This window comes from Thamnophis sirtalis, unplaced genomic scaffold, assembly GCF_051295495.1.
Source record: "Thamnophis sirtalis isolate CommonGarterSnake01/CBP01778 unplaced genomic scaffold, rThaSir2_p1.2 scaffold_3, whole genome shotgun sequence".
NCBI classification, from domain to species: Eukaryota; Metazoa; Chordata; class Lepidosauria; order Squamata; family Natricidae; genus Thamnophis; species Thamnophis sirtalis.
This window is the reverse complement of record NW_028261383.1, coordinates 127707213-127779301: the sequence shown is the minus strand read 5'-3', so window position 1 is coordinate 127779301 and position 72089 is coordinate 127707213. Positions and strand designations below refer to the sequence as shown.

The following is a 72089-nucleotide window of genomic DNA, read 5'->3' as shown; positions in this document are numbered from 1 at the left end:
TTTCGCAAGGCCGCAGCATACTGTGAATTCCGAGACCTGGACGAGCTGATTCTGGACCGCATAATTTGCGATGTGTGGGACATTACCCTGCAGAGGAGGTTACTTGCTAAATCTAACCTCAGTCTGCAGATCGCATTGGACGAGGCCAGGGCATCTGAATCAGCCGCCAAATCGACTGAGACTCTGCAGCACCAAAGCATACCACAAGACACGCAGAAAAGTACACACATAGATTACAAGGCTGCAGAGCCCAACTGCTCAGAAAGCGAGGAAGATGACAGCTGCCGCATGTGCAATAGCCGCGCCAAGCCACACGCAAATTCAATTTGCGTCTCCCGCCTTGCGCTAGCTATGGAGACCATGCCCGATCATCTTGCCATTTCCACAACACAACCTGTCAGCATTGCGAGTGAAGGGGGCACATCGCCAAGGTGTGCCGGAGTGAATTCCCTGCCACCACCTGGCAGCCTAAAAATACACCAAGCTGCCAACAGAGGCCCAATCCAGGGGCCGGGCAGAAGGCACCACAATGCTCAGAGGGACATAATAGAGTCACCTATCATATGTTGATAGGACAAGTCCGCTCCAGGCGGCCAAAAAAGCTGAAGGTCACTGTCCTCATTGAGGACTCTCCATGTGAGATGGAGATCGACACTGGGTCATCACTAACTATCATACCATGGTCAACCCTCAAGCAGGCTATTCCGAGTCTACAGAAGCAGCACTTACGCACCCCTGACATCTACCTGCATGATTAGCAGGGGAACTGGGTCCCCATTGTGGGTCAAGGCACCTTCCGGGTGAACTTCAAGCAATTCTGCGGAAAACTCCCCGTGACGGTGGTCAGCGGCAACCTTCAGAGCCTCCTAGGCCTTGATTGGTTCCAAGCCCTGGGCTTGGAAGTGACCGGGATCAAATCCTTGAAGGACAACGGCATGGAGGCCATCTTTAAGGAGTTCAAGGACATCTTGGGCACTGGTCTTGGTAAGTATGTGGGGACTCCAATCTCCTTTAGTTTGGACCCCAACATAGTCCCAATTAGGCTAAAACCCAGGAGCTCACCAATTGACAGGGAAATTGACAAGCTTGTGAGCCAGGGAATCCTAGAAGCAGTTGATCACGCACGCTGGGAGACCCCTATTGTGACACCTGTCAAATCTGATGGGTCTGTCCCCATCTGCACGGACTACAAGTGCACAATAAATAAAGCGCTACAACAAAGCACCTACCCTGTACCCATTGTACAGCACCTACTACATTCGCTAGGCCCAGGAAAATTTTTCACAAAATTGGACATGGCACAGGCATACCAACAATTGCCTGTAGATGGCGCTACAGCGGAGGCCCAAACCATTGTGACGCATAGGGGTGCATTCAAATGTCACCGCCTGCAATTCGGCATATTGCCCCTGGACTGTTCCAAAGCGTCATGGAACAGCTTTTGCAGGGATTCCAGGAGTCGTCCCCTATTTCGACGACATCTTGGTATCGGCTGCAAACGAGGCACAACTTTTAAAACGCATACGAACAGTTTTGGCTAGAATTAGAGACAAGGGCCTCTGTCTCAAAAAAGAAAAATGCCAAATTAATGTCCCAAGGGTTGAATTCCTAGGCTACCTGATCGATGGTTCTGGGATTCACCCGACCTCACAAAAAATCAAAGCTATTGAGGATGCCCCCACACCTCGCAATCAAACCGAGCCGCAGGGGTTCCTCGGGTTCCTTAATTTCTACAGCGTCTTTCTCAAACAGAAAGCCACCATTGCTGAGCCCTTACACTGTCTCCTGGCCAAAAACACGAAGTGGTCCTGGGGCAGAGCCAAGGCTGCCACATTTGCCGCAGTTAAACGACCCCTGTCAGCGGACTCCTTCCTAGTCCAATACAGCCAGACCCTGCCATTGGTGCTGACCTGAGACGCTTCTCCTTTCAGCGTTGGCACTGTTCTCAGCCACTGCATGCCCAACGGAACCAAAGCCCCTATTGCCTTTTACTCCAGGACCTTGTCCACTGCTGAGCAAAACTACAGCAAGTTGGACCATGAGGCTTTGGCTGCAGTGGCCGGAGTAAAGAGGTTCTACGAATACCTTTATGAGTTCGAACTGGTTATGGACCACAAGCCATTGTTGGGCTTACTGGTTGGGGACCGACCTACCCCAATGTCGTTATCACCTCGCATGACCAGGTGGACTATTTTCCTGGCTGCCTACTCCTACCGCCTCATCCACCAACCCGGCTCCATTTGGGGCACGCTGACACTTTGAGCCACTGCCTGTTGCCCGAACTTCTTGCTGATGCTACCCCCAAATTGCCGGTCCTTCTCATTCACTGCCTGGAGACCGGGCCCATCTTGTCCAGTGACGTTGCCCATCACTCTGCAAAGGACTCCACCATCAAGCAAATTTTGAACTGGGTGTGGAGGGGGTGGCCCAAGGGGCCTGTTGGGACTGATTTCAAAATGTATTTTGCCAAACACTATGAGTTGTCGGTTGTTAACAGCTGTTTACTGTGGAGGGACCAGATAGTTGTTCCAACCAAACTGTGCATTGCAGTATTAGAGGCTTTACATGTAGGGCATCCTGGAATCGTCAGGATGAAGTCTTTGGCTAGGAGTTACATGTGGTGGCCTAACATGGACAAGGAGATCGAAGAATGGGTGGCTATTTGCACACCATGCCAGGAGTCCAGACCAGCTCCCCCAGAGGCACCCGCTAAAGAGTGGGAGCGACCTCAAGCACCATGGTCTAGGTTTCACACTGACTTTGCTGGCCCAGTTCCAGCCGCAGAAAGTTCCAGGAGCTTCCACCAAGTGGAGCTGCGGAGCAAACAGGTCCATCCGACCTGTCCAAGGAAACTCCTCCTACTGAACTGTGCAGGTCAGGCAGTAGTATAGTCCTCAGCTTACAACTACAATTGAGTCCAATATTGTTTTATTTCTTCTTAGTATTATTTAACAGGATGAAGAGGCAACAGAGTATGACCGCTAGTCATCTTTCCTATGTAAATAGCTGTTTTATTGCTTTGTGTGCTTGTTTCATCCTTAATATAGTAGTGCAAGCAATTAAAGTCTTCCTTTCTGTATCTCTTTGTGCAGGCCATTCATTGGAGCAAGGTGGTCAGTGGGTGACTTCAACACACAAAAGGACAGTAATCTTCCTATTCTATTATTTTGTGTGCTGGTTTCATCCTAATGCACTGCATGCAATGAAAGAGTTCATTTCTGTGTCTCTTCTTTGTGCAGGCCATTCATTGGAGTCAGTGATATTGAAGACTGGCAAGGACAGTCATCTTGCTTCTGTAAGTAGCTCTTTTATTGTTTTGTGTAGTTATTTTAATCTTATTTAAGTAGTAAGTACACAAAATAATAAATTTCCTTTTTTATATATTTTTGTAGATCATCCATTGGGGCAAAGAATTCAGTGACATTGTCTTGGCCACTCCCACCCGGTCACATGACTGCCAAGCGACTCCCACCCAGTTACAGCGCATATGCGAGATGGAAAATGGCTGCCCGAGGCAAAAACTCGGGCTTGCGAGGTGGAAATAACATTCAAATTTTCAGGACTGAGCCACCGGTTTTTAAAAAAGAGGAGCCCCTTCAAGAGACCGACCACCAGACAAGCCAGGGTGGCCCCTGGACAGCATTTCTGTGTTCCTGTACATCCTGCTGGCTGACGGCGGCGGCGGCAGCGGCAGTGTCGCTTGGACAGCAAGTGCCTGTGGGGGTCGCGTTCGGGTGGCAGCGTTCCCGTGTTTTTTTACATCCCCTTGTTGGCTGGCGGCGGTAGCGGCATTCCGTGGGCGGCGGCAGCGGCGGTGCAGTTTAGACAGCGGGTGCCCTTCAGCTGTGCTGCTGGAGAGAGGTCTTTCTTTTGACTTATACTGGGACTGCTGGACTTACTGGACTTGGGCTGGGCATTGTTGGAGTGGTGGTCTGCACCCCACCCCGAGGAGAGGGTGGTGAGGCGCTGTAGCTATGTGGGCTGGAACTGGGAGGCTGGGCCTTGCCATCGCCACAGTTCTTCCAGGCCTCCCCCCCTCCTTTCTTTCTCGGTGCGGCCTTCTTTTCCGGGTTGTTGCTGCTGCAGGGCTTGCATGCTGCTCATCTTCGACTGTGCCTCTTCTGGACTAACAACGAGAAGCGGGGGGGCGAGGCCGCGAACTTGCCTCCTGTTTCAAACTGGCACCTATGTCCCCCTCCCCTACAACCACACCAGCCATTATAGACTCTGGGCCTTTGGCCCCTCTTTGGCTTCTTCCGGACATACAAGTGGGGAGAGGGACGGAGGAACTCTCCCTCCTCTTTACTATCATTGGTCCTGACCGGCATATCTGCACAAATCCACCTGATTGGACTCTTCAAGATCTGCACAATTTTTATGGATGGAGTGTGTATGGTATGATTGTTGTTGAATGAACCCACTTAATTTTAACTAATTTATACTAGTCATTGTATTTTTGTATGTTTTTTAATTGACCATAGTGGGGTATGTATGAGAGAGTGACTGTGGGTATACATGAGAGGACCGAGGGTGCAGCCTGGTGCCTCCTCCACTGAGTGCATAAGCAGAAGTGGTGGGGGCCCAGGCCTACCTCTCGTCCTAGAATGAATGATAGACTTGGCCTGCTGGTGGAAGCGGGGCCCATGGGGGGAGGGGGGGTCTACGGGGATGGGGGCGGGCCGGAGCATTCTGGTCATGATGGGGAGGGGCAGGTTTGATGGGAGCTATAGGGCTAGCCATTACCAGGGAAGGAGGGCTCGCTACGTTGCAGCGATCTCTTGTTCCGGCCCTGTAAGCTCAACTCAGGGACCTGGTGGCAAGAGAAGCCAGGGCCCTGGTCTCAGGTTGTTGTTGCTAAATGCCAGGTCTGTGATTCATAAAGCTCCCGTCGTCCTGGACGTAATACTTGACGAGGGGGCAGACCTGGCATGTATTACTGAAACCTGGCTGGGCCCTCTCAGAAATGAGCCCGGAAGGGTTTCAGGTGCTCCACCAACCATGACACCAAAGAAGGGGTGGGGGAGTGGCAATTATTATCCGAGGACCATTAGTTCCTCGCAGGATCCCTGCTCCGGAGACTGTAGGGTGTGAGTCCCTTCTCTTGAAGTTGGACCTAGGGGTTCAAGTGGGCTTGTTTTTGACGTACCTACCTCCCAGCTGCGTCACAACAGCCCTGCCTGCGCTCCTGGAGTTGAGTTCCCCAGACTGATAGTACTGGGGGACTTCAACCTGCCGTCCCTAGACGAACACTCCGATGGGGCCCAGGAGTTCATGGCTTCCATGACAACCATGGACTTGACCCAGGTAATTCAGGGTCCGACTCATAGAGCGGGACACACGCTCGACCTAGTATTTCTCTCGGGGCAGTGGAGACGTGATCTTGAGTTGAGGGGTACAGAGATCTCGCCTTTGTCATGGTCAGATCACTTCCTGTTGAGGCTTGATTTTCAGAAGCTACTCCCCCACAGCAGGGAGGTGGAACCGATTAAGTGGTTCCGCCCCAGGCACCTGATGGACCTGTTGGGATTTCAGAAGGAGCTTGGGAGATACCTGACTTTCTCGCCCACAATCCGACGGAGTCCTTGGTTGCCGCATGGAATACAGCGGCGACTGAGGCACCAGACCGGATTGTGCCTCTGCGGCCACTCCGCAGCAGTGGATCCAGGAGGGCTCCTTGGTTCACCGAGGAACTCCGGGAGATGAAGCGCCAAGAGACGCCTAGAGCAACGCTGGAGGGCTAGCAGCTCCGAATCCGACTGAACACTACTAAGAGCCTTCACTAGGACTTATCTAGTGGCGATACGGGCAGCAAAATGTGCACATTTTTCCGCTCTTATTGTGTCTGCAGAATCTCGCCCAGCCGCCCTGTTTAGGATAACCCGCTCCCTCCTGAAAGGGGGGGATGCGAGGGGTGCCTTACAGGGGCTGAGGAGTTTGTCCAGTTTCTGTTGGACAAAATCACTCAGATTCGGACAGACCTTGACTCCACTTGGACAGAACCAGCGGAGATGCCGGGGGAGGGTCTTGCTCAGATTTCCTGGAATGAGTTCCAGCTTGTCACCCCTGATGAAGTGGACAAGGCCATGGGAGCAATGAGTGCCTCTACCTGTTTACTGGATCCGTGTCCCTCCTGGCTGGTTGCAACCAGCAGGGAGGTAACGCGAGGCTGGCTTCAGAGAATTATGAATGCTTCGTTGCGGGAGGCTTCTTTTCCACAACCTCTGAAGGAGGCGGTGGTGAGACCCCTCCTCAAGAAGCCTTCTCTGGATCCAGCTATTCTTAAAAACTATCGTCCAGTCTCCAATCTCCCTTTCTTAGGGAAGGTTGTTGAGAAGGTAGTGGCCCTCCAACTCTGACGGACCTTGGATGAAGCAGATTATCTAGACCCTTTTCAGTCTGGTTTCAGGCCTGGTTACAGCACTGAAACCGCTTTAGTCGCACTGACCGATGATCTCTGGAGGGCCAGGGATAGAGGACATTCCTCTATCCTAGTGCTCCTTGACCTCTCAGCAGCCTTCAATACCATCGACCATGGTATCCTTCTGCAACAGCTGGAAGAGGTAGGAGTGGGAGGCACCGTTTTATGGTGGTTCTCCTCCTACTTCTCCGACAGGTTGCAGTCGGTGTTGGTTGGAGGGCAGAGATAGACTCCTAGGCCCCTTAATTATGGGGTGCCGCAGGGGTCGGTCCTGTCCCCCCTCCTATTTAATATCTACATGAAGCCACTGGGTGAGATCATTCACCGGCACGGGATTAAATACCACCAGTATGCGGACGATACACAGTTGTATTTGTCCGCCCCGTGCCAACTCAGCGTAGTGGTAGAAGTGATGTGCCAGTGCCTGGAAGCTGTTAGGGTCTGGATGGGAGTGAACAAGCTTGCACTCAATCCTGACAAGACCAAGTGGCTGTGGATGCTGCCTCCTAAGGCAGCCCAGCTAGTCCATCCCTAAGCCTGGAAGGAGAAAATTTGCTCCCCTCAGAGAGTGTCCGCAACTTGGGGGTCCTCCTGGATCCGCAGCTGACGTTGGAACATCATCTGTCAGCTGGGACCAGGGGGTCTTTGCCCAGGTTCACCTGGTGCACCAGTTGCGGCCCTATTTGGACTGCGAAGCACTGCAAACAGTCACTCACGCCCTCGTTACCTCAAGACTGGATTACTGTAATGCGCTCTACATGGGGCTGCTCCTGAAAAGTGTTCGGAGACTACAATTAGTCCAGAATGCAGCCGCACAAGCGATACTGGGTGTACCTAGGTACACCCACATTACACCTATCCTCCGCGAGCTGCACTGGCTTCCTCTTGGTCTCCAAGCACGATTCAAGGTGCTAGTTATCACCTTTAAAGCCCTACATGGCCTAGGACCCGGATATCTTCGAGACCGTCTTCTGCCGCACACCTCCCTAAGACCGATAAGATCGCATAGGATGGGCCTTCTCCAGATGCCATCAGCTGGACAATGCCGGCTGGCGACGCCTTGGAGTAGGGCCTTCTCTGTTGCCGCTCCGGCCCTATGGAATGAGCTACCCCCAGAGATCCGGACCATACCCACTCTCATGGCCTTCCAAAAAGCTATTAAAACCTGGCTATTCCGGCAGGCCTGGGGCTGTTGACCTCTGGATTGAGGTCCAGCCCCGCTTAGATTGGGTGCATGTTGTGTCTTTTTAAATTTGTCGTGTTTTTATCTGTTTTTAATTTTTCTCAATGTCTGTTTCTGTAAGCCACCCGGAGTCCTCCGGGATTGGGCGGCTTATAAATTAAATAAACAGTTAAACAGTCACACAGCCAGCAAGCCACTCCCACCCAGTCACATGGCCAGCAAGCCACTCCCACCTGGTCACATGGCCGGCAAGCCACTCCCACAAAGCAGGCCACACCTACAGAAGAGGTTCCAAAAAATTTTGAAACCCACCACTGGTTAAAATCCAAAGTGCTTGGGAATTTTTTTTGTCAAAGGCGTAACCAAAACATTTCAACGGAAGCCACAAGCAAACTTATTTAAAGAAATGTTGTTAAATGAATATAATGGATATTATACATACAGTATTTGTTGCAATATTAAAAAATACATAATCTTTCAAGGGCTTCCCATTTTCTTGCAAACTGAATGCATGCAAGTCTATATTTGCTTCTGTTAAAAATGAAAGTATCTAAGCTTTATACAGTTTAGTACTGGTTTTTCTTCATAGTTAACGCTTGTTTGTTTCATCATAAAATGTGCACATTCTATCTGGTCCTTATTATCTTCTTATTAAAAACATTGTTAAATGCCAATGATTTTTTTAAAAACAGTTCTGTGGTTTCCAATGAATTTGGACCATAGCAAATACCACCTCACGGAAAAATTAATGCTGGGAACAAAATGGAAGAAAACAACATTGTGAAAAGAAATGGTGTTGGTAAATATACATCATTGTTTAAAAATATTTGGACTAAGGTTTCTGGAAGCAAAGGCAAGTCTATTTTTAATGAATAGTCTTACATGCTCTTATTAGAAACAACCCTTGGAGAGCCCACAAGTGGAATAACGTCCCAATCGGAATATACTGATGCAAAGTTTAGATGACAGAAGATGATATCGATTTTGCTCTATGGGAGTATGAAAACTTAGATGTGATTTGAGAGGATTAGGCCATTACCCTAGTACCATTGTCCAAAATATCATTGAAAATTTTCTAGTATACTGTGTGCGTGCGTATGTGCGTGTGTGTACCGGTATGTGTTTACTGGTATCTGTGTGTATACTGGTGTGTGTGTTTGTGTGTGTGCGCGCACACACACACACACACACACACACACACAAAATAAACTTCCCGGCAATCAATTCTGCATAACATTGGAAGGTTTGGGGAGTGAACACAATGATTTTGGGGGGGCAAGAGAATGCATCACTTTTTTATCGCTCCTGCTTGGATTTTACCAATGTGTCCAAGAAAAGGTGCCATATGTACATTTCAATATCCTGCTGGCTGCTAAGTAAGTCAGCAAGAGAAGGGCAGAATGGAACAGCAGAATGGAAATAGATGTGGACGCACAAAAACCCATTCAGGGATAGAGGTAAATCTCTTGTATGAGAAAGCAGGAAAGTGCAATAGATCTAAGACTAGCCAAACATAGCCAGTCTTTTCTGACAAGAGATTGCCACATGCAAAGCATTTGTCCTGCCACTGAGTCACAGCCATCTCTTACTTGGGTCAAGACTGCAATGTTTTATTAACACTTATTTGAACACACTGGACCTTAACTAACAATTGTATAATATGGCACTTCCTTTCCCTGACTTCACCCAGCCCCCTCTCCCATTTGAATGCATCCCGACATATTTCTTCCTTTGCTGAAAAGAGCTAATTTACCTGTTGGCTGTTCTAAAGTGTCTGTAATGTGCAGTCAGCTGTAGCTATCTGATCTCTTCTTCCCACTCCATGCTTGTACAAGAAATCATCCTTGCGTTTGCAAACGCAGCTACTGCGGGGCCATAAGAAGTGCTTTTTTCTTTCTGGGAGCATCCTGTGGTTGTTGGGGCATCCTCAGTGCCAGCACCAGCCCTACTAATGATGCTGAACGTCCCACTCTTCCTATTTTAACACTTGATTGTGCCATAAGCCGAGGAATATACAGGAAGGTGTATAGGCTGACTCTGTAGCTGGGATGAAGCCCCTTGTCAAAAGAAAAATTGATGAGAGAACTGTCACAGCAGAGAATGAAACGGTTCCTATCGGGTCTGGAAGTGCAATTATCTAATTTACTGCTAGGAATAGCAGCAGGGTCAAGCGACCCCATAACTAAATCTATCCATCATTGTCAGTGCACAGCCAGCACTTCTGCTTTACGCAATCACGCCTCCTTGTTCCAAATGGCTCTTTCGGTCTTGCACAAAGGCTTCTCTGGTGTTGCTTGGCTGGTAGCTCTCTACCTATGGAGATTGGCATAGGTGAAATTGCCAGTCCGATGACAGGATTGACAGAACTTCCCAACCGGATATCCACCAAATGCACCCTATTGCACACATTAACACACCATATTCACTTTATGGTAGAGCTGGATTTAACAACCAAATCAACCCAATCCCCCAAGACTCCCTTTTTCTTCTTTGCTGTGGTTTTCTAGTCACAGCAAACAGTCTGTGAAACAGGCAGTCATAAGCAGAACCACAGGATGTACTTAGTCAAAGAGAAGGTTTTACCGCTGCATTCTTCCTATGTGTCGGAGGACTTCATCCACATCGTTACATCATACATTTCTCTGCAATGCCTTACAAGAAAGCCAAGTTCAAAGTCATACCAAACAGGGGAGTTTTCAGAAGATAATTGGTTGAATTTAGTTATTCCTCTACTCAACATGCAACTTGTTAGCATTCACTGAATATTTCCAAACATGTGGCTGCTCTGCTAGCTAAGTATTTACTACACACTCTTAAAACTGAGAAGAAAATGTCCTAAATGTAGGAAATGCCCTCATTCGAATGTATTTACGAGTAATTAATATGGAGGAGTTTTGCGTGGCCTGAAAGCATTCCAGTGTCACCACTCCTTCCAGAAAGACACATTTAGTACCTCACTTCTTCACTCATTGTGGCATTTGGCACAGGAAAACAGATTGATACCTGGCAGCTCCTTGCCTAACTGAGACAGGAAAATGAAAAGGAATGAGAGTGCTGCTTGGATGGAGACAGATTTAGCTCCACAATAGGCAAGCGTTGAATAATTCAGCTTCTACTGCTGTGACATGGCAATAGGGAGCAGCCAGAGCAGCAGTAAATGTGATTCTGCCCAAGAGCAAAGTTTCTTGGCTTGCACATCAGTTCATTCTGGCTCTTTTTTCTTGAATTCTGGTTGAAATGTCTCTTTCCTCATCAGTGGGGAACTGTCAACATGAAATGGCCTTGGCAGCGCTTAACACAATTCCTCATCCAAAGAAATAATGACTTGATTTTTCATTAGAGTCTATTACCTCATTCCCCTTTCCTGACATCCTGACTTGGTGTATCAAGAGGCAACTTCTTGGATCATAAGTAGACATAAGTTGCTGGGTGTAAATTTAGGGAGCAGTTAATCCCAAGATACCTTGAGGACTCTATCATTGCCATCCAATGAAGGAGATTAAAAGGGAAGGAAGTGCAAAAGTAGGCTTAACTTCCCCAGTGAGATCATTAATGATGCTATGTGAAAATACACATTTCCTAGCTGCACAGAAACAGCTGTCCTGAATAATTGGTCCTTTTCACCATCTAGGATTGATCTTGTAATATTAAAATGCACATAACATAGCAAAACCATTTCTTAAGCCCTGCATTAATAAAAGTATTCAAATTAATCTAATTATACCTAAGATGAATACAAGTTTAATGTACTTTTTAGGGTATTTATAGTGAATTTGAGAGATTATTAGGAAGTTTAGAACTTTGGCAGGATAATAGTAGCAGTGCAATTACTGGCTATTATGAGCCTTGTAAACTTATTTATTAAATTCTACTTTTTACTGTTATAAAATAAAATAAACCTGGATGAAACATTTCATCACTTTTTTTTTTCCAAACATGAAACTTGTTTTTCTCTTAAAATTGAAAATGGAAACATTATTTTTCATACCGGTTTCTTGAATTGTATAACAACCTGAGTGATATAGTTGTATAGATTTTGAGTACTTTTAAGTTATAGTCTTTTCATCTCATGTCCCCACTTTTCATGTACACTAGTATGTATAAACTCAACCTTCCTTTTCAACAGTAGAGTAGGACAATACAAGTTTTTAAATGTTTCTGGAAGTATCTGTCACAGGAGAATCTTGATTCATAAGAGTCACTTATGAAGTCATGATACTTCTGGAAGTTTAAATAGGGCAGGAACAGACAGGTGTCTGATGTGCGTGTGTGTGTGTACATACATAACAAAGACATGTGCCATCAAGCACAACCCACAACAGTGCATTTGTGTCAATCAAGATACATAGAGAGGGATTTTTCATATCACTTCTCACATTAGGTTATTTTGGTACAATCAAGGCTTGCTGCTAATGCCACAGAGCAGGATGGAGATATCTGGTAATCAGAGGTTTCTGCAGGGGGTGCAGAGGCAAACCTAAGTGGAATTGTTTATCACAACATCTGATGCAAGTATACACAGATAAAGTTTGCATCATAATATCATTTGCGTGATGTCATTTTGTGGTAATCCTGATTTGCTGCGCATATTTATGTTGGTGACACTTTTCTTAACCATTGTTTTATTATACACACACGGGTGCACACAATGTCTATCAGCTCATGGACAACTGGAACTATATATGGTAACTGCAGCAAGGCAGTTATATGCACAAAGATGGAAGACCACAGAAACACCAACAATTGAGGATTGGCTTGTGAATGGCTGTATTGACTTGTTTGATTAAGAATGGAACTACAACTACTGGAAAAAGATTGAAACTTTTTGTAGATTTTTTTTTATTGGAAATGGAAAAAAAAACTCCTAATTTTGAGATTTATTGATTAAAAAGATTTGTTTATAGAAAGAAAAGAACTCTAGATATGCAAAATGGGAGGGTGGAGATGCCCATTGTTATCTTTGTAATTGCTGCAAAGAAGATTGGAAGTTGCTTCTTTAGGTTACTTTTTCTTCTTGTTATTTTTACTTTTTCTTTGACCCCTTTATAATCTTCCCTTTTATATTTCTTCTATCTTTTTGTAGTTTTTTAAATCTTTGTAAAATCTTATTTGAATAAAAAGTATTTATAACATGTCTACAGAAAGACACAAAGATGATAAAAGAGTTCTTCTCTAACATCAAATAAGCAGAGGATCCTCATCCCTAGAACCTTTACTCTGAGGAGTAAAGGCAGAGAAGCCTATTATTTCCTTCGAAAACCAAAATCGAAACATAAAGAGGTTAAAAAAAAAACAACCTGGGTCTTTTGTATCTAAAAGAATAGACTGTAGTGGCCAAAATTCTGATTCTATACAGCATATGAGAATGAACATTGTTCTCAAAGCTGTATCGCATCACAAGAACTGAGATTACAAATGCCTGTCTTATTTTAAATTAAACTTCAGTCTTCAGGATCTTGAAAATGCAGGTTGCAAATCCCCTTAAGACACATTGCCTTGTCCTCAAATAATAAATACATTTCAAGACAACTGAATGTGCATATTCCTGTGATAAGGAAGAGGATGCTATTAAAACAAGAGGGAGGCAAACTAAATTGACCCTGGGCCAGCTTATACTGAAGATGATTTTATTGTTAAGATCCACACTGCCAATGTTGGCCTCTTCCTTCTCAAATCTATTGCAATCTGAGGACTACCAAGGATAATAACTTAGGACAGCAACATGCATTAATTTAGGACAGCAACCTGCGACGTAGTTCCTGACTGGAGGTGACAGGTAGTGAGCAGGTAAAATTTTCACAGACGTAAGCAGTAGCTTTTCCATCTTTCTTTTCCAGAGAGGAGAGGAAACCAAGCTGATGGTAGAGGAATCCTGTTGTATCCCCATCAGCAAGAATCAGCACCTAAAACAAATTTATGACAAATAAGATCAGGGGCTAAGTCCATGGTTATAATACAATTTGCTCCTCCCCCAAGCACTATGGATTTGATTTAAGAGAAAGAAAACCTTATAAAACCTTAAAAATTTTCTGATGTTTCATATCCCCAAACGCATGGAGCACTTGTTGCTTTTCTGAACCATCATGCCACCCAAAATAAGGTTGGCCCTGGCCCTGATCCTGCTGGTCTTCCGACAAATGCTCAAAACCTAGTTGTTTCTCTACTACTCTTTTTCCTGGCACCTCTGTAATAACACATCTCTCGCTGTACTCTTCATACCATCAGTTAACTCTTCAGATTAAGAAACTATATAGCACTACTAAAGCAATCTTTCTCCATAATAAAGTAACAGAATAAAAAGTCATTTAATATAGCAATATATTATCCAATGATGTTTCTTTCATATTTATTCTAAAGTAAATCCAGTTTAATTGGGGGGGGGGGGGGAGCTGATCTGCAACTTCACTTAGAAGCTTCCTTTTGCAACTTCTAATAATACCCTATTCATGGCATTTGCTGCTGCTTCCTGCTCAGCAAAAAATATGGTTTTTCTTCACTGTTTCTTTTAATTGCAACCTTTACCTATGTCGTAATTAAAAAGGAAAGTACGTTGGTAATTTAAGTCCATCACTCCCTGCAGAAAACAACAATTGACATGGAGGCACTTAATTAGTATGGATGTGTAGATGCTCAAAAGAAAGATATTAATGATAGAAACTACAAGGAGAAAGCTTCTAATCAAAGACTTAGCACTTCTAAAAAGGCTCAGTAATATTTTAGTTGCATGTATTGTGACTGAATTTTACATTGAAAAATATACCACAAATACATTCCCCCCCAAAAGTTAGAAGGAAACCATAAAAAATAATGTATGCAATTGGTTGGCAACAACATACAATAGCCCTTCCCAAAGCCATAGTATTTTTCAACTAAATAGCTTGTGATAGGATTGTTTGGGAGATAGGAATCTGCCTCACTATACATTTCAACTAGATCCAGATCCTTTCCAGTCATAAGATTCAAATAAAGCACAAAGAGTTTTTACAACAATCAGCAATTTCTTCCTCTGTTTTGTTTTCATTGCAAGAGAACATGCACTGAAAGTAATACAATGGTCCTGATCAGCATTCTGGACAGACTGAGGTAAAGCATAACAACTTGATTTTAGTAAAGGACAATTTACGTTAGCTGCCTCCCACTTCAGGTACTCCGGAATTCTAATGTTGTCCAACTGAATTGATAAATTTGACCTCTATAACAAAACTGGAGTGTTAGTAGGTTGTGACTCAAATTAACAAACTATAAATAAGAGCCTCTGAAACAATCAGGGAGCCCAGCTGTCTCTATAAGTCCATATATTATTCTGGTTCAATACTGATTAAGGAGATATATCACTATGACTTATTCAACACAGTTCTCTTCTCACAATTCCTGACAGTTGTGATCAGAGATTCTGATCTGTGTGGCAGTTTGGTGAAGGAGGTTTGTGTTTCTGCTCCTATTTCCCTGCCGCCCTCTCCACTTTTAATCCATCTGTGCCACAACTAATCTGTAATCAACATAACCATACTGTTGCCACCCCCACTAGCCCAGCAGTCTTCAAAAACATCACTCTAATTGAATTCAAACTGCATTAATCACTTTTACAGCATGCCAACTTCCTGTATGTAGGATCTGAAGTTTGAACTAGTGGTCTATCCCCGTGCTTCTGCCCTGAATATCGAATTGCTGCAACATTATATGGGGAGTTGAATATTAAGCTAAAGATAAAATGAAATGAAGATAAGTATTATACTTATGGGACTCTTCTATTCAAAGCTGGCATAAGCAACAGAGTAAGTTCATAGGAATGTTGGCCTGGCCAAAAGACCTCTTCCACACTAAGTCATCCCCACTGGAAAGTTCCTTCCTTCCCTTCGGTAATGAAAGAAGTGAGCTGTACATGACAAGCATGGTTTCCAGTCAGAGGAATCAACTATATAATGTGTTAGGCCTTTCTCATTAATGTTAACATTGATGGGTAGATTGGTGGGATTTGGGAAATTGTTTGCAAAGCTAGGAGGACTCTATTGCAAATTAGAAAAGAAGTAAAACATCAGGAATACTTGTGTGGCTTTTCTCAGCCCAGTCGCTGGAATATCTAGCATTTCCCACAAGAGTATTCACATTTCAAAAAGGCACTTGTTTCTAATCATTCTGCTTTTATTTTGGAAAACCCATCAGCAAAGGCAAGAGTATCAATAATAATTAATGAAGATGGTTTTCAGCCAATTAGATACCACTTATGTCCCCATATAGCTGCAGTGTCTATTAATCCTGGTTTTCTCTACTGTGTTAGTAAAGACAAGTCACTCTCTTCTACCTTGCTCATCCCTTCAAGAAACAAATAGAAACCAATCTTGATGCATTTGGCTATTCTGACATTTAAATTCAGAGCCTGGTTTTCTGTTTTCAAAGACAGAAAAGACCTCTCACTTCTACATAAATTCAATTTCTTTCCTAGTTAATCTGTGAAAATGAAACTGTGCAAAGGGAACAAAACTTGACAAATTCAACAAACTATTAAAGCCCAGAATATGTTTTTTTTATTTGGAACAAGTCAGAAATGACAGCCTCTTAATAACTAAACAGCTCTACTATGTAAACATATCCAGCACATTTTCCGATTTTAATTCTATTGATGTGAGGTGAGAATTGTGAATGTCACCTTCAAATTTACTTCATACAGATATATTCTTCCCTGAATATTATTCATTCCTATAGTCGAATCATTTTTGTAAGTGTCAGAAAATAAGTTTCCTATCCTGATTTGGTTTATCTTCAGAAGATATGACACAGAACAATTGATTCTTTATTCTGAACTTGACAAGATAAGATTCTGCAGAAAATGTGAATTTTGTTTCTCACCAGCAGTCTTTGGGGTAGAAGGATGCCAGCTCAACTTTATCCAAACACACTTGCAAGTATTTTATTGATCCATATAGGGGCAACCAGGGAAGTCATCCCTACAAGAGGGTCAAAGCATCCTCCATTAGATAAGTGGCCCTATCCTCATCATTTTGGAAAACTGCTCCTTTATACTTCAGGAATCCGCGTTGCAAATTGACCCTTTTTTCTGCTGATGTGAAAAACAAAGCCAAAAGTTCTTTATTCCCTTGATAAGAAAATTCTAGTTAATAGCACAGTGTCTGAGTTCCAGAGCCTCTGTACTAATTTAATATCTGATCTTATGTTTTGGCTTACTTCCAGACAAAACAAGGCAGCTCTTGGGAAGCCTATCTCCTCCTGCTTGTCGCCCATTGTGCTTGGCTTTTTAATGGCTTTTTTCCTAAGTATGCTGCCTACGTTCCCAGCCTGCTCAAACCTGCACCCTTCTCCACAGGGACATTTAAATTGTAATTTCTCTATGTTTTCCTCTTTCCACTCATTTTGTTGATTTAATTTTACATGCACTGTAATTGAACTATACCCAACTGCTTCTCTAAATGCTATTTCTGTTAGGCTGAACTTCACTTTAGGTGTGTTAGGCTCCACTCTGACAAGGGCCTCCTTTTCTCCATTTTCTGTTATTCAACATACCTATGAAAAACACTTCTCATCTTTCCCACCAAGTTCAAACTGGGGCTTCTGGAATGTTTTCTTGGCCAGTTCAAAACTGCAGCAATTCCTGCTACAGTGTCATTAGGCCATCCTTAATCATGCCTGAGAATTGAATGACTGCAGAACTAATTAATTTTTACAATACAGAAATTATTATTAGCTCTCCTAGGTCCTGGAAGCTAATGGAAAGAGCACTGGCATGAAACTCGTCAAGAATGACTATCATTTACCTTGATTCAAGGTCTAAAACAAAACTATCCTTGTTAAAACAAAAATACTGGAAAATATACCCAGCATCTTTGTTATTAAAGGGCTTCCCTCTTACATTGTCTAGCATATAAACAGAAGAAGGAACAGGAAGGATTACCAGTGATCAACAATTTTTATTTTATTTAAGCGTATTGGCCATCCACCTGCAATAGGCAATATACAAAGGCAGAGAAAACCTATTGGATCACAAAAGCAAATGTAAATACTTCTTAATCCAGCCTTTTTCAACAAGATTCATTCTGCATATTTTGGCTTCAACTATATGAATTGAAACTCAACCACAAGTTGAAAACCAAGACTACTGCATTGTGTGTGAGAGTGCATGCGTGTGCACTCTCATACACATATCCACACATATTTTTTTAAAAAAATAATGCAACTAACTTAGAAAATAAACTCAGCAAACTAAAAAAAATAATGCAACTATTAAACTCAGAAATGTGTTTCTCACATCAACTATCTTGGAAAGAAGTGATAAGTAATCTCTGACACACTAACAAGGTCGCTTAGTTACAGGAAAGGAAGAGAAAGCAGCAAACACACACATATCATTCCAAATAAAAGCACAGCTAAGGTATTTATTACCTATTATTACCTATTTTAATAAGGACATCTTCACCACTCTGTCTCAAATATATCCACATGTATTCTATTTACACCCAGTATCTACTGTACATGTAAGTTGCTGTACTTTTTGAATACTGTGAGATTTTTTAAAAAATCACAACCATATGTATCCATTCAGCAACATCAATTTTTTTCTTGATTCTGTGCTAGGTAGAATGCAGTGTATTACCAATTCTCCTCTTCCTCAGTGAGATGTCCCAAATATTCCCTTCATGAGCTTAGCTGTTTTTGTCTTTTCTCTGTAAAATTCCTAGCCCTGATTCTTTGTTTACTTATTTTTTCCCCCAGTCTAAGGGGTCAACCCCTGACCCTACCTATGTCACCTCTACCTTTCAGGGAAGATAAATTGCCACAATTTCCCTTCCAAAAACTCCAAATCTACTGATATTGTCCACCTATTTTACCATGAAATACTAAGAATCTTCCTACGGGCCATGTTCTTTGCCAAGAAATCAACTTAATACATTCAGGGTTCCTTCAGGATAGACAGAAGCCCTTCTCCCTACCAACATGTGATGTATTTTGTTTCTTACTTTTTCCCCCTGGCATTCTTTTATGTTGGCCTTATCTTGAATTCTGGGAGTGATTAATTACCAATTCATGTCCAATCTGAAATTCATTAATTTGGTGTTGGGTTTTTTTACAGCCTCCCTGAGGTCTTCTTGGTCAGGCAGGATAAAGGAAAAAAACAGAAGATTAGCACTTAGTGGACAGTAGCGATAATGAAATCCTTTACAATTATCCTTTAGCTATTAATAGGGCAGGGAATAATAAACCAGAAAGTTAACTCTCCATTCCCAAATCATGACTGTCTACCCATATTGCTCTCTGATTCTCCTCCAGAACAGAGTGATATGCCACCTTCCTTTTTGCCTTGGGAAGGTACAGTAGTTTATAAGAGAAGAGATGTGTCATGCTTAAATTAGAACAACTTTGGGTTTTTCTCTTTGCGGGCAAACAACAAAGATAGCTAACCTTTATCCAAACTATTCAGACTGTTCAACATTTTTTCTCTCCTTCACTATTGCTTTCTCTCACTGATATTTTCTTTATTTGGCCTCATTGGTCTCATCTACTGATTTACTGTTAATTCATCCAAGTACCTTTGTTTTGACCAATTCTATTCTTGAGCGTCCAGAGGACCATTATGTCAGAATACTGTGATTTTTTTTAATGGATTCTGTATTATTTTGCATTTCTGAAAATCACCAGTCAATATCAACTTTAATTCTGAAACATTTTCTCCAGAAAATATTCACTCATCCTCCTTCTCCACATTAAAATTAGCTATAGCCTTGGTCAGCACTTTTGGCGATTCCATGAAGGAATTACAGTAAATTAAATCTTGGCATCCTGAAAACTTAGTCACTGATTCTTCAACTACAAATCAGGGCCTACTTGTCCAGGGTGGTGGTGGTGGGGGGAGAGAAAACCGAAAAGGACTAACAGTCCCGCGTTTGTGGTCCCAGTTTGCAGTGAAAAAAGACTAACTAACAAATCTCCTCAACTAACTCTTGAGGAGATTTGTACCTCAGTACAAACAGTAACTGTCCTCCAAACTTAGAGTCTTTTGCCATCGAGTTGAAATGCTACCTAACCATTCTTAAGCGGGCAGAAAACAATGCCAAGATTGATTTGTTGCCCTGGTGTTGATCCCAATCCTGCTTCTATTCACCTCAGTCATCTGATTTCTTTCCAGGGTACTGAGTGACAAACCTTAAGTGGTTTTATACACCTTGAGGCTTGGAAACAAGGGGGAAACTGCTATTTTATCTATAGCTGAGGACTATTTAAGCTTATCTTACTTATGGCCTGGGAATGAGATGAAAACAACATTGTGGATACATAGCATGAAAAAAGAAGATGCCAAAGTACATTTGTACTGTAGATAGATGCAAGTTAAAACATGCCCAGCATCTATATCCGAAGTAAAGGTGGTTTCTTGTGTCACTATTTTCTTTCCGCTTCAAGGGTATCTTGACTATACTGTATTCTTCCAGGATAAATTAATTACTGAGCATCAAATTCATTACATTCACCCCAGCAGATTTAGCTACCAATACTTTGCTGCTATGGCCTAAAGAGAGATTTCAAGTGAAACAATAGTACATTCTTTTAAAATCCTGTTATTTGGCTTGCCTGAGCAGCAATCTCATCTATAGAATAAAATGAGTTCAAATTATTTCATCACCTACAGGGAGGAGGATCAATGAATAAAAAAGACAAGCTACAAAGAAAATTAAGAGCTGCCTTTTGCAAAAGGCCATGGAACAATTTAGGAGGATAATTCTTCTCAGGCTAGTTAGCAAATACCACCGTCTCTATCCATATCATCTACATTCCGAACCTCAGGCTAAGAGTTCCTTTTGATTTTTCCACAGACTTAACACTTCTAGTTTTGCTTAGCTAGAATATGTGCAGCCCATAGTACAGATAAGCTTCAACAGATCCTATGCACCAAAGCACAAATTCTTATTTTGTTCCCATTCCCTCAGCTCTGACAATATTTAGCATTGTCTTTTTTTTGTTATATTTACACCATCTTCATTTTTAATTTTAATTTGAGGATATTAGAACACTGTTAGGCGGGCCTGCTATATATGCTGTTACTATACCTGGTAATGTAATCTAGTCTTTTATCTTTCTAAAGTGTAATATATGAAAGCTTGATGAGCAGTGAAATCCATATTTATGGTCTCATCTGGTGAAGACCATGGTGAACAGAATATTGTGATTTGGAATATAAAAGGAATAAATGGTAAAGATCATGAATTAATAAATGAAATACAATAGATATCTGTTGTGTCTATGAAACCAAGAGAAAGGGGAAGGAGAGAATAGTTCTGAATGCAAGTAGTCTTATTTTATGTCCTGAAGTAGATGAACACATGCCACAAAGTAAAAATATAAGTTTAATTATGTATAAAAGGACTAATATCTAAGTTTGAAATGTGTATCATCTCAGTGTAATGAATACATATGAAAATAAAAAATCCTAGACTGGGGACACATGGATGATAAACTCTGGTTATGGAGTGATTAAAAAAACAAGAATGAATGTGGGGGGAAATGCAACATTTCGAATAAATCTGAGGAAAAAGACATTATGTTATATGACATAAATGGATGGATGAGAATGAGATGAAACAGTATACCAAAAGTTATTATCCATTCACAAGTGCAACTAAAAAAAATGAGAATGTTAGGTATCTACTCATAAAAACTGTTTTGTTTCATGGGTTAAGCTTAACACTACCCCAAAAAAAAGGATTTAAAAAGATGATTGCATTGATTGTTTATGACAAAAAATGGAGAGAAACAGTGAAAGATACAAGGATAATTGGAGATTCTGAATGTAGGACAATCATTTTTAGTGGTGTCGAAAAAGGATCATAGGAAAAAACTGTCATGGAATAAAAAAGACAGAAATAATCTACAATGGATGTAGAATGATTCCAAGAAAAGAAAGTACAAGCCATTTATGAGAAAGTATTAAAAGATAATAGTCTCATACCAAAATGAATGAAAAGTAGACAGGAGGAAAGATAATATTGAATCTGCTTGGAAGTAGTTACTTGAAGTTATATTGCAAAATATAACAGAAATACATCAGATTATGCAAATGATAAATGTGAAAAAGACAGTAGAATGAAAAAGAGTATATGAGAAAAATGCAAATTAAAGTGTGATTGTTACAAAAAGAAGAGATTTATTTAATATTGTATTAAAGGAAAGGATAGGTGAAATAATGTAATCAAACAGAAGAAGGAACAATAAAAAGAATCAGAGTAAATGCAGAGCAATTTTGATTGAAATATTTTTTAAATGCTATGAAAGTGGATGAAGAAGAGTGGATCATGAGCTTCCAAGAAAATAAAACAGAATTAGAAATTATGAAACTAACTAGGATAAAACCTAAATGAAGGAATGCTAAAGGAGCATTTTAGAAATTTATGAGAATGATGTTGATATGTCAAAAAACAAAACTGAAATCAATGCTATAAATGGGAGTGTGCCAGAAGAACTGAATGAAAGAAAACTCAAGATGCTGATTTAAACTATGGAAGACTGTATTTGTAGAATGATTGTACATTAATTCCCACATCATCTGGCAAATTATTTAATGGTGGTGCTTATGAAGGTATCTGACAGAATTCTAACTGAAAAAGTGTAAGAAAGGCCAACGATAAGAAGTATAATTCTGCTATTTGAGTTTATGCCAAACAGAGTATGTGCAGATTATATTTTTGTTTTTCAGCAGATCGCTGAGATACATGTGAGAAAGTTCATTCCATGTTTGTTGACACAGAAAAAAACATATGACATAGTAAACAGGTTTGAATTACAGAAAGTTTTATGTGAAAGGCAAAAATTACACTAAAGTGAAACATACTGAAGGATTACCAAATGATTCAAAACCAACAACGAGCTAAGAACCATATGCCACCTTGGTTATTTAATATACCTATTTATGAAAGCATAAGGAATACTTGCAGTGATATTGTATGTTTTCATATAGATTTTATGTCATGATGTTGTGTGGATGGCTAAGAACCCAGACAATTTACAAATAAATAAATAAATATTTATATACAAACACATACACACACACACACACACATACCGCCTCACAGTGCTTTACAGCCCTCTCTAAGTAGTTTATAGAGTCAGCATATTGCCCCCAACAATTTGGGTCCTCATTTTACCGAACTCTGAAGGATGGAAGGCTGAGTCAATCTTGAGCCTAGTGAGATTCAACCTGTTAAATTGCAGGCAGCCGACAGGCAGCAGAAGTAGCCTGCAGTACTGCACCCTAACCACTGTGCCACCATGCCTCATAGTAATTGGGCTTCAAAGGGAAAATGAGATAAATAGCACACACTAGTAAAAACTAGTAGTTAGTCTGCCATTAGTTTGACAAGCAAAACCACCTGTGTCTGAGAGTATATTTCTGCCTACTTTGTTTATATAGAATTGAGAGTGGACTAAGACATATAAAAGTAGACGATTTACAATGGAAAGGGATTACATAAGAAATATATATGGTAACACAGAAAAAAATTAGGAAAGAATGAGAAGTAAATAGACCAAATTGAAAAGTGAGTGGCCATTATGAAAATATACTGAGGTGACTTAGTCCTCCAGAGAATGAAAGAAATTGCAAACAAATCTAGGAAGAATCCATGGACTGAAAGGAAGGAGGGAAGCAAAAAAAACCATAGCAGAATAAGAGTTGATGAGACCGTGAAAACAATGTTTAAAGTTTAAAGAACAAAATTAGTATGTATGCACTGGTATATGGAAAGGTATGGATACAGTGAATTTAGCCCAAACCAGGAAAAAAAATCTAAATGTAGCTTTTCTTGCATGCACATATGGAGTCAGAAAAAGCAACTGGCAAAACAGCTATACATATGTGCCTAAGCAAAGATTTGGCTGCTTTTACAGTTCAAGTACCTCTTTCAAAGGATTTGAACAGCCACGGCTTATTGTGAACATATTCCCTGTATAACCTTGCTTTTAATGTTACAGAAGTTAATTGGGCAATTCAGTACAGATTCCAATAACAATGCTCACCAACCTGTGAAATTCCCTACTGCTAAAAGAAGGAACTGATCCTATCTTTTTGGTATCTTTTGGTAAGCCCATGGCCAGAGATTTCTTGTTAGCAAAGCTGCAGCTCCTCCTCTGAATTACCAGCAGGTGGTGGCAACTTGTCACAAATGCATGCATGAAGCTGACTGGTGGCATTGTGAGTCTTTAAAAGCTGAAGGCGTTCACATATCATTCTCTCAAGGGACAGAACATCTCCTCTCTTTATTCATGGATAAATAGAGAAAAAGTTATAGCCAACTACCTAACCCCATGAGGCAATTGAATTAAACTGTGAGAATAGAATTTAATTTCCAGGCTGTTTGATTTGATCACGCTCCCTACTCCCTGGTTCATCTGGGAGCTTCTCCCAGAACATATAAAGGCTGCACAGAACAAAAAGCTGATACAGCTCTTGAGAAAAGAGTAGGTTATTAATACTGACACAGGCAGACATGGCTTCCCATCGCTAATGTGGTGTTTTCAACACATGAAAAATGGGTCACTGGCTTTAAGTCCCTCTCAAAGAACGTATGATTAAACATGGGAAAAGATGAAGAAAAAAGAGAGACGGGCAATGAAAAGCACAATGAAGACAAGCTCTTCCAGGAGCAAGTTCAGAAGATGTCAGATAGTCACTTCTTCCTCCAATAGATGCTTGTAGAGCAAACATTCACTGAAAGATCATCTACTGTAGCAAATCTCTTTGGTGGCACTGGGCAGTTCTTGAGGAATTCTTACATGTCTTACTCTCTGCACACCTGCTCTCTTTTTCTCCTCCTTCTCCAACCTGCTATTTTTCATACACATACATACTCACACATTGCTCTTCATGTATAAATATGCGTGGGTGTATGCTTATTTCCCTTCATCTTCTCAATACCTTTTGAGATGGGATAGTTGATACAGAGCAGCTCAAGCCAAGTCCTTCAAAAAGAACTGATTTAACCTGTTTATAATAGTCTACCTGCTATGTAGCAAGTACTGCTACTTTATAAGGTTCTTCCTTTCTTACTGCCCCCTGTTGCATTCTGAAAATACAATGAAGCAAGTGTCCAAAAAGGAGTCAAAGTACGTGTTCATATAAGGGTTATCAGAGTATGTCCTAATGGAAATTAGAAATTGGAGACCCTGGTGCATGTGATTGAATATGTTTACACTACACTATTCCGGCCTTCCTCACTTGTGCTTTTTTGAAATAAAAAGGGCACCGTCTTTGAGAAATGTGCATTAAGAGACGGATTAGTACATTACAGATAAGTTTACAAATTTGTACAGCTTGCTTCAAGACTCCTAGCCTACTCTTAAGCCAGATGCACATAGCTACTACTATCCTCTCTTATCTGTCTCCCCGTTTTATTCAATGATATATATTCTCCAAAAAACCAAGTGTTAATCAGTAGACTGGATGTATCACAGCAAATGTAACAACCATTATTAAAAGCTGCTTTCAGACAGCTCCTTCATTTCCAACAGAATAGCAACCCCTCCCAAGCAAAAAAATCCTTTTTCGCCCATTGCCCAGATTCTCTGGCAGTTATCGCATTCACTTTTACGTTGAAATCTTCTTAAATAATTATTTTAAATAAGGTAAAAGCACATGTCTGGGTCAGGCAAGCCGGGTCCCATCCTTGTTATTGATTTGAACTCAAATAAAGCTCCTTTTGCACAGGCCAATTAACATATATCCACAGCAGCTATAGTGCCTAGCTCAACCCCACCCCAAACTGATTTTTTTCAACTATTTCCTTACGTTAAATATTTTGGCTTGTTGGAGTAGAAATATTTTCAGGCTAAATTTAAGACAGAACATATACCTAAACACTGCTAAATGTTAGTAACAAAAAGACAGGTATGACAAACTGCACATGAATTTAGGTAAAATCAAAGCATATATGGGATTAAGGACTTAAAGATTTAATGTAATTAAATCCATTTAAATTCCAACATTAATTTAGTATCTCTCCATAAAAACTAAATAAATGGCACATTCAACTTTTTCCCTGCTGTTACCCAACCCTTTCATTGCTAAGAAAACCGTACATTTCCATACAGAATTTCTGTCAATTTCATGAACAGTTACATGGGCAGTCCAAAGATGGAGCTGGGCCAAGTATATCATATTAATTATATTTTCTCATGAAGAAAACATAATGAAAACCCTACGTAAAGACTTACATGGCCCAAAAGGAGAGGCAGATAAAAGCAACTTATGCTTTGCCATTTCTAGATACACAGTCTCTACCAACTTAGATTCTGCAGCCTTTATGTAAAAGAAACAAGGATAAGATACATGCTAAAAGGAGATTATGGGACCTGAAATACATCCCATAAAGTGTGAAAAACTATAAGGGGAAAAGGGAGAGGGCCAAAGAGAAATCCTTGAATGATTTGGTTCTTGAAGAACACCCTTTGATGGTCTTGAATTTATGAAAGTAATTTACTCCCCAGCCCAGATGTTGCAAAGCCAGACTACCTTAAAAAAAGGAATAAGACAAAAGCCAATTTCTAGTTTATGGCTCTTACCCTATTAGGTGTGTAAGTAGAATAGTAACAGTGCAGTAGCTCTTGGGTATCTTCTCCTTTTAGATCACCACAAATGACAACCTGTTCAAAGTATAAAGTAATACATTTTTTAGTCCTTTCTCTTTTTTTGAATATATTTTTATTATTTTTACATTTAAAACAATGCAGTATCGCGAAGTCGAAGTGACCATACATTCACATTATATACAGCTAGTGTCAATCATTAACTATTAGTCTACTTAATACATTGTCTATCCTTCTGTCCAATCACAATATATACAGTTTGTACCAGTCTTGTCACCTTGTCTTATACCAATCATAAAATCTGTTCCAGACTTCAAAATATTCTGATTCCCCTTTATTTTTAAGTTCAAGAGTGAGCCTATCTGCTTCCCCACAGGCCAACACTTTTCTGATTATATCTAGCTCTGATGGTGTATTTTCTTTTTTCCAATATTGTACATAAGTTATGAGTGCCGCAGTTAGTACATGTATAATTAGATAAAGTGTATCTTTCTTAAACCCCTTCGGTATTATACCTAGGAGAAAAATTTCTGGTTTAAACAAGATTTGGTCTCCCACCATTTGTTCTAACCATGATTAAATCATTTTCCAACATTTTTTTGCCTCATTGCATGTCCACCACATATGATAAAAAGTGCCTGGTGTTTTTTTTACACTTCCAACATTTTGAGGGCAGATTTTTAAAGATTTTGGAGAGCCGTGTTTGGGGGAGATGCCATCTGTAGAACATCTTATAAAGATTTTCTTTATATGCCGTAGCCATTGTTAGTTTTTGATTAAGTATCCAAAGTTTTTCCCACTTAAGCCAATTCCACATTATAACCGAAATGTTTCACCCAGGCAACCATAGTTTCTTTGACATGTTCCTCCTCATTCTACTTGTACCCCTTGTGATGCCAATTCTAATCTAGTTTTGATCTCCCCGTCTGTTCAATAATCTTTATATGTAACTGTATTTTCCATATTAATTAAATTTGGGTGTATGTATGCTTCCGGAATCCTTCGGGATTGGGCGGCATATAAATGTGGTTAATTAAATTAAATTAAATTAATTAAATTTAATTAAATTCCATTGTAGATAGCCAAATGGGTGTTTTGGTATAGTGGTCGTGTTTAATTTTGTTCCATATTAATAACAGGGACTGTCTGATGTAGTGTCTATTGAAATATTTGTGTGCAGATCCTTTTTCATACCAAAGGAAGGCATGCCATCCTACTTGGAGGTCATGACCTTCCAATTTGAGTACTCTTTTATTTCTCAACGTTATCCATTCTTTTAACCATGTTAGAGTGGCCGCAGTATAATATAGTTCCCAATCTGGTACGCCAAATCCTCCTTTTTCCTTAGTGTCTTGCATAGTTTTGAGTTTTATTCTTGATTTCTTCCCTGCCAAATAAATTTTGAAACCAATTGATTCAAATCCTTAAAAAAACCTTTTTCTAATTTAATGGGAATATTCTGAAATAGGAAAAGAAATTTTGGTAATACATTCATTTTATGACTGCAATCCTACCCATCAGGGACAATTGTAGTTTTTTCCACCTTTCTTTCTTAGTTTTATTGATCAAATTAGTATAGTTATCTTCTTTGATGGACACACACCTCGCAGATAAATGTACACCTAGATATTTGACTTTTTTGACAGTTTGGATACCCAATTTCTTCGTTAACTCCTCTTTCGATTTGGATGTCATATTTTTAACCAGCATTTTAGTCTTTGCACATTTATCTTTAAACCCGCTACTTTCCCATACTCTGTCAATTCCTCAATAAGTTTCATACCAGACTTTATAGGATCCTTTAATATGAAAACTAGATCGTCCGCAAAAGCCTGTAACTTAAATTGTTCCTTTTTGATTTTCTAGTCCCTTTATCTGTTTCTCTTTATGTACATTCCTAGCTAGAACTTCTAAGGTTAATATAAACAGCGGTGGGGATAGAGGGCAACCTTGTCTTGTACCTTTCTGAATTGCTATACTTTGCGTTAATTCACCATTAATTATTACTTTGGGTTTTTGATATATTGCTCTAATCGTGTTTATAAATTTATCCCCAAATTCCATGTGTTCCAATTGTTGATTCAAAAATTCCCAGTTCACATTATCAAATGCCTTTTGGGCATCGAGAAAAATAGTGCAACCTGTTTTTCATTATGCACTTCATAATATTCGAGAATGTTCAGCATAATTCTCATATTGTTTTTAATTTGTCTTCTGGGAGGAATCCATTTTGATCTGTGCGGATGAACGATGTAAGGAATTTTTTCAACCGTTCTGCTATTATCAGAGCAAAAATTTTGTAGTCTGCATTTAGCAGTGAGATTGGTCTATAATTTTGTATAAACATCTGGTCTATGTCCATCTTAGGTAATAATACGACATTAGCCTCCATCCATGATAACGGTGTCTTCGCCTCTTTCAACACAGCATTATAAATTTGCAACAGCGTTGGAACAAGCATATCCTGGAATTCTTTATATATTTCTGCTGGCAGTCCATCCGGCCCTGCAGCTTTATTATTCTTTTGTCTTTGTATGGCCTCAATTATCTCTTATGTTTTAATTTCTTCATTGAGCATATCTTTTATTTCCTCTGGTATCTTTGGCAGATCTGACTTTTCCAGATATTGTAGTATTCCTTCCTTTGTATAGTCTCGGTTTTCTCTATATAATTGTTCATAGAACTCTTGGGTAATCCTTTTCTTTTCCTCTAGTTGATAGCAGATCTCGCCTTTTTCATCTGGTAATTTATTGATCCAATTCTCTTGTTTCTGCTTCCTCAGCCTATAGGATAGCAACTGCCCCGGTTTATTTGCATTCTCAAATAAATTTTGTTTTGCTTTTTTTATAGACTGTGCCAATTTTGCTTTTTCAAATATGGCCAATTCATGTTTAATCAATTCCATACTTCCTTTTATACTTCTATTTTGTGGTTTCTTTTGAAGTTCACTCTCTACATTTCTATATCTTTCTTTCAACTCTCTTATTTTTTGATTCTCAATTTTTTTCTTCCTAGCTGTAGCTGATATTGTGACCCCTCTTATAAATGCCTTAGTTGTATCCGATATGTTTTGTACGGATGTGTTTCCTGGCCAGTTTTCTTTGAAGAAAAATCTCAATTCCTGATTCTTTTAATTTATTCCCGATCCTTTAGGATTGTTCTATTGAATAACCAATGATAACTGCCCTTTTGTTTTTTCCATATAATCCTCATGGGATTGTAGTCGGCCCATAAATTGGGTTCTATGTCTATCTCCTTCACTTCCTAAATTAACTCCATCGACATCCAGACCATATCTATCCTTCACCAGGATTCATGTCTATTCGAGTAGAAGGTATATTGCTTTCCCTCTGGACATCTTTCTCATCATACATCATAGATACTTAATTCTTCGGCCATTTGGAAGAATGACCTGGGCAAAATTCTCCTAGCTCCTTTTCTCTTCTTTTCACTTTTATAGTCCCATTTCTGGTCAACTATAGCATTGAAATCACCCATTAAACAGACATTTTCATTTCCCATCTCTCGAATAATGCTATGTTGTCTATAATAAAAAATTTCCTGACCTTCATTAGGTGCATATATTACAACCAGTGACACCTTTTTTTGGTTTAACATTATTTTTACAATTAATATTCTCTCTTCCTCATCATGATAAATTAGTTTAGTCTGGATTGTGTCTTTAACATATAATGCTATTCCTCTTTTCTTTTGATCAGCTAATGCCATGTTAAGTTTACCCAATCTATGATATTCCAAGATCTGGATCTGTCACTTAGTTATATGGACCTCTTGCATTGCAATTATATTGTAATTCAAATGTTTTAGTTTATTAAAGGTTGTTTTCCTTTTCTGGGGTAAGTTTAAACCATTGATATTCAATGATAGAATCTTGATTTCTCCTGACATGATTCTATGTGTATTTAGGTCATGTGCTTCTTGTTGCCTTTATCTCTCTCACTTCTTTTGGTTCTTCCCCTTTTTTGTCTAAAACAACTTATTTCTCCTTTCTTGTCTCCACTAGTTTCTTTTCTTTTCTCTTCTTATCTGTGCCCTGAGTCCTTGCATCCTTGCTCCCAACTGTTCTCCTTCATCTTCCTCATCCTCCTGCCCAACAAGATTATTGTAGAAATCTTCCGCTTGTTCCACCATGTCTATTCTGAATCTTCTATCTCTCCAAGTTACCAGTATGCCCTCCGGCATCAGCCATCTGAAGTTAATTTCGTATTTATTCAGCACAGATGTTAAAAATTGATAGGGCCTTCTTAGTTCTCTGATTCTCCTCGGTACCTGTTTTAGGACTGTTAGTTGTTGTTGATTGTGTATTATCTGATCGTCTCTTGTTCTATTCAGCACCTCGTAGCGTATTGATTTTTTAACGAATTTTACATTTTTTTTTAAATATACTTTTTTATTTTCCATTTTCATAACATACAATCATATGTATACTATTACATAGCCAGTATCCTATTGTATTAAGTGGTAATTACATCAGTTCCTCTTGTCATCAATGCCCAAAAAGATAAAAACCCATTATTAGCTCTTCTGCTCTCCATACGCCTCTTTCTTCTACCTCTCTCCTACCTCCTTTCTTCTCTCCATCATCCTTTCCTACTCTACTTCCCCTTCCTTTCTCCTTCTCCTCTCTCTACATTCCACTCCTCCTTATCCTCCTCATCTTCCCCCCTTACCCTCTCTCCTATCCCTCTCTTCCCATCTTTCTTCTCTCTTCTGTTTCCCACTCTTCCTCTCATTGATGTATTTCCGCTTCTGAGCAAACTCTAATCTATGTTGATGTTATTTATGCTTCCATATCAATCTACTTAACATATCTTAGTTTTAAAGAAAAAATAAGAAAAGACAGTATACATGTGCAATCATGTTACATTAAAATCTAACACCCCTCGTCAAGCCTAATATACATCCCTCCCTCCCACCCCCCACTGTAGTTTTGTGCCAGGAGCAGGCAAACTGCCAGCACTTTTTGGAGCCGGGGGGGGGGGGACCTTTTGGATAGGGTTTTGCTTAGAAGCCATTCCAAGTTTTAATCTTCTTCAGCCAATTAATAAGTCTCTGCTGGCCGATTGTGCCGCTGTTACTGTTTAATTTAATATTAAATCACTCCTTTCCTTTGAAGTTTTAAACTCCGTAGAGATTCAAAGCTCGAACAGTGTTATGAAGCTGCTCGGCGCCATTTTGAATGTCTCTTTAGCAAGTAAGATATCAGAAGGAATTCTTGTAAAAAATGAAGCTAAGGATTAATACAAACAATTAAAAGTTCACATGTACAGGGTCTGCTCGTCTTGGATTCAGTAAATCAAATTTTGTTCTGAGGATTTGAGGTTTTTGCTTTGTGCTGCTAATCGCAGCAGGAATTCCTGGCACGGAGACAATTCTGCCGTCAGCTGGCCTCCCCCCCCTCCCAGAGACGATCTGTGAGAGTTAGTTGGCACGTTGCCTGGCACAATTAGGCTCACCTTATCTTCTTGGCCCGAAGAAAAGGTAAACAAGCTGTCAGATGGCTGATGGATTGCTCATCCGACAGATAAACGTGACCAGGATTCTGGAGCTGTAACGACCAGCTCCCACCAGCAAGCCCCCTCAAACCGGAAGTTTACATTTTTGAGTCCTTTCTAAAGAGTAGCTCAGTAAGAAAATTGTCCAGTAGAGACTTACTGATCAAATATAACAGACTTAGGCTTAGGAGAAATATTTCCTCTCCCTGGATGCATTGAACAGAACATTCTCAATGCATAACATAAGAGTGCTAGATTGAATTCACTGACATTTTCAACGGATAGAACCAAATTCATGAGTTTCTTTTATTGGGAACAGTCATATTAGATGTAGTATTTTTCCGGCTGCTCTTTCTTTTTAGTCTCCCACCAAAACTTAGAAATTAGAAATATTTTTTTAGCTCTTCTTATGGCTTATGAGATTTCTTTTCGGGTTTAACTCACTTTTTAAATTAAGGTTATTCAAAATGTACCACAAATCCTTGAGTTCAAAAGAGAAATAGAAGTTAAGCTTTACCAAAAAAAATGACCTTGGCTTTTAGACTGACAGTGATAAAAGAGAACACCATACAAATTGTCACAATTCATAACCATAAAGAAAGAGAGAAAAGTAAACAAGTTAAAAAAATGGTATCAATCACCAAACAGTAACAGTAACTCTAAAGAAACTAAACTGCAATAACAAACTATTTACTATTTACTGAAGTTATTCTAACACAATTGAAACGAACATGAAATCATGTGTAGATTAGCCTTGTTTCACACTGTACCAGTTAATGAAGGCTCAGAGAAGGAGTCAAGACAACCAGTGTGGAGGTTGTCCAAGGACAGAGAGATCTCACTATTGGTAAGGAAAATACAGAGCAGACTCAAGAAATAAAAGGGCAGAACTTTAATAATTCTACTTGTGAAAATCTCAAATCTTCCCTCTATCCCCAATTTACAACCATTCATTTAATAATGGCTCGAAGCTATGACAGCCTCAGAAAAAGTATCTTACAACTTATCCTTGACATTATGATCATCACACTATCTCTGCAGCCACGTGATTGGGTGCCTGTCAGCCAGCTGGCATTTATAATGGTTGCAGCACCTTGTGCTCACATGATTGTGATTGGTGTCATTCTCAGATGGCTTCCACCAAGGAAAATCAATTGGAAAACATTTACTTAACAACTGTGTGAATCATTCAACAATTGTGGGGTTCATTTAATGATGACAATAAAAATGGTCATAAAATTAGGTCAGGTTACATGATGACTTGCTTAACAACCACATCCTTTCACAACTAAAATCCTGGTGTCACTTGTGATTATAAGCTGAGGACTATCTGAGTTTTGATATCCCAGACATTTCTTACACAATGCTATTACTTCTCTCTCTTTAAATTAGCCTTCTGCTTTTTGGTGCCATTCAGATTTGTTTTATCACAACTCCTAGACTCAATAGTTAATAACCACAGGGAATAGAGGAGTTATCTATCAGCTCCCAGGAAACTATTAGATTGGGGAACATTGCTCTAAATGCTGCATATTAAATATTACCCTGTCCAGCACAATACCTGTTTGAGTGTCAGATAAAATGCAGCAGTGGCTCGAGCCATCTCAGGGAGGACAACAGGAATCTTCACAAGTCTCTCTGAGAAGACAGTTAGGATCTGCCCAGCTTTCTTCACCCATTCTTCACAGTCAGTATAGCTCGCTGCCCGGAGCAGATTAGAAACTGCAACAGAGTTGGGGCTGGGTTCTGCACCATCTTGATCTATAACAAAGGTCAGTAAATGAACTATTTTTTGAACCAAAAAGAATGTACACACTTTTTAATGAAAGGATTATTTTTGTAATGCTCTGATATCTTCTGGACTGTAAAGCAGAAATGGGAAATGGGGGCGCAACGGGGAACCAATTAACATTGTGTCATCACAATACAAGGACAGTCCCTTTTTGAATGGACATTGTGACAAATACAAAGGAAGTGCAGCTTGCATTCCACTTTCATGGCATGTTTTCTCAGTTTCTTTCTCAACTGTTAAATTCTTCAATGTTTCATTAAGAGATGCAATTTCTTGACTTCCTGGGCGGGACCTTGCTGATGGTAGCAGCTTAACAGAGCTGCTCCCGAGTTCCTGGTCACGTTATCTGTCTAGACATCTGACAGGTACCTTATCCTTCAGGCAAGAAGGGAAGGAGAGAGATCCAGCTGGCAAAGTGCCTTTTTGATCTTTGCAGCTTTTATGTCTGCGAAGAGAGGGGGGCCAGCCGAGGCTGAATCATCTCCGTGCTGGAATCTACAGCTGTTTTTTACAGCCCAAAGTAAGATCCTCCCACTTAGAACAACATTTGAACTATTTGATTTTAGTACAAGCAGAGCCCGTATCTGAGAACTTCATTTGCTTATTTAAATCCTAGCTTCATTTTTTACAAGATCTTCCTTCGTTAATTTGGTTATCTAAAAAAGCCTTTAAAATGGCGACTGTGAATTCTCTGTAACAACGCTCACCTTCTTAATCTTCTTGCAAAGAATAGCTATAAAACTTCAAAGGAAGGGAGTGATTCATCATTCTGCCTTATAGCCGGCCAGCAGATGTTTATTAATTAGTTTCACTTCTACAAGATTCTACAAGACTTTTTTTTATCAACTTTGCTAACATATATTTCTAATATAGAGAAGTCTAAAATGGCGTTGAATATGCTGAGCTGTTTCGTTACAATGCTTTTTTTCTGAAACCTTCTGAAAAGTCCTACGGAGCTAATAAAGGGGTGATTTAATACCTCTTTTCGTAGCTGCATAGCGGGCCAGTAGAGTTTGATTAATTGCTTGAAGATAAGACTTGGAATGGCCTCAAAACTAAATCCTGGTCTGAAACCCCCTCCTAGAAGTACATCCCCAATACCTGGCACAAAGTCGCAGCCTCCACCCTCTATGCCCCCTATTGGAGATTTGCTAACGAAAGAACTTTTTTTGGAAACTTTTAGAGATTTTAAAGAGGAGATAAAAGAGGAGATAAAAGAACTTAAGGCGGACTTGTATGATAAAATTGATAATAGGGTTGCTAAAATGAAAGATGATATGCAGGGACTTGTAACTGTACTGACAGAACATGTTTCTGGAATTGAAGATAGTCTAGAGGATCTTAACGAAGCTAATACCAATTTAACATCCAAAACTGAGGTGGTGCAACAAAAAGTTGAAAACGCTGAAAAACAAATTATTATGATACAGTACAGGCAGATGGAGCTGGCATTAAGAGTAAGGGGGTTGCATGAGGATAAACAGGAGAACTTGAAACAGATTCTTTCAGAAGCTTTTGATTGTCTGGTGGGAAGACCAGGGTCTAACTTTGACTGGCAGATCGATAAAGCTTATCGCGTTAATTCTTGGGTGGCAAAACAGAAGCAACTCCCCCGAGACGTAGTTATATATTTCACTACAAGAGAGCTCAGAAACATGATATTACAAGAGTCCTATAACACTAGGCTCCAAATTGGGGGCCAGGATTTGACTGTTTTGAAAGAAATACCACCTCAAATGCTAAGAGCCAGGAGAGACTATGCTTTTTTAGTGGAAGAATTCAGAAACCATCAGATACAGTACAGATGGGACGCACCATTTGGTATTATATTTACATTTGACAGGCAAAGATATCGTCTCAACTCCGTATGGAAAGCTCGAGATTTCTATCACAATATTTTGAAGTTGGGACACCCCGCACCATCTGGATCCGGAGAAAGACCACAAGAAGGACAAGACAGACAGCAAACCATACAACTACCAGACAAGATGTACCATCTCCCCTCCCTAGAAGGGCAAGGTGATATGGAACAAAGACCTAGCCGTATGACTACCAGACAAATGGAAAACAAGCTAAAAGGCAACAATCTCAACAATCACCGGCCATCAATCAAGGAGTTACAGCAACAAGCTCAGAAGCCATGGGAGGAGCTAGGCCAAAGGTTAAACAGGCCATGCAGGAGGCTCTAAAAAAGCTTCAGGTAACCAAAGATGACAACTAAGATTCTAACATGGAATGTCAATCGATTGAATTCTCCACAGAAGAGAAAGAAAATATTTCACTATCTTAAACAGTTTAAGAATGATATAATTTGTTTGCAAGAAACTCATATCAAATCAACTGATCCAAAATATTTGATTAACCCAAAACTTGGTCAACATTTTGTAGCTTCTGCTATGGAAAAGAAGAATGGTATAGTTGTATACTTAAGAAAAGTCATCAAAGCTGAATTAATTGAAGCAGATCCCTTTGGAAGATATATCGTGTTAGATCTAATCTTAGAAGGGAAAAAGACATTACTTTTGGGGATTTATGCTCCTAATCAACAGCAAGATGGATTCTATAGAAATCTTCATGCTAAATTAGTACAGTGGGACTATAGTCTTGTATACTATTGGGTGATTGGAATGGTGTGATAGACACTAAAAGGGATAAGAAGACTTCTTGCCCAAATACTAAGATACGAGCAAAGCTACCCAAACCTTTTTTTGACATGATGGACGACTTTGAATTGAGAGATATTTGGCGAGAAAGAAATGCAGAGGAATATGATTTCACCTTCTTTTCTGATAGACATCAATCCCTTTCAAGGATTGACTTTATACTAATCACTAATGATTTGCTTTCTAGGGTGAAGAAGACAAAGATTGCGGCTAGGGTCCTTTCAGATCATAACCCAATTTGGATGGAATTGGGAAGGGCAGTGCAGGCGAGAAGGTCTTGGAGATTGAATGAAAACTTATTTATATATGAAACGTATATTAATGATTATAAAAAATTGTTATCTGAATACTTTGTTTTGAATATGAATAAGGGTACACCTATGGAATTCGTATGGGATGCAAGCAAAGCGTATATGAGAGGAGTGCTGATGAATATAAATAAAACACATAGATATAAACAAGGGTTAAAACAAACAGAATTGGAAGAGGAAATTAAGAGGAAAGAGTTGGAGTTAACAGTGAATCCAGGCGATACAAAGGTTAAGGAAGCAATCACCATATTAAAATCTCAATTTGACATGTTGATCTCTGACCAGGTAGCCACTAGTTTATTATGTGCAAAACACAATCCTTTTTCTAATGCAAACAAACCTGGCAGATGGTTAGCTTATCAGATTAGGAAAAAAAGGAAAACTCGAAATATATCTAAACTGACTTACAGAGGGAAGGAGGTGTTTCAACAGGAGGAGATTCAAAAGGCATTTGGGGAATTTTTTACAGAATTGTATAAAGGAGATAAAATTAATGGTTTAGATATAGACAAATATTTAGATAAAGAGAAAATACCCTCGGTTAGAGAAGAGCACAGGCAAAAATTGAACCAACTAATAACCTCGGGGGGAATTTTGCAGGTAATTAAGCAATTAAAGTTAGGGAAAGCACCAGGTACAGATGGTTTGACAGCGGTTTACTATAAAAATTTACAGTTAGAAATGATAGAACCTCTTAGAGAATTATTTAATAAGATTCAAACGGAAGGTAAGGTGCCTCCATCTTGGAAGACAGTGTTTATATCTTTGATACCCAAAGAAGATCAAGATACTATCCAACCAAAAAATTATAGACCTATCTCATTACTTAATGTAGATTATAAAATTTTTACTAAAATACTAGCAAATAGGTTAATGCTGGTTATTCAACAATTGATACACACTGACCAAACAGGTTTTATACAGGGGAGACAGATGAAAAGTAATGTTAGATTAATTATTAATGCATTAGAATATTTGGGAAAGAACAACCAAAAAATTATAGACCTATCTCATTACTTAATGTAGGTTAATGCTGGTTATTCAACAATTGATACACACCGACCAAACAGGTTTTATACAGGGGAGACAGATGAAAAGTAATGTTAGATTAATTATTAATGCATTAGAATATTTGGGAAAGAACAACCAAATTCCTGCTGCGTTCATATTTTTGGATGCTGAGAAGGCCTTTGATCGAGTTAACTGGCAATTTCTGTTGAAGATATTGCAAAAAATGCAGATAGGAGATAGTTTTTTACAGTCAATTAAAGCAATATACCAACAGCAAACAGCACAAATCATAGTCAATGGAAGTTTAACAGACTCTTTTCAAATTGGAAAAGGTACAAGACAGGGCTGTCCTTTGTCCCCACTATTGTTTATTATAACAATAATAAACAATAGTAGTTAATTCAACAAGTATTGTTGAATAAAATACGGGGCTTGGAGGGTCTAAAAGGGATCAAGATTAGGCAGCAAAAATACAGAGTGCGCACCTTTGCGGATGATCTGGTCATAATATTGGAACAATCACAGGAATCCAGTATGGTTTTAATGAATACGATTAATCAATATGGTCAAGTGTCTGGTTTTAAAATAAATTTAGGAAAAACAAAAATATTAGTTATAAATATGAATACCAAACAAAAGGAAGAACTAGGAGGGATGCTAGGATGCGAGGTAGTCAAAAAAGTCAAATATCTTGGAGTTAATATTTTAACTTCAAATGGGAAACTATATAAGCATAATTATGAACCACTTTGGCATAGTATACAGATAGAGATGAAAAAATGGGAAAAATTGCACTTATCTTTGCTGGGTAGGATAGCGGCAGTGAATGAACATCTTACAAAAAATTTTATTTCTCTTCCAAATGTTACCTATACTTAAAAAAGATGCAAATCTTTTAGAATGGCAGAAGGGTATTAACAAATTTGTATGGGCAGGAAAGAAGCCGAGGGTAAAGATGAAAATAATGCAAGATGTACGCGAGAGAGGAGGCTTGAAATTACCTAACCTAAAACTATATTATGATGCAGTGGCGCTATCTGTAATTAGTGATGGGACTCATTTAACTAATGATAGAATATTGAATATTGAGGGACACGATCTGGTATATGGTTGGCATGCTTACTTGTTATTCAACAAAAAATTGGATAAGAATTTTAAAAGTCATATTTTAAGAAATGCTTTACTGCGGGTCTGGAAAAAATACCATTATAAATTAGATGACAAGATACCCATGTGGGCAATTCCTAGACACACAATTGAAAATATGAATATAGCACAAAAAAGGATAGAATTACCTACAGACAGCTTCTCATTTTGGAGAGGGGGGTACTACAACTAAAATCTTTAGAGGTATTAAAAGAGGAGAAGGTAGTTCAAACATGGTTCTACCTCACACCAGGCTATCTAGGACAATAGCCAAAGAGCACTTAAGTCACATTATAGTCTACATATACACTGACATTGTGCCAACTATACTGTTCTACTTAATGCCAACAAATGACAACCAACGCTACTGAGAATATGTTAAATAACATAAAAGCATTAAAGTGCAATAAATGTATAAGCAATAACAAGCTTGCTGCAGAAATACAATTTTTCTATTTCCTCAAACTATGTGCCAAGAGAGATGTTTGCCTTATTCATACTTGCACAACACATTAATGTTCCATACTTGCTGCCTCACCACTTGTACCTATCAAGACTAAAAACCAGAACAAAACTGGGTCTTCTGATAAATCAGATTCCCCTCTTAAGCAGATACCATGCATTAATTTTTGCAGATGGTTGTATAGTGAAAAAAGCACAGAAACTACTTTTTGGCATTTTCATATCAGAAGGAACCTGATCTACCATATAGTATTCATGTACATTTTGTTACAGAGAAAGACCAAGACATTGCTAGAACAGCGTTTCCCAAACTTTCCAGGTTGGTGGTCTGGGGCGGGGGGGAGAGGGGATGGTTTTGCATAAGAGGCATGCATGCATGCATGCACAGCTTCAATTGTGTAAGCACGAGTAAGGCTGCACATACACACATGCTCAACTGCCACTGGCACGACCCGGTTTGAATGGGCTGTGGCCCGATAGTGAGTCGGGGACCCCTGTGCTAAAATATCACAGTGCTAATCAGGAAAAGAATGCTAACTATTCTTACTGTGAACTCTCCCAATGGACAAGAAAACTCCAACATCTCTACTAAGGCAATGCTGGAAAATTCTGAGGTATCTGGGGAGGTACCAGGTTGTTAGAACCCCTAGCAAAGCTCATCCATATTCATAAGCACCTATCACAATGTCACTCAAAGAAAAATTATACTATGCTTACATACAGTGTTCTTTGCCAAATAAAGCTTAACTTGCTTCAGCTAGCTTAGAAAGATCTGGTTAAGTCACCAGGCAAAAAGCCAGGTGTTCTAGTCCTGCCTTAGGCATGAAAGCCAGCTGGGCGACTTCTGTTATTCTTGCATATTCACCTTCTAGCTTTTAGTCAGCAAAGCTAAAAGGCTGTAAGAGAACCCATAGTTATCTTCAGATTGATTCCTCCCTTGACAAGCCAGGTAATTTTCAAAGACAAATCAAAAATTAGAACAAGGAGGGCCTACAGAGTAAAAAAAAATCACTCTTCTACGCCAGTCCTTTAATTCCCAACACATTTGTTCCTTAACTTTGTTTCAACTGCAAAGAGAACAATATCAATGGTGGCATGTCAAGGATTTTCCATCAGCCAATAAAAAGTCTGATTATCTTCCTGTTTATATCTTTGATACCTCTGTTGCTGGTCACATCTGTACCTGAGGTTAAGTAAGAATGGGATGAAGTGAAGCGGGCCCCTCGAGATAATACATGGTAATGAATGAGAAGTTGGAAATCCTCCCTTGGTTAGACATTAATCCAAGCTTGAGAAAGAGTGGGATTTTTTTCCTTTGGGGTAATCTTTTAAGTATCCTGGAAATTTGTTTCTAAAATAAGCTCAGGAGAAAATCCAAATTCTAATTAATTGTAAATTGAGTTTTTTTTCCTGCAATAACTGTTGAATAACTCTGTTCTAGGTGAGCTGTATCACTAATGCAGTGCCCAGATCATAGACTGTCATTTAATCACCACTAGAAACTGGAGTCTCCTTCTGAAAGAAATACATACCATCCTTTATGCGAAAGAGCAAGGAAGGATCAGCAGCTTCTGTGGAGAAATAGGCAAAACCTTTCGAATCCCAAAAGAGTTCATCTTGTTTTTGCTGAAGCTGCACAGCCCATTCCAACCAGCTAGGGTTCAGTGTGGCTTCATATAGATCAAAGAGTGCTTGGATTACAAAGACATAGTCCTCTAAGTATCCATGGACAGGCACAGAACTAGAAAAAAACAAAGGAGAAAAAAATCCAGCCTCATAATAGGAGTTCATAGCTATCATTAATAAATCCAATTATTGCTATGAGCACCTCCAAAGAAATGTATGTGAAATATTTCCAGCCATTTCTGATATTCCAAGGGAAGATCCAAGATTCTGAATGTTTAAATGACATTCTCTAATATCCAGGCAAAAGTCTATTTCTTTTACCTTGTGGCAATGACTTTGACCTTGTCTTCTCCAATATGAGAGTGAGAATAAGTGTTTGTTCTGAGAATTTACTCTCACTCTCATACCAGAAACTGCCATAGGAGATTGTTACATAAGTACTGCTGGAGAATCTAGCAGTATTTTATACAATATAGGGAGTGGGGCATAATATTTTTATGTGGATATATATAAATATATGTATCTGTCTATATACACATTCTATCCCTACTCTTAGACCAGCATTTTCTCCCACTATTCTAATTTATAAAATACTGAAAGATATACTTTTTTAAATGTCTTCTTTTGCTCTGGATATTTGGAAAAAACCAGCATAGATAGTTCTGAAATCCAGTGTAAATGTTTTCTATCTTCTTAGATGGAAAGCAAAGGATAATAACCCTCTTTTGAAAACAGTGGCTATTGTATTTTGGACACAAGGCAAGTAGAGAACCAATCTCTTTCTCCAAATGTGTGGACCAAATAAGAAAAATAGTACTTCAATCTCCCTTGAAGTGATATTACAAAGGTGAAGAAAATGGAAATTAACCTGGGAGCAAAACATTTATCCATGAAAAGGTAAATGCAAATAGTTTCATCGTAACCTCTTCAGTCTTCCCTTCTTTGTTTCTTCTCACCATCTTTACTCCCACCAACTCAATTTGCTAGCAAATTTGTTAAGCAAAGTTCGATCTGAGATGTAAAAAGCAGGTGTGGAACTGCTGCTATCACAAAGTAGTAAAGCAAATCACCCTTCCTTTCTGATTTTCTGATTACCCCTAACTCTATTGACATATATGTAATTTGTGTTTGGTCAAGAGAAGAGCAATTTTAAGATGATATAGCCTGTCACAAAGTGGATATTTGCACAACTAGCCAATCTCACAGAGATATCTACTGGCTCCTATGAAAAGGCAAGAGGCAGTAAAAAGCCTTTTAAACTACAATGTACTCTAAGTTCTTCCACTATACACCTAATTTTAATCAAAACATTTCCTCCTTCAGATGGAATCCTAACTGTCTGCCAAGGGGGTCTTATAATGCCTCAGTGTTATTGGATACTCTTACTTATCCACAGACAAGACACATAGAAACAAATACAGGTTTTCAATGTTTACTTTTCACTGTGTAAAACCTCAATTTATTCTCACATACATAATGCCCATTCATATCTACCCAACTTAAAGCATGGCTGGATTTGAGTTTCAAAAATTAAAGCAGGATTTAATTCTTTGAATTACAGTTTCAAAGAATTAAAGCAGGACCCCACTATGCACACTCCTTGATTCTATGGAATGGCTCAACTATTCAATCTTGGCAGTTTACTCATGACTAGTACTTTTTCATCTCATCCAGTTCTCATGGGAATTACCTGATGATTTGAAAGCAACTTTTGCTATATCTCCTTGAATGCATCATTCCACCTAGACTAAGTAGGCTGCAATCTTCTAGAATAAGGTTTTCTGCCACTCTGGTCTGACCTTAATGACCTTTATATACTACATATTTCGTATCATCTATTCACATAAATATATGGTGCAGGTAGTCCTCACTTAATAACAGCCCTGTTTAGTGATCATTCAAAGTTATGATGTGCTGAAAGTTACTTGTGACCAATCCTCAGACGTATGATCATTACAGTGTGCTTGTGATCATGTGATCACCATTTGTGTGCTTCACAGCTGGATTTCAACAAGTAGAGACAATGGAGAAACCAGCAGTAAAATTGCAAGCCATGATCACATGATGTCTTGTTTAATGACTGTATTGCTTAGCAGCAATTTCTTATCCCAATTGTGGTTGTTAAGCGAGGACTACCTGTATAAAACCATATTATCAGTATACTGTGGCATTATCTAATAGCTATCATTACAAGTTAGGCATACTGTATTTCTATCAATATGGTTATACATGATCAGCATACTCTCCAGGTCTGCAGTGAAACGCTGCTATCATTTAAATACTGAAGCTCTAGAGTACTTATTTTAGAAGTGCAACCTGAAAATTGCCATCTCAAATGTAAACCATCCTCTGTTCAACCTCAGCCAAGAATAGTAGTGTTTGCCTACTGGGTACTCGGTCTCCATGAAGGGGCCGTGAGATTGGTGTAGACAAAGCAGGTTGAGCATGTAAGCAAAAGTATTACTCTCTCCACTAGGTTATTAAAAAATAAGAACAATAAAAAACAATACCAAGAACAAATAATAATAATAAATTCCTTATACTTACTAAGTCCAGATATTGTGCTGCTAATTCAAGCTAGTCTAGATATTAGTGAGAATTTTATCATTTTGTTCTTTAGAATATGATTTGTTTCTCGTTTTAAGTATGGCTGTGATATCTGGACTTCCCGGTTGGCAGAAAAGTCTTTTGTACCATCTAAATGTCAACTGTATCTTTGTAGCTCAGATACGGTAACCTGTTTAAGGATATAGCCGAGGATCAAGTGAGGGGAAAAAACCCAGGCTGGAAACTCCAAATTTCATGTCCAGATGTATAAGATTAAAAGAAGTATATATAGGCCACATCTGCCTAGCATGCCTTTAGATGTTTTAATTTTCAGCTTCACTGGTTTCTCTCCCCAGGAAAATTCTAGGTCTACCATTCTCCAATATGAACTGCCTCTTCTCATCCATACTTCTTTCAGTATTACAGAAACAAAAATGCAGTGGCTACGTATTTGTGTAAGAAAGATGTATGGGTTTTATTTTTCAGGCCAGGGTATTTATTCATGCATCCCAGTACAGTTTTGCTTTTAGTTGGCAACAATTCTGCATGGACCTGAGCACAAATCTTTCCCTGTGCCTATTAATTAATATTTTTAACTGGATCCAGGAGGATGAATCAGAACCTCAGCATTTACAGCAGGTAGTCCATGCCTGAGGTAAGCCCCATTTTCCCTTGGTCCATGTTTTCTTCTGTTTGATGGCATTGTAGTGCCTGGGATTGCCTGTAACTTACCTGTGGGTCACTGTGTTGCCTTGTCCTTGGTAACAGGTTCTTAGGAGCTTTCCACTGCTGGCATTAAACATGTGGTTTTGCAGGAAGGAAGCTGCACATACAGCTCGGTCAATGTATTCTTTCTTGCCTAAGATGGTTCCACACTGAGCAAAGCCAGAGATCATCAGTCCTAGAAAGCAAATTAGTGGGAGACTGCTCATTTGAATTCATACCCTCAGAATATTCAACCTGTATTTCTTTTGAGCCAGAATAAGTCTCCTCCTAGATTATCACTTCTTCCTTAAAATGGCTCTTTTCACATATGCTGAAGACAGGTAAAAGCAAATTATCATTTCTCAAATGCTTCACTTGTCACATGATCAGAGCATTATTTTATATGCTTTCTTTTGCTCTTAATCAGTGATTCAGGAAAAAAAAGAAATGGACAGTATTTTCATCACTCATGATCCACATGATTCACTCGCAGACGTTAGGGCTTGGTAAAATAATACCCTGCAAAGATCACCAATCAGTAGGTCTTCTTGGCTCTGAAATGTTTTTCCTGCACTTTTTTAAAAAATGAATTTAGAAACTTAAATGGAAGATTTAAGAAAGCTTACCTGAGAATTCTGGAACCATTTGGGCGGCACACACATTACCAGGACAGAGAGCAAGTGAGCTGGTCTATTATTTTTTCATTATATATAGTATGTTCAAGTATCTTCATTTCATAAAGGAGAGAAGTGCTCCCTCTATAGTCATATAATGTGAAAAACTACAATAATATAAACACCTTCATGGATTAACAAAGGGGTTTTTTTTTGTTTTGTTTTTTTGGCTGCAAGGGAATAGGAAAAAGGTGCTACTGCCACCTGCTGCCAAAACAGTTTCAATAAACTGTTCCAGAATATTTTTGGCCAGAAGAAAAAAGAGCAAAAGATCAAAAACCAGAAGAGGAAAAAAAGAACTAGCTGACTTCAATGATTTTATAAACTATTCTTCTAACACCACAGAAGCAGGCTTATCAGGTGTGGTTAAGTCTGCTCACCAAATTATTTCCCTTGAACGGCCGCACAATGGAAGAATTTATGGCAACGAATATACTGCTCTCCCCTCACAGAAGTCTTCCAGGCAGTTTGGTAAGGGTGTTTGTTACTGAGCTCCATGCAAAAGAACAAACCTCACCATTCCAGGATGCCAGCATCTTGCTGTCCAGATGGGGCCGTGGCCTCTGAGTTCGTGCCTTATATAGTTTCTGCCTACTTTTAACTAGCAACGTCTTCAACTCTTCCAGCCCCAGTCCAAATCGGGCAGCTGTAAGTTCCAGGGAATATTGCATTATCAGAACATTTTTTCTTTTTAATTCATTGTGAGGGTCCTGAAATAGAAGATCAGTGTAAAAAAATAAAGAAAGCCTCCTTAAGCCCTTACATGGTAGAATGATATATATGATGTGACCCATCAATGGAATATTCTCAGATGGGAAATTTTTACTGATTTCATCCAATATTATTCGTGTGTGTGTGTGTGTGTGTGTGTGTTTGATTTTTTTTAACATGGGCATTATTTCTGCAGTTAGGGGAGGTGCTTAAAAGATTTCTTAAATATTGCAAAGGTTTTGCCATTGGAAAAAGTTTGAATATCCCTAACTACTTCATCTATCACAACACTGTCATGACCTTATCAAAAGAAAATAGTCCTTCCTGGACAGTGGTGAGTTCCGGATCCTGTTCCAATCGGCCTGGTGGCGTCCAGATGGATGTGGGCAGCACACGCACATAGCATACACATGCATTGTATCTGCCAGCGATGCCTCCGCAAGCCTCCATGACGCTCCAGCTGCTCAGTGTCGCACAGGTGTTGTATACACCATGCGCCATGCGCGGAAGCGCCAAACGCTTTAAAAGACAGGAAAGGAGCTCGGGCGGGTGGGTAGGCCCTCCAGAGCATCGTACCAGAATAGCACCTGGTGTTCCAGGTAGGCTCCGGTACGCCTGTACCGGGGCGTACCGCCTGCAACCCACCACTGTTCCTGGACTTCCTTAAGTAATTATTCTCTTCTGTCAAAAGACCAAATTACCTATAAAGCCTTTTCACTACTTTGGGAGCATCAAATAGTGAAATTCATTTTCAAGTTCAAGTTCAACTTTTTAATCAACTAGTATTGCCTTATTTTACATAGCAACTACTGACTGAATATTTTTTAAACAAAGAACCCTATGAATATCTTGCAGCACCACAGGACTTTCCCCTACCATTTTCTTCCTCCCTAGAATGACCAACTGAGGATGCAACATTGTCTGATCTTTATCTCTGTGGGATCATCTAGATATGTCAGTTTCCCTTGATAGTTTGCTCCCAGAGCAAAACAAAACAAAATGGATAGCCTCAATGAATTAGCTAAACACAACATAGTTCAATACAATCAGGACAAAACAAATAAAGCTATCAAATGCATGCCCTAAAAGTGAGAATTCTTAATTAGAACCAGCAACTTGTTGCTGCTGATTTCCCTAAGCCTGTCTTAGGTAACATTTAACTGATCTCAAGGTTATAGTTCAAGGCAAGCCTTATTAATAAACAACTCATGGATATAGATAGTCCTTGTTTAATCACTGCCTCATTTAATAATCACTCACAGTTACAACTATGATGGGAAAGCAACTTCATGACCAATCTTTGCATTTACAATCTTTGCAAGTCTGTAAAGCAAAGGGAAGCTAAGACCATAAGCACAATCATAGTTTCTCTTAGCAATCATTTCACTTCATGACTGAGCTGACAGTTTCAATTGTGGTTACTAAACAAGGACTACCTGTATTTAGTATATAAGAGAATTAAAAAGGGGGCAAGACAACTGGATATTTATTTCAATAATGAAAACTTCTAGTATCCTATCAGCTTTGAGAAGAACTAGTGATCCTGAATTCTGAGATCTTAGAAAGAGTAGTGTCTCATCAGAACTCAGAATCCTGTGCCCAGCAAGACACAGTCACCTGTTGGTGAACACACAGTTCCCCAACCTTTCCTACTTTGCAGAGTGGAGGGGAAGGAAATAAGGGACAGTTCCGTGTGAGCAGCAAACAAGTGCTCCATTTGCGCAAGTGCCAGGCATGCACACCCACTTCTTGTGCAAATGGAGCACATGCGCACATTCACTTGCTACTCGTGCAAGTAAGGATGCATGCATGTGCTCAACCAACACTTCTGCCTCCTGGTTCCGAAGGCCCGATCATGGTTGGGGTGGTTGAGGATCCTTGGTGAGGACCCCTGGGCTAGCACATGTGTTGTCACTAATAAGGGACTCAACTTTCCCACTCTTAGAGGTCCTCTAAGCCAACCCTTCCCAATTGTACCTTCATTGGATTCACATTGCCATCTTCCTTCATTCCATAGTGATGCATGAAAACATCTGCCACAATTTTTTCCTCTTGGATCCCTTCAACTGGGTCTGGCAGGAGCTGTCGAATCTCTTCAGCCGTCCATACGCAAAATGCACCCTCTTGCTTTTTCTCTGATTGGACTGTAGCATATGAATCGGCATCCTCTGCACTGTAGAACCCTCCTGACTGAAAACCAAAGAATTAACAATATCATAGACTTTAATGTATAACCCAATTTTTAAAGTATATATGCAAGGTGGTAAGATCTGCCTAAGAAAAGGGACTGATTGAGAAGTCTCCTTTTTTCACTCCTGAGGCTGCCCAATATACCCATTCCTTGTTGAATAATCTTGTTCCAATGGCCAGGTTATTAAATGAAATATTTGCAAAGTGAGCATGTGATTGACTGAGAGACAGAGATGGTGGCATCTCATTTAGATAAAGTTATTTCGTACAGTTATGCCACCGTTATTCTCACTCAGCGTGGATTGTTATCAGGCATATGAAATTTAGGAATGCGTGATGTCTGCAATAGGTCCAGATGTTAACCTATTCTTCAGAGGCAAAAATAAAGAATGTTGCCTGAAAAAAAAAACTAGACATTTTCTTTAAAAAACTAGGAACTTTCTACAATATAACCATGTATAAATAAGTAGGAGGAACAAAATTTAGATACATTCTTTCACATTTCTGAAATTAAAATTAACACATTCCTAAGTAAAGAATCTCTGCTTTAAACCACCAGTCTCTACCCTACTTTAAAATTTTTGAGTTTTCTGTTCTAGAACACATCTGCAGAACTGGTCATCCTTAGCTGGGTAAATATGGCACAATTGCCTTGGTCTTGACAACCCATTTTAACCATAGATACATTTATTCCAGGTGTTGCAGGCAACTCAGCAGCTTATCATCATCTAGTAGCAGTAAACCTTACAGTGTCACTCAGATCCCGAGAAACATAAAGCAAAATATCTGCTGCCGTGTCTGCAAAGAATTCATCACCAGAAATCTGCACAAAATACAAGAAAACATTATTCCAGAAAAATGAAATTGGAAGGAAAACACTATGCAATAATTCTATTTTTAGAATAAACAATGTAAAAAGACAAAATGGGAGTAAGGAGAAGTTTTATACAAAACCATGAAACCACAGGTTGTCTAATATCTAGGCCAGAATATGAAGTTTGAAAAGATATCATTTACATGTTGCAATGTTACACAATTCAATCACATCCTGAGATGATGTTTACTATTCTTATTTCACACCTGAGAATATTAGATATTTCTCAGCTGTAATAGCTCACATTTAATCTTTTAAAACCACTTAAACTTATACGTGATATGGAATTTGGCCAATAAGCATATTTAGAATGTTGAAAAACTGCTGTAGGATTAATATCAAAAGCTTCAAGGACACAGGGCTTGACGATTCCTAAAACAGCTATTAAGGTGGAAAGCAACCAGACCCAATATTCCCATCTACTAGAAGACAAAGTAATTATGCCTACCCCCACTCTATTTCTTTATTTTGCTGTTTTACAGTTATTTTTTTGTTTCCTGAACAGGTGGCAAATTTCCAATAAAGTAATAGGCTGGAATCATCAATATCCATTTTTGGTTTCTAAGAATACAGCCCATATGGAGCAAAACAAGTAATCTTGCAAATAAAGATATTATTAAAGGCCAATGCTTTGCTTTGCAGCTTGCCTGTTTCCTTAAAATTAAATACATAAAAAAGTTCTGTTAAAAAAGTATGTCAGGTTGGGGCAAAACCGGGTAGAAACCGTGCTGGAAATCCTAAGTATACAGACAACCATGGAATCATTATAATCTTAAATCCATAAGAATATACTTCACAAATATTACTACTTAAATTAACGTAGAAAAGTCTCCTGATTAAATCGAGTTCTGAGATTTGGCCAATTGTAGATTCTTGTGAATTTCACAGTTGGAAATCCTTTTTGAACTCCATCTGCAGAACTTGATAAAGACCAATTAAAATCAGGGTAGGAGAAAGAAAAATGGTTTATCCTTAAGCTCTCTTCTCTACCCATGCTCATTTCAGCCATAATTCTTCACACAAAATGTTAACAAAAGTGTCATATGTACAGTCAATCACTGGATGGCTATCCAATCTATTTGTGTCAAAAGAGCCATCACACAACTTACAATTAAAATTCATCAATACAATAGCATTGCATCAATAGTTATATATTCATTTATTAATTTACTGCAAGAGTTACCCTATGCTATGATGGGAAGCCAATACATTTTACAAATAAATAAATACAAATAATTAAATGATCACTATTTTCTGCTGATACTAATAAAAGGAAAACAGACATTTTGATAAAGAACTCCAAATAATTATAAGCTTCTGTACTTTCATCCTTTACCACAGCAATCTGTTCCCGTTTATCTGATCAGCCGACAATAAGGAAAAGTGAGCAGGATGCTTAGGCCTCTGGAGACTGTGGAGTGTGGGCCTAAGAACTATACTCTCCATAAATTTCCATAGCACCAGAGTATAAATATATTAAAATATTAGTATTTCTTAGCCCATAATGAAACATAGTTGTAAACTAACATAAACAAGAGTTATGCCTCAATTTCTGTTTCCCACAAAACCTGAAAGTGAAAAACAAAAATATAGCTGCTCAGAAGATTTTAAGGGAACATGTTTGGTACACCTTTTATGGGAGATTATTTTGCAAAAAAAAATACTGCTACAGGAAAAGGCCTTGTGCTCTATATAAACAAACAGTAATTGGTTACAGACCCAACTTTGAGGTATACAATGCCACAAAAGACAGAATATTTGTGAAATGAATTACCATTTTCATTTAAAATGAGGAATAGTCAGCTTTAAAAACTATCGCTCTTGTAATTTTAAGCAGCATGAAGTAAAAACAAACAAGCAAAAATCCCTTTTAATACATATTGTAATATCATGGTAATCATGGATTTGAAACCTGGTGACTCCAATTTATTTTTACAAAATCTAAACAAATGCATGTCCTATCATATATTTCATATATCCTCTAGTACAATTCTAATATTATCTATTTTAAAGCATTTCAGGATTTCTACAGGATCTAACAACTCAAGTGCATTTTTATTTGTACATATCTGCATTGCTTCAAGAGAAGGAATGGCATTATAAATAGTAGAATTAACCATAGGATGTTTTTGAAAAGCAAACAAACTAGTTATGAAGGACAACTAAAATCTGGAAAGAGACTTTGAAGAACAAAGGGATATCATATAATTATGTGGGTTCTGTTGTAAAAGCTACAAACCAAAAGGTATCCTGCCATATTGCTAACATAAAGTGAAGAATGAAAGATCTATATACTACTAAAATTGATTTCTATAAAACTTTAGCGGGGCACCATAAGGACAAAACCTTTTGAACCAAGGTACCTCAAATGAGCTAACTTATAGAATATGTTCAAAATTCAGTATTTATTATTACAACATTATCACAAAGCGGTTTATGACATAATACAAAATGGCATAAAACATTTCTTGTGCTGATGTTTGTGTTATACAGTTCAACATGACTATTTTCAAGGCAGATATATATCTGAAAGTATCCCAACTTTTCCAGTTGAAGAAAAAAGTACATTAGAAGCTCTATCATTATTCATTGAAAAAACTGGTACGGAAATATCTCTGAAAAAATGACCCAATGGGACAAGGGCTGTCTTGTATCATTTAATTCTGATTTAGTTTCTCTTTAGATGACAAAAAAATCCTCCCCTATCAGTGTTTGCCTTTGACTATGAAGTCCATTGTGTTAGTGGATGGACACATTTATGATACTTGGAAATCACATGTGAAAATAATATTGGAAGTGTCAGGCACCTTTACAGTACTATAACACTGTGCTACCTGGGTTACGGTGCTAACATCCCAAAAATTCATAAGAGGTAATTTTGGCTGGAGTACTAAGCAAATTCATTTAATCCCAGAACACATTTGCATAGAGAAAGTGCAATATTCTCCACACCAGTGAACTGCTTTTTGGGTATTTTTCCTCCTCTCAACAACGATATGTAAATACTGACTATTCTGTAATGTTCCAAGTGATATGTCTAAATGTTGCTTTTCATATCACATTGGGGTGCCAAAATTATTGCTAAAAATAATAGCAGTAAGGAACAATGGCGGCATAGGGAAGCTATATCAAAAATATCAGTATTCCCCTTAATTGTCATTGATGTCATAAAAAGAACAAAGGAAAGAAGAAACCTTTCTTCTCTGTTCTATCTGTACCTGAATAAATGAATTCTGGATGCAAGAACTGACATAAATAAATTAAATGTCAGTCTACAATAGCTTCTTCTTGCCTCATCCTCCTCTTTTTGCCCCACAATTCTTGGTTATCTCCATGTTCACTCAGCAGTAAGTGGAGAATATACTCTAACATTAAAAAGGATTCAATGATGCACCCTAATCATTAATAATAACATATTCTCGTTCAAATATCAAAGACTAATCTGAAGCTCAACTGTTCCAGATTCAAGAAAATATACTTCCCCCAAGATTGATCAACTCTGCCACATTGAAAAGTAGGTTCTCTATTCACCCCAATATTACTGTTCCACAACAGTAACCCTAACCCTAACCCTAAGCATCAAAAGATTTATTCTTGGGTAAAAGTGTAACTTTCACTTTGCCATTCATCTAAATCAGCAAGAAAGAAAGTTAATGAAAACATGAGAGTCACCCAATTTTTTTTTTTCTGGGCACCATTACAATTTGCTTTCTGACTCAAATAAACAGAGTTAATTCATCAGTTCTTTCAGACCTTAATATGGTAGCCAAAATATTTTACTAAGGAATACCTGAAATGCCCTGGCGTAAACTACCGCCAGCTGACCCTGATCATACAGCATCTTTTCAAAATGAGGGACCTGCCAACGTTGGTCAGTTGAGTAGCGATGAAACCCCTGCAGAAGAATTGGGGATGGGGGAGTGTAGAAAAATATTTTCATTATTTTTGCCATGTAAGAATTAGGATTCAATCTTCTACACAGACAGTACAAAACAAGAAGATGAATAATTTTGAGAGCTTACTGATCAGGCCAATTACTTCATTAGTCACCAAATGATCACAATCATTTGGTGGATGTGGCCTAATGGTAATACGGAGCTGTCAGTGCAAGTCAGTCTCATCACAATCTGCAATGATTTAACTCATACACAGAACATAAATATCTACTAGCCAATACATTGGATGGGAATAAAACAGTAAAAGCATAGTAAACATCGGATTTGGCAAACCACAATATGATGGCTGGCAATGCAGTAAAAGTTCCAGGAAACAAACTTCTTCATTTTTTGTTTATCTTTCTAGAATCTGTCACTTCAACAAAACATATATTCTATTTCCAAATCAATCATCTAAAAGTCATTTCTCATAACAATTAAAATTCAGGACTGATGGAGCAATTGAAAAAGGGAATGGGAGAATAGGTGTTTTTTTTTTAAAGGCTATCTTAGACAGGTTATTTCCTGAATTATACTGTGAAGCTATTTTTAAAGATCTCCATGGACAAAGTGAAGATTGCCGTAGAAATCAATAGAGAAGATTTTAATATAAGTAGGGAGGAGCATATTAGTTCATTCACATGCTAAAATGATCTACTAAAGGAGTCCTCAAAGTTTGGGATCAGCTATTAACAGTAAAGGAATCAACAGACAAGAAAGATGACACAGGCTACCACTTGGTAGGTAGCAATGAAGGCATTTGAAGAGATATTTGGATGTCTCAACTTGTCTATTTCTACAAAATTCAGAAATGTTCAGACTTTTTTTTCCTATAATATTCTGAAGGATCAGTTTTTGAAGAGATCATCTTGGAAGAAGTTTGTGTATACTAAGGAAAGATTTCAACTCAATCAATCAAAATTAAAATGTGGTGGGGGAGACTAGTGAGACCATCTTTAGACAGTTCTTCCTTTGCAATATCCTTCCAATTACAAACACCACCAAACCAGCTATTTAGCAAGCTATGTATGATATGATTACACTGGAAAGGGAGGATTGGTTAAACTCTTCATTCCCCATAAGAAAAAACAAATGGGACTCAAGAAAGAGGATTCTATCAAAGTAAAATATGGAAAAAAATGCTTTAAACAAACTGCATTTTGGAGTATTTTTAGAATGCAAAAGTGTGCCACAATTTTTAAGAATTATTAGATTCCAAAGGCAATTTTGTATTTGTTAATTAGACTTTTTATCTACCTTCTCAAAGTGGAAAGCAGATTTATGAAATCACAAATGTAAACTGGAAAGAGAAGGACAGGCAGACAAACAGTAGAGACTACTACCAGACCCTGACAAATATTATTTCTGAATTCTTTAATGAAAAGTTTCAAATTACGATTTTACCTGTGCAATATGATCATGAATACCACCATATGCCATCATCTTGAGTGTATGCAGGGCCATCTGAAGTGCTCGTGCTCCTTCAGTGTTTGACCGTTGAAGAGCCCAATAGGAGAAGAGAAAATTCAAATTAACTGGAATAAAAGAAAACAGTAATGAACATTAGTCAGTTGTTTATGTAATAGTAGCTCTTCCTACAGAAATAGCTAGACAATCTTGAACTAACCTGGGGTAGGGAATTTGGGAGATTCTGAGAATCCACCATATTCTTCATCATAAGTCTCTGATAGTTGTTGGAAACATCGGGTTGTCACTTCTTTTAAGGAAGGGGGTGCTTCATCCCCTCGAACGCCAACATCAGTCCTAGCTAACAGTGCAGATAAGATTTTCTGGCTGTTTTCCAAAAGGGTACTTTTGTTCCGTTTCCACTGAGGAGTGGGGAGAAGATATCTAAGTCATAGTTTGCTGCTCTTTATCCATGCCTCATCTAGATAGTACATAACTTTTCAAGTTGCTTTAGAAAATGGTTTGACATCATAGATGCTACTTCTCACATATCAATTTAAAAATGAGATAGCAATGCATTAGGGGCAATCCAACTGAGTTTTTACATATACTTTATATGTTTGTTCCCACGTAAACTGAACCATTACAGTTATATGTCATAACTTGTTAGAATATTGTACGATCTCAACCTACAGTTCCTTCAATAAACACAGATTAAATGAGCTAATGTATAAGCCTAGTTAATGAGATGCTCTAAGTTACTGCATCATGAACACATAGAAAAAAATTCATTACATGAATTTTTAATCCACAAAAATGTTTGCTGACATTTTTGTTAATGTATTACCTGCCTTCAGAGACATGCAACATTATGTAAAATATTTAAAATATTTTGTTTTAACCAAAATGGATTTCTACCCATGGAATATTTTCCGTTAAAAAGTTCTATCTATAACTAAGTTTCTCTCCTTAAATCCTGTTGTCCCTGGGCTTAAGCTAAAATTTCTCATTCATTACATTTTCTCTTATAAGCCCTTTGAGTAAAAGCTCAAAATTGGCACTATCATGTGGCTTAATCTCTCATGTGTTATTCCAACAACACATTCATCTTATTACAATTGCGGATACTGAATCCCATACCTGCTCTAGGATGCGAAGCAGAACAGTCCGAAAGCCAACCTGATAAATTCCATCTTCAGGTGGGAAATAAGTTCCACCTACAAATGGTTTGAGATCAGGAGTCAACCATACACTCATTGGCCAACCACCTCCGCTGCTGGTTGCCTGCAGTGAAACAGAATGAGATGGATTAGATTCCTTTCACATATGTTTTGGAAATAACCAAGTTTTCTCTACGTTCTAACTCCCCACCTGCACAAAGGTCATGTAAACTTTATCAACATCTGGACGTTCTTCACGATCCACCTTGATGCACACAAAATTCTCATTCAAAATCTGACCAATTTCTTCATTCTGAAAGGATTCTTGTTCCATAACATGACACCAGTGGCAAGTTGAATAGCCAACTGAAAAAAGTATCAATTAAAAAAAATTACTTATGAAAAAATTGATTAACCATAGCTTCCAAAGTGTTGGTTTTAAGTCCACGGGATGGGGACAGAATGGGAGTGTAAGAAGAGATTCACACACAATCTCCCTCAGCACATTTAAAGGATTGAGCAAAACAAGAACAAGAACTGCAGATCAAACAAGAATTGCTCCAATAAGCAATGTTAGTGATTCTAACCCCATATATGTTTTCAAAAAATGAGAAAATATTATTCCTAAGAAGTAATAATACTAGCATAATAGTAAAAGATTGCTGAATAAATGTGATTTGGATATTTAAGAAAAAACTATGATAGTGAAGTTTTGTAAAAAGATTTTGAAAATTGTACAACCAGGAAAAGCAATCTGGAAATATCATTAATGATAATGCTGAATGTTTCCTTGTTTGCTACATGTAACCTCAATTAAATATTATCATTTGTGGGATTGAGGAAACATGCCTTCTCTGTCACCGTTGCTGCCCTCCAAACAGCATCCCCCCTCCCAGAGATACAGGTGGTGCCCACTCTACTGCCGTTCCAGAAAAAACTTGCTCCCAGGCCCAGAGTTCATATACTGGTATTGAGGGGGGTGGGGTTGGCACATTATAGAAGCAATCTGTATATAAAGAAACATATTTTTTAGAACAAAAAAAGAAAGATGGGCTTCGCATTTTCCCTCAGAAAAAAAAAGATTAAAAAAAAATATTGAGCAGTTGAAGATCTGCTTTGAACAACATTTATTCCTTTATTCACAAGTTTATTCACTTGGATTTCAAACTGCTCTCAAAGGTATAGTATTGTTTTTATCTGTAAGCTCAAAGGCGCATATCATACATTCATTTTTACCTGACAGAAATATTAACTTGTCCTCTCGCTTTGCCTTATCAAAGGCTTCCTGGCCCCATGGATACCTGAGGAAAATTGAGGAAAGAAAGAAGCTGGATTTTTTTATAGTGTTTCCTTTGTAATATACCTATACCTAAATGTAGGTAAGTGGCTACTGCCTTTTCTAACTACTTGAAAAGCATGTTGATATAAGACAGCATTCTCTGTCAAGCAGAAGAAACCATGTACATTCTAAAAAGTGCTGCCTAAATTGTTTGCACAGGAAATAACATACAAGATCTGAAACTATGCCAAAGTAACTCTCCTGGCTGGTCTCCAGTCTGAAAGGGAGTGGGAACAGAGTAATTTAGCATAGGTTAGGTGTCAAGTGTATACTTAATTAGAATTTGATTTCATTGCTGCTGCTGATTTTAAGTATCCATGAAACAATTTTAATTAAAAGTAGCTTGCTGTGTAGTGAACAATCAGTGTGTTCTGGCCAGTCAGGTGTTGGACTGGGATTGGGCAGACCCATACTTAGATCCATCTTCATGAAAATTCACAGAATAATTTCAAGCCAAACACTCTCTTCACCTAATCTACTTTGTACGGGAGCTGTTGTGAAGATGGAATTAAAATGAGACCTGAATGTTAGCTATCCTAAGCTGTTGAAAGAAAAGTAGACTATGCATCTAATTGATACACAGTGGGAAACATCCTATTGATGATGAGCATTCAATGAGCATTCTTGGAAGATAGGTTTAGAGAATTAGATTTCAGGATTCTAATCTCATATTAAAAATTAGCTTTAAAAAAATGTTTTACATCCACTCTATTCCAACTACTTTATCATTGAACAAAACAGTCACTGTTAACTACATAATTCACATCATTCAAGAGAAGTTGCAAAGATCATTGGTTGCTGCTGTCTCATTTAGATAAAATTATCTTGTGCAGCAATGCCTTTGTTACTTTCATTCTGCCATGTTACTTTCAGACGCAGAAATCTGGTTGTAAGTAAATGCATGGATCAGAAAATAAATTGTGTACTACTATTTATTACTATCTTACTTGCACAAAAGATTGCTAACCAAGATAGCCCCAAAGCAAGGAGCATTGTATTAAAGAAAACAATTACTATATGATACTATATCAGCGAGACAGTATAATATAAATGTAAATTTATTCTAGAAAGAAAGGGAAAAACATCAAAACCTTAAGACAAGAATATCAGAAGCAAAACAATTTCAAAAACGTTGACAATTCAAAATTCTTCTCCTTGTTCTTCTGTCAAAAAAATTCAACAACATCCTAATTCAAATGTTAACAAAGGACACCTGTTATATATATATGATCTTCAAGTTTTAGAGAATAAAAGATATCTAAAATCAATTACAGAGATGTCTCAGCTTTTCAGTCAGGTTAAATGTTTTAGATTTTACCTCAAGATACAGATCAAGGCAGTCAGTCACAGTCCATTTTTTCCAATAAGATTGACCCCAAATAGTCACAATGGGCAACTTTTTAAAAATTTAAGATTAACTGTAACCCAATACAACATAAAACATTTAAAATGAAAGAAACAACTAAAACAACTTTCTGAATAAGATGTTTTAATATTCCTTTTGTTCTTTACCAAAATACATTTCAAATTCAGAGCTGAAAAGGAAAAGAAGTATATTGGCCCTTCCATAAAGGTGCTGCAAGTTTTCTTGGGTTCAATCTTGGAAAAGACTTATGAATTAAGGAGATGCTGACACCTCCTCATACCCAGCACTTGTCAGCTCTTAGCTCATTATCCAAGGCAGAGCTCAGTCACTGTCCCTAATCACCATCTGTCCAACCTTCAGCAATTTTGAGTTCTAGCACTTAATAATAGGGCTTAGGCAGTCTCATATAATCTCTTAATATGCGGAACAGAATAAAATAAAAAATAGGCGAGGAGAAGGAGGAAGAGGAAATCCAAATCTCAATGATAGCGGAGAATTGGTGAGTGAGTGAGGCAAAGGTAACAAGAAAGAAGTATAAACAGGTATGATTATATTAACCTGAAATTTATCTCCTTTGCAGATGAGCCAGAAGAGCTCAGAAACAAGCTACAAACAGGAAATCAGAAACAAAAGAGAAATTAACCTTAGGATCTGGATTTGAAAGTTGAGAGAGTAGGGGCATGCATAAGTGCACCAGCGTGCCTAACATGCCTTCCTACTATACCCATTTATTTATACTCATTTCCTGTGTTGTTATTCATGTTTATTCTTATTCCTGTTATTTTGTACATGAATGACAAAGTAAGTAAGTAAGTAAGTAAGTAAGTAAGTAAGTAAGTAAGTAAGTAATAGATAGATAGATAGATAGATAGATAGATAGATAGATAGATAGATAGATAGATAGATAGATAGATAGATAGATAGATAAATAAATAAATAAATAAATAAATATATATACAGACTGAGCTGCAGAAGGAAAAATGTTTTGACGAGAATGTAAAATCTGGAGGCTGCTGGAAATGTTAAAGGAAAATGGTAGATTCTTAAGAAGAGCATGATGATATCCCGAAATAATAAAGCCTATCTATTTCACTTCACTCCTCTGCCTAGTAAGAGACAGGCAAAACAAAATTCCTTACCAGTCAACAGGGTTATGAGCATGTTGAAGGAGGTAAGGAGATTTCTCATGGATGAGCCGGTTAGTATAGAGATTGTTGCTGGTCTGGCTGCCTTTCCCCCCTGTGGCCATGCTTGAGGTCGTCCTCAGAAAGATCGTCCTGAAACAAGAAATGCCAAATACAGACAGAAGGTAATTTGGTCAGTTTCTTGTCCAAGCAGTGAGATGTGGATTGGATTCCAGGTTGGGTTTCTAACTCAATGTACAGCATAAACTTCCTCAAAGGGCATTTTATCAGATTGAAAACTGCATTACCAGGAAACAGACCCGTCTGAATTCACAAACAAACAAATTGGCATTTTGTCCAACTCAAAACTGCAGAGCCAACAAACGAACCTGTCTGAATCAATCAATTAATAAGCAGGGAAGCAAGGAAACTGAAATCACAAAGGAACCTAGGAGGCCTAATGCTAGACTTTAGGCTCAGTAGGCATGTGGATTTCAGTCAAAAAGGCTTCCTTCCAAGGTAATTCCTTGCATAGGCTCCAGGGAATAAATCATGAATTTACACAAATTAAGCATAACAGAAGGAAGTTATTTTTAGCCTAAAGTTTCAACACATTGTTCAATTGTTCTCCCTCTCCCTCTCTCTCTCTCTCTCTGTCTCTGTTTCTCTCCCTCTCTCTCCCTCTGTCTCTCTGTGTCTATGTCTCTCGCTCTGTCTCTCTGTGTCTCTGTCTCTCTCTCTGTCTCTCTGTCTCCCTCTGTCTCTCTGTGTCTCTGTCTCTCTCTCTGTCTCTCTGTCTCCCTCTGTCTCTCTGTGTCTGTCTCTCTCTCTCTGTCTCTCTCTTGTCTCCCCCCCCCTCTCGTTGTTGTTATTTAAGATTCAATCTTCAATTTGATTCACAGTCTGGGACTGGTAAAAACTTAACAGTTCAAGTCCTAACCAAGAACCTAAGAGCTCTTTAAGGTAATTTAAAGGTAAATTATTATGATAAATTTGCTGTTATTATTGTTGGCTTCACAGTCAGACAAATCTTTACATTGGGTTTATCATTTTTATCCACTATTGAGTCCTTTCCAAGGACCTGGGACAGATAAATGTCCTTGTCTGATATGTTAAATATTGTCACAGAATTTAAGCTGCTCCAATTATTATATCATCTCCATACTAAGACTGATTATCAACTGTCTTCTTAATTTCAGGCTGTTAATGGAGTGAGCAGCTTTTATCCTTCATTTGGTTCTCTCTTTCTGAGGCCAGGGTAAAGTTTATTATACATTATTACATATTAGCTAGGAAGGAGGGCCCACAGGGAAGGGGGGAAAAACTACAGAAAAGATTCCCTTCCCAGAACAACCATAAAGGATATAGTATCTCCAAAATTCATATTCATGTTTATGAGGAAGGCAACAGGTGGGCTTCAGCTTTGCCACTACTGCCTTCAGTTCAGTTACCTCAGGCCTCTTCAGACCATCTCAGCTCTCAGCCAGCATCTGAGTTGAAAGAAAGTGAGGTTTGGACACCTAAGTCATGTACAGAGGGCACTGGGGAAGGCAGGAATCATATTCCAGCCCTGCCCCCAGCACACTTTGTCATTTGCTATACCTATACAGCTTGTTTAAGAAGCTACTGTGCTATAAAGCTAAGTTCCAATCCTTACAATTTGAAAAATGGGTGCTTTATCATTGGCAGCCATTTTATGAATGTGACAAGAAGTTCTCAAAATTACCAATGTGCCCATTTATCTCAAGCCTTTCCCTTGCTCCACAGTAACCTCATAATTCCTAAACTTTCTACTCATTTTATTCCTGTTGTTTGCTTTATAAATAAAATTCTCTACTCTATGCTCGGTATACTAACAGCCTCTTGCTCTCATAATCTTCTCAGGAATATTTGTAATCTGCACTTGTTATGTAGGGTTGCTGATCATTCCTCAAGGGTCTAAAACTTTCTAAATGCTATAAAGATTCGAAGTAAGAAGAAATCTTGCCAAATTTTAAAACAAACTTAGTGGCCTGCCAAGGTCCGCATAGACCATATTCCTGTTAGGGCACAGAAAACAATAATGTATAGTACTTCTGATGCACGAAATCCATTATTCTTGGCTCAAATATTTGGAAGAAACTGCACATATTTGGGGGAAATGCATATAAAACTTCAAGCACTTGAGAACATTAGGTAAAAATCCTCTCTATATTATGGGAAGTTGCGCAAATGAAAGAAATGAACCTCTTAAATGTGGACAATACCAGTATAATAGAAGCAGCTGCTTGAAGTTGTACAATGGCAACCCTTAGTAACCTAAACTGATGAAACATATAGTGCATAGAAATGCCACCCACATATATGTGCATCCCAACCTCTGATGCAAGTAGGGAAACCTTGTCATGTGTGTGACATTCATCATGAATATTTCATCATTTGCAGCAGCTTAACTCCCTGAGATCCAGTTTGGTCTAGTCATTAAAACATTAAGCTAGAAACCAGGAGATAATCCCAACTTAGACATGAAAGCCGGATGGATGATTTTGGGCCAGTCCCTTTCTCACCCCTATCCACCTCACAAAGTTATTGTTGGAAAACAGGAGGAAGGGGGAATATTGTGTGTGTTTGCCACATTAAGTTATTTAAAAAAATAATAAAACTGAGATATAAATATCAATAAATATATGTACACCTCATGAAACTACAAGTGAGGTCTGAGATCAACCAGCACCACAATAAATAGAAGATGTTTAATTAAACTCAATGCTAATGTCAAACTTCCTTCCCTTTTGGAGAGTCCAGAAGTCTTTTATATTCAAATGTCTGCTATTCCTAAGCTTTAAAAAGAGCCCCTCATTAAATATAACTAAATGCTTTAGTCTTTTCTAAGATAGTTCAGAACTACCACAGTTCAAAACTGGGATAGAACAGCCTCTCCTGCAGCCTTTTCAAAGACCTTTGCCTATTTCTACCATCATTACTAATCCATATCTGTAATGAAATGAGTGGATGACCTTGGTGACTGAGTAGAGATGCTGTCCAGGAAACGATCAGGCAAGAGAGGCAGGAGCTCCCAGTGGCTTAACAGTCAGGGGGGAAAAACCTAATTGACTAGATGGTTAAAAATGGCTCAAAAGTGGGAGGTTTGTACCTTCAGACTCTTGCAAGATTCTGTTGATGTAGCCTTACAATAAAGTAGAATTAGTTCTTCTAGTTGTGTTTCTTGTCTTTGTTTACCTGGGAGGGTTGACAAATTCAAGCTGAGGATTTTCAAACTGGCACTGACTCCACCCACATTCCAGAATGTAACCTGGATCACTAGCAGTAAGAATTCACTGAAGTAAAGCACTGTATTGAACCAAGACCTCTGGAAAAACCCCAGATCTTTTTAGATATTGTAAACCAGTTTGTGATTTTCCATATTGGTGGTCTCATAGCACTATACTATTTCTACTATTTCTGTTTTTTCCTCTTTTTTTCTCTCACTATATAATAGAATCTGCCTTTTTTTTCCTGCAGAAACATGAGAGGAATCTTAGCTGGCTGAGTTCTCCTCTTCTGTCTTATGTTCAGATAAATTATTTATCATGTTTATAGTATATCTGTGAGGCGTATTATACAACCTTAGTCCAGAGCCCATAAATTTGAAATAAATATTTCAATTTTATCTCCCAAAATATCACTGAGATTTTTCTTTAGCGGTGATGGGCAAATCACAATCCTCAAACTGTATGTTGCCATCCAAGAGCCTTTAATGCATCTCTGCTTCTTCGGTAAACACCCTGGAAGTCAAAGAGGGAGGGGGTGTCAAGTCATCCCTTGATGTTGCCACTATCTCTAATTTATTAAGCATCCTTGGTCCATCAGGAGCCAAAGATTTTTTTCACTGCAGAAATCAAGGTATCTGATGTTCTGTCCTAATGTTAAAACTAAAGGTTAATTCCAGTCTGCTTCCTGGTGGATCAGCGTGCCAGAGAAAAGGAAATTGGTAGTTCGTGACCTGTAAGACTTTTCCTACAGAATACACACAGGTCCCTTTGCTCTTCTGGTCCCACTGAATTTATGTATAAGATTATAGGAAACTCTGGCCTAATGTTAGTACTTCACTCACTGGACCTTATAAGGAGGACTTCAGAAAAAAGTGGCTACAAATGCTAGATATTAGGAGACAGCGGGCAAAGAGTGGGAAACAGAAAGGAACCCTTTTAAGCCTTCCTCCTTTGGAATTTGAGCAAAGGAAAGAGTTTTGGTAAAGTGTGCATGTGTGCGTTCATTGCATGTAAGGCCTTTGACTCCATGAATCCCTCAGAGCCAAAGAAAATACTCACTTATCTTTTAGGGTATTCTTGGATACACAATGTTTTACACAAATATACTTTTTAGGTTATAATGTCAGTCTTCCCAACTTGACACCTCCTAGATGTGTTTGGCTACAATTTCAATCTTTCTCCAGCCCACATGATTATACTAGTTGAATGTAATGAAAATTATGTATACGTGGCTATAAGTCACTATAATGTATCAGTTATCATTATTCATAGCAGCGTGACCTGGGATATACATGCTCTAAATAAAGATCAGTATATTAAATACTGATTTTTCTTTAGAGCATGTTTATCCCAGGTTTCTTCTGTAATAAGATTTTAAGACATTTAGGGTAAAGATTCCAACACTACACTGATTTAACCCTTCAATTTTTGTAATGGATGGCTTGCTCAGCATGAGACTAAATTTACATAGCTTTTTGAGAAAGGGATGGGAAGTTGGGCAAGATGACTTGAGGAGTAAACGACGCCAGTAATGATGTAGCAAAAAAGGTAATGAGCAACAATGGGAGGAAAAGCTATTTAACTGGTTCTCAAAAATCAACATTGGCCTGAAAAGGCTAGTTTGTATCAGAGTCACAGAAGAGGCAGGTGCAGGACCAAAGGTTAGTTCCCAGTCTGCTTCCAAGTGGATCAGCGTGCCAGAAAAAAAGAAAGCTGGCAGTTGTGTGTCCTATAAGACTTTGCCTGCAGAACACGGGTCTTTTTGCTCTTCACGTCCCACTGAATCTATGCATACCATTACGGGAAACCTCATCAGCGAGGTTTCCGAAGCAGGACCCTAGATATCGCCGTAGACATGCAAACGGCCAAGATCACTCCTCCAGATCTCCCGGTTGGATCAAAACTAGCCACGCCTTCTCAGAGTCTCCTAAACGGCAATAGAAGAGAGAGAATCTCTTCCAGGTCGAGCGAACGTTACGCAGTTCAGAAGAGTTGGCCCCGACAGAGAAGTTGCCCCAGTGTCAAATGAAAGCGGAGTCCAAAATGACTCCGGAGAGAAACCTTTTTTCCTCCTCCCTCTTTTTGCTCCAGATCTGTTTTGGTCCCCCCCCCCCCACCGCCCCCCCACCCCGCGCGAGATCTGCATGTCAACACCGCCAGCACGTGACCTGCCTGGACCAAAACAAATACATAAATAACGCAAGAGGCCGAGGAATTGGGGCGGCGAAGGAGAGCCTGCCTCTCTTTCGGTTCTTCTGCGGCGCGGCCCCGATACCTGCGCGTCCAGGGGGTCCGCTTCTGCCCGGGCCGGCGGCGGAGCAGCAGGCTACAGCTTGTGCGGCGCCAAAGCGCGACGGGGGCGGAGATCATCGTCTCCGCCGGCGGGAGAAGCTGCTGGGCAACGAAGGGCGTTGCCGAAAAGCGCGCGTAGGGATCGGGGATAGCGGGGCCTATTGGGAAGGAAGCACCGGGTCTCTCTTCAGAGCCGGCCGCGCCATAAGAGTCTCTCTCCAGATTTTCCCCGCCGTGCCCCAGCGTCACCGAAGGGGGTGTAACTCTGTTTTGACAAGAGAAAGGAGGAGAATCGCTTAGACGAGGGAGGGGGGGGGGAGACAGGCTGAGCGGAAGGGGATCGGCTCTCCCTGCCTTTATATTGAAGGAAATTGGATGCCTATTCAAGGGGCTAGTTTGGTGTAGCGGTTTGAAGCCGCGGTATGGTGAGATCTAGCCCTGCCTTAGGCTGAGAGCCACCTGGGTAACTTTAGGCTACTCGACCTTTTTAGCCATAGGCAGCAGGTCGCGGCAAACCATTTCCCCCAAAATATTACCAAGGAAACTGGTCCAGGCAGTCGCCAGGAGTCAAAAACCGAGCTGAAAATGCGCACAAGCACATGGGAGAGACGTCCTAGTAGTGCACGTGGGCTGAGCCGTTTTTCTAACAGGTTGGTTTGAGAATGTCAAGGCAGGATCCGCTCGTCTCTCGCAGAAGGTTGATTATTGCTGACAAACAATAGATATAAACTCAAGGTAAACTGCATCAAACTCGATTGCAGAAAATACGACTTTGGCAACAAAGTGGTCAATGCCTGGAATGCATTACCTGACTTGTTACATCCTCAAACCGTCTACTGTTAACCTCACCCCATTCCTAAGAGGTCAGTAGGAGCGTGCATAAGCACAGCAGCGTGCTTAAGGTCCCTGTCCTACTGTCCCCATTTATTCGTACCCATTTCCTGTATTCTTATTTATGTTTATTTTTATTCCTGTTATCTTGTACATGAGTGACAAACTAAATTAATAATAAATAAATAAAATAAAATGCAAGGATCCTTTGGATGTACTCATTCCTCATATCTTTTTGGAGGCTAGGCCAAGTTGTGTAGATCACCATGCAGGATCAAACTGCAGTCATCATCATCCATCTAGTACCCCAACTTTCAGGTGAGAATAGCACTCTGGATCAGAGAGGTCTCATTCTGCTGCTGAATGAGGCCATATTTTAGAAATGATTCAGAGATTCTCTCACCTACAATCCTTCTCTTTTGGTATTGCTAAGAGACAAAAACTTTAAAGGACACACTGGTTTTTCTGATCTTTTACTAGAGATACGGGATGAGCAAATAGATAAAACCTGAAACCATGTATTCTCCTGTGCGCTGCTTGGGGAATCCAAGCATGGGTTAACTTTCTCCATTAGCCTAGAGACTGAGTTATGTAAATGTTGACAACGCCTCCTCTGACTGGATGGGTCAGCTTTTTAACTCAGTGCAGCTTAAAGAGACATAATGATCTCAATTTTCTCTAGACTAATCGACAAAAATTTCATCTGTTTACTGAATTCTGAGATCGTTAGGAACGTTTAAATTGGTTATTGCAGGATGGAAGGTAAAGGCGACAGTTAACTGTCAGCCAACCCCTTCGGCGTTGGACTTATCGCCTGAGATCGGCGGCTGCAAAGTTCACAGGAGCCATCATGCCCTGGTGCAGCAGCCGCTTGTTCTGAGTGGGATTGGTTCGCCATTTTCCTTTCTTGCCAATCGCGCGCGCCCTGGTTTGTTTCGCCACCCCGCACCACCTCGCATCGGGAACAACCTGGCTGAGCGGCATGGTCTATTCCCAGGTCTCCCTTTACCGCCGCTGTTGCCCTTGTTTTATCGGAGCTGCCGCGGGCTCGCCGAGGTGATCGCACTGCCAAGAGCCATCATCAGTTGGGTTTCCAATTTGAATTTTGCGCCTCTGTTACGGTCGCCATTTTGGGACCAGACTTTTCACGCACGCTCAGGAACGGCCGGAGGAGGCGTGTTGTGCATTTCACGCCCAGGCTGTAGCGCTGTGCCAACGGCTCCTCCTCTTTCCCTCACTTTCGGCTTGCTGGCTTAGTGAGGAGGTTGATTCATCACAGCTCGTCCGTTCACACTGTGCCTTGTGCGGTGGTGCAAATTTGTGGCCCTTTTTCAATTCTTGTGTGAGGTTGAGCCTTTTCAATTTCCCTGTATTACAATGGCTGATCGGATCATCTGCGGAGATAACTGTAGAGCCCACAAGTGACTCCCGCTCCCCTGGTGACTAGCCCAAGGTCTGGCAGGGCCGTTACAAGGGCCTCCAGCCAGAAGCCCCGGGCCTCATCCACAGCTCCGGATAAATCCCACAAGTGCAAGGATAAGTCCAAGGTGACTAAGGCCTCTGGGGAAGCTAGCATTTCACCTCCGGTGCTAATTCCGCAACGGGCTTCTCCCGTGCGTTCTGCAGAGCACCAAGGTTGGTCCCCTGATATTCAATTGCCCCGGGCGTCTACTTCTGAGGAGGGGGTATTGGGGCCCCAATCCGCCTCCCCGGTTCTTTCGGAAGCGAGTGTGGCCTAGGCTCACACAGCTCCACATGCTGGGCCCTCTGCTATGTTTACTCCTACCACTGCAGGCCTCAGACCAGTGGAAGGCCAGGATCTGGGCCTTCCCCCTGATCTTTACCAAATGATCTCTGCAGCTATTTCTAGGGGCATGGATGCGGAGCTGCATCCCCAGGTTCCTAGGGCCACTGGTGCCCAGATTGGCCTTGATCCCCAGACCATGCAGGCGGATTTATCAATCCCTCAGACAGACCCCCCTTCGCCTCTACCCTCAGTTTATAGTGAGGATTCGGCTTGGTGGAGGAAGGTGAGGTGATAGACAGGGATTTTTCTGATGATGAAGGATTGGTGCTGGATCAGCCTAATTCTTCTGGATTATTTCGCCCCACGCTGTTTAAGTCTTTATTGTATAAGGTGAAGACCACCTTATCACATGGGGGAGGCAGCCTCTCAGGCTAGCACTGCAGTTGGTCTGGATGCAACTGAACGTCATTTTGCTGAACAGGTTTCACAGCAGGAGGTTATTCTCTCCCCCAAGATGTTTCTAGATCTTGTTCAAAAGCAGTGGGATCAACCGACTGCGGTTACCCCGCCCAGCAATGGGGATAGGAAATTGTACACCTCCACTCCAGAATTAGAAGGTATTCTGCAATTCCCAACAATGGATCCACTTGTTGCTGCCCTAGCTTCCCCAGTTTTAATTCCATTAGAAATTTCTGAGGGCTTGAAGGTGGAAGACCGTAAGGCCGAGTTAGTCATTCGTAAGATCCATCAGGCTGCGGCCTGGGCCTTGCGTGCTGCTACTGCGGCGTCCTTTAATAGGACCTCCTTGGTCTGGCTCAGGTAGTTGTAGAGTAGATTTGCCCCTGATGTCATGCGCCTACACCAAGATGTTACCAAACTGATGGCAGCCCTGGTATTCTCTGCGGATGCCACCCTTAATGCAGCGAAATTTGCATCTCGGGCTGTCGTTTCCAATGTTGCATCCCGGCGTTTGCTATGGCTTCACCATTGGCAGGCTGATGTTAAATCCAAGTGGTGCCTTGCTTCCACGCCTTTCAAAGGTGAGGCCTTGTTCGGGTCTGCTCTCGACCCCACTCTCATTGAAACTAGGGATAAGCGTAAGGTACTCCCTTCCACTAGCGGGCGCACTAACAGGAGACAGCAGCCTTATAATAGGCAGATTCAGGATTCACTACCACCCCTTATGTTCCCCACTATAACAGAGCCTTTACCCAGCCGCAGGACCGCGGTCAGGATTGCACAGGGGCCAGGGATAGGGGCCACCGGCAGAACCAGGCACAATCCCAGGCCAGAAGGCCATTTCGTGGGACTGGCAACCGGTCCTTTCAGAGGTACCGGTGACTCACAAGGGGAGGAACCCATTGGCAGGCGTCTCCTGGCCTTCGCTCATCAGTGGGCGGAGTCCACGTCCGACACCTGGGCCCTTCAGGTTGTAAGGCTGGGCCTCACTCTAGAATTTCTCTCCATCCCCCCGAGGCGGTTCATCAAGTGCCCTGTACCCAGGTGTCCTGTGAAAAGGCGTCTCATGGACACCGAAATACAACACCTTATCTTCATCAATGCCATAGAGCAGGTTCCAAAGGGTCAGGAGGGGCTAGGTTTTTACTCCATCTTATTCCTAGTGCCCAAGAGCTCGGGGGGATGGCGGGCCATCCTAGATTTGAAAAGGCTCAATCTGTACATCAAGTATCAAAAATTCAAGATGCAATCCCTCAAAAGCATCTTGGCATCCATCCACCAGGGTGACATGATGACATCAGTTAACATCAAGGAAGCGTACCTCCACGTGCCCATCCATCCGGCACATCGGAGGTTCCTACGCTTTCATTTCGCTGGCCGGCACTTTCAATACCGGGCCTTGCCCTTCGGCCTGTCATCAGCCCCTCGGACATTTACCAAGCTCCTGGAGATCGTAGCGGCGTCACTTTGCTCAGTTCCAATACGAGAGAATTGTTATCTACATGACATCTTGGTTCTGTCTCCATCTCGAAACCAGGCCCTACGGGATCTACAGGTAACAATGGACTCACTGCGGAGCCACGGGTTTGTTCTGAACCTCCCCAAGAGTCACCTGCAGCCGACCACATCATTGCTCCACCTGGGGACCATCATCAATTCCGTGACGTGCGAAGTGTCCCTGTCTCCAGAAAGGCAACAGAGCATCCAGCACCTGGTGAGTCAGGTATTGTCTCAGAGACTCTTACCACTGGCAACGCTTTCCCAACTACTTGGGAAAATGATTTCCTGTATCAACATTGTCCCCTGGGCCAGGTTCCATGCTCGCCCACTTCAATGGTTCCTGCTTCCCTTCCAGAGGGCACACACCAGCCATTCCCAGGTGAAGGTTCAGCTCCCACCCAAGCCTCTCGGATCCCTATTGGGTGGACATCCTCCAAACTTCTCAAGGGGTGTCCATTCAAGGAACCGGACCGCATCCAAATTACAATGGATGCCAGCCTGTTTGGGTGGAGGGGCCATGCCCTGGACCGAGTCGCACAGGGCTGATGGTCGAGTCAAGAGCTGAGAAACAGCATCAATTGGCTGGAGCTCCATGCCATCCACCTAGCCCTCCAAGAGTTCTGGGACATAGTGTCGCACAACCACATACTGGTCTTGACTGACAATGTAGCCTCCAAGGCCCATGTCAACAGCCAAGGGGGCACCCACTCCAGGGCCCTGATGCTGGAGGCGGAGAAGTTACATCACTGGGCGGAGAACAGACTGTTGTCAATTCGGGCGGAACACATCTCGGGCATTTCCAACACACAGGTGGACTGGCTGAGCAGGGCCACCGTGGATCAAGCGGAGTGGCAACTCCACCCTGACCTCTTCCAGGAGCTCTCTCTCACAACTACTGCAATTTTACACCAGGTACCAGACTCCCGGGGCGGAAAGGGTGGATGCTTTACGCAGCCCATGGCCGGCCGGCCTTTTTTACGTCTTCCCACCCCTCCCGATCCTCCCATCGGTCATTCAAAAGATACTGACGGAGCAGGCGGAAGTTCTGTTGGTAGCCCCGATGTGGTCCCGACCATCCTGGTACGCAGACCTCATGCACCTGTCAGTCTCACATCCGTGGAGGATTCTGGACGACCAGATCCAGCTCAACCAGGGAGCTCTCATCCACCCGAACCTCCAGCTGCTACAGTTAGCCGTGTGGCACGTGAGCGGGCTATTCTAACCGGTCTCCACTACTCAAGTAAGGTTATTGACATTATTCAAGCAGCCTGTCGTCCATCTACGCGTATATATGAGGCCACCTGGCAGGCCTTCTGCAGGTGGTGCCGCCGCACCGGAACTGACCCTATCAAGGCTTCGGTGCCCCAATCTTGGACTTTTTGCAAACAGGACTTGACAAGGGCCTAGCGCCCAACACACTTCGCCGGTAGGTCGCAGCCTTGTCCACGGTGATGGGGGCAGCCAGGGCTGTCCATTGTCTCAACACTCACGGGTCAAGTCCTTTCTAAAGGGTGCAGCTAATCTCTGACCCCAGACTGTGCACCGTTATCCTACCTGGGACTTGACTTTGGTTCTCAGGGCTCTCACATCTTCTCCATTCGAGCCCATTCAATCCGTCAGCCTCCGGTTATTGACGCTTAAGATGGTGTTCTTGGTAGCCATCATATCGGCCAGGAGGGTGTCTGAGTTGGCGGCGCTTTCAGTTCGCGCGGACCTCTGCATATTCCATCCCAACAGAGTCATCCTTCGTTTGGATCCAGCCCTCCTTCCAAAGATCAACACGTTGTTCCACAGGGCTCAGGAGCTCGTCCTCCTGGACTTCTGCCCATGCCCTTTCCATCTGCAGGAACGCCAGTGGCATCACCTAGACTCTTTGACGCTATGTGAAACACACGGCGTCGTTCAGGAGGTTGGAGGCACTTTTTGTTTCATTCCAACCATTATCCATGGGGCAGAAGGTGTCTTCCCATACCATCGGCCGGTGGTTAAAGGCGTGCATCGTTCTTGCTTATGATAGCCACTCCTGACTGGTTCCCAGGCGCATTACTCCTCATTCTACCAGGAGTGCGGCTACCACAGCGGCCTGGGCTACGCAAGCCTCAGTGGAAGAGATTTGCAGGGCAGCTACCTGGTCGTCGCCATCACCATTTATTAGACATTACAAGGTTGACCTGTATGCCTCGGCTGAGGCCTCTTTTGGGTGGTGAGTGTTGCAAAGGGTACTCTCTTCTCTGGAGGACCCTGGCCAGCCTAGCTCCTGCCCTGACTCTTAATTGCTTTGGCATGTCCCATGCTTGGATTCCCCTCGCAGTGCACAGGAGAACGACCATTGACTTACCTGAACTGTCCTTCTATGTGCGCTGCGAGGGGAATCCAAACCCACCCGCAGTTTCGGCTGGCCAGGGCTATCTCATGACTCTGACTCGATGACTGACCTTGCTCTGCTTAATGACTTGACTTATTCTGGACGTGACTGTTAATACCTTGTTCTTGGCCATGGCCATAAGTGACATTGCCACACATCTTTCAACGGCTGACTTCGTACAAAACTGACCCATCCAGTCAGAGGAGGCGTGGTCAACATTTACATAACTCAGTCTCTAGGCTAATGGACAAAGGATTCCCCTCACAGCGCACATAAAAAGACCGTTCAGGTAAGTCAACGGTCGTACTGGAAAGCTATTACTGAGCTGTGGTGTTTCTCCTTGTCCAGATTCAATATACAGATTGAGTTGCATTAATCCATTAGTTTCAAATGTGTGTAGACCCAGTTATTGTGAGCTTTTCTTAAAACATGGGTATGATATGTGAGCTCAACCAATATATTTCCTTTCATTCCAGCAGGAAAAGCTATTGCTTTTTGACTCAGCAATTATAGAAACAGAAACCACAAAACTCAGCTGCCTGCTGATCTTATCAAGTTCAAGTCCCTAATTGGTTTCTTTATATAAATACACTTAAGTTTAAACTTCAGGTTAAAATCTAAAAGAAAAGAAGGCATACTCAGAAACAATTTCTAGTGATGTAATCAGTCCACTACATTAAAACCAAAATGAGATTCTCATAGAATGCTTGAAAATTGATGCAGTTGGAAGAGGGCTCATGGCATCTTCAAATTCCTACATGGCTTGGGATCAAGTTACTTGAAGGATTTTCTTTTTCCCCTCACAGCTACCTAACCCACCAGAGCAGGGAGGCAGGGAATGCTATGAATCCCCTCTCCTAAGGAGATCCATTCTAGCGGGACCAAGAAGGGCCTTATTTATGATG

General features: G+C 40.2%; 1 protein-coding gene across 2 annotated transcripts; it reads right to left on the bottom strand.

Moving 5' to 3' along the window:
- Nucleotides 1-13211: 13211 nt before the first annotated feature.
- Nucleotides 13212-64514, bottom strand: SPATA20 (spermatogenesis associated 20). 2 transcript variants are annotated; one of them, XM_087710020.1, is made up of 16 exons: nucleotides 64266-64514; nucleotides 58755-58892; nucleotides 56147-56211; nucleotides 55122-55276; nucleotides 54891-55034; nucleotides 53971-54172; nucleotides 53748-53878; nucleotides 52199-52303; nucleotides 48283-48357; nucleotides 47322-47534; nucleotides 45151-45343; nucleotides 43987-44155; nucleotides 40614-40822; nucleotides 33258-33457; nucleotides 26157-26237; nucleotides 13212-13504 (listed from the first exon to the last, which is right to left on the bottom strand). In XM_087710020.1, exons 1-16 carry the CDS (start codon nucleotides 64358-64360, stop codon nucleotides 13334-13336), a joined length of 2346 nt encoding a protein of 781 aa, XP_087566146.1. In that variant the 5' UTR covers nucleotides 64361-64514; the 3' UTR covers nucleotides 13212-13333. The 2 variants fall into 2 exon arrangements, with proteins under 2 accessions (XP_087566146.1, XP_087566147.1); XM_087710021.1 differs by lacking the exon at nucleotides 48283-48357.
- Nucleotides 64515-72089: the final 7575 nt, after the last annotated feature.

Coding starts and splice junctions, on each gene's coding strand:
- SPATA20 (XM_087710020.1), bottom strand. CDS start 64,360: ATGATCTCCGCCCCCGTCGCGCTTTGGCGCCGCACAAGCTGTAGCCTG. Junction 44,156..45,150: donor GATGCTGGCATCCTGGAATG/GTGAGGTTTGTT, acceptor TTTGCTTTCTAG/GACTGATGATCTCTGGCTTT. Junction 33,458..40,613: donor GCTCTTTCGCATAAAGGATG/GTATGTATTTCT, acceptor CCTTTGTTATAG/ATCAAGATGGTGCAGAACCC.